This window comes from Cebus imitator, unplaced genomic scaffold (assembly GCF_001604975.1).
Source record: "Cebus imitator isolate Cc_AM_T3 unplaced genomic scaffold, Cebus_imitator-1.0 Scaffold418, whole genome shotgun sequence".
Taxonomy (NCBI): domain Eukaryota; kingdom Metazoa; phylum Chordata; class Mammalia; order Primates; family Cebidae; genus Cebus; species Cebus imitator.
The window spans coordinates 765,989-818,397 of NW_016107733.1; the positions used below are offsets into that span (position 1 = coordinate 765,989).

Below are 52,409 nucleotides of genomic sequence, written 5' to 3' on the forward strand. Positions count from 1 at the left end.
AAAAAAAAAAAAGAAAGAATATTTTCTACAACTAGAATGCAGAGGGTAACTATTAGAGGGGGAAATAATGAAAAAATACTAATTTAACTAGGCTAACTGCATTAAAGAAAAATAATTTTATCTGAGACTAAATCATGGAATGGAAAATTAATCCTCATAGGGTTAATTTTCCATTCCATGTTCCTCATTAAATGTGACCTTGAGAAATCCTTCACTGGCCACTTCTGGGTGGTAAGATTGCCCTGTGTGAAGTTGACTACTCAATGTCTGGACACAACACACTGCTTGCCCCTTTAGTAATCCAACAGAAGTGTACAGAAGATATAATTTTATTCATTCATGCATACATTTATGTCTACATGATCTGAGATCCACATTTTTGGATAGCACAATCTGGCATGCAAATATAATAAATAATTGAGTCTCAAACATTTTTTAAAGTACTTAAATGGTATACTAAGCACACAGCTTACAGAAATAGCTTTTATGTCCCCTATTTGATATTTTTGTGGGGTGGGTGCTTAATGAGATGAAAGAATTACAGAAAACATTTTTTTCAAAATGATTCTGTGAAGTGAGACTGTAGATCAAAGTTCACCACTGTCAAATATACAACTTGAGAACAAACTAAAGTGCTGCTATTAATCATGGTTTCTGGGGATTTGATGACACAGATTAAACTGCTGTAAAGAATACTGCTGTGCATCATGTTCTTGCAACTGTCATCAGCATTTCTGCCAAGTGTCCACAGATCATGAAGAAAAGCTGCTTAGCCTCTACTGGAGGTATCTCTCTCACTGAGCTTAGTCAAGAATATGAATAGCAGGTTTAAGCTCATGACACTACCCCAAAGATACTATATCTGCAAAGCCACTGTTTTCTTAGGGAAGAAAAGAGTTGTTGAGTTTGAGAGGCAAAGTGAAGGTGGAGCATGCAGCAAGTAAACTGAGATTAGATGTCACATGACTTCATTTCCATTTCACTTTCCATCAGATAGCCTTTGCATACATATTCTGTAAAATATTTTAAATAATTTATAATGTGCTATATTTCAAAGGTCTGAGGCAATGTAATTTTTTTTGGAGATGGAGTCTCGCTCTGTCGCCCAGGCTGGAGTTCGGTGGCATGGTTCACTGCAACCTTCGTCTCCAGGGTTCAAGCAATTTTCCTGCCTTAGCCTCCCAAGTAGCTGGGACTACAGGCACATGCCACCATGCCCAGTTAATTTTTTGTATTTTAGTAGAGACAGGGTTTCACCATATTGCCCAAGCTGGTCTTGAAGTCCTGAGCTCAGGCAATTTGCCCTCCTCAGCCCCCCAAAGTGCCAGGATTACAAGCGTGAGCCACTGCACCTGGCCTCAGAGTATGTAATTTTTAAAATAATTTCAAGACTCTTTCAGACAGGAATCCTTTTTAGAGTTGATAACATCTTACAATCACTATAGGGCAGGCAGCATGCTCATTCAATTTTTATCACTTTCACTAAGTTATTTGCACTGTTGGTACAACAAAGATTGAGTTTACCAAATAAAATGTCTTCAACAAGGCTACATTACAAAAGAGCCTACTGTGCACATAAGGCTTAGAAAGAAAAAGGTGAGGCATAAACTTGACACTAATGGAGGTCACAGAAGGAATGGTGTCAATTCCACATTTTCTTACAAAGCAACAACCAAGCACTTTATGGAACCAAACTAGGAGAAATCAACTTAAGTTTGAGACACATGCAAAAGGATAGATTATTACATGCCAAACAATGCAATGGAAAGCAGAATATTTCATTCCTTTTAAGGCTGAATAATATTATAATAATAATGTAATGGAAAGCAGAAGTAATGAGGGACTGGTGTGACTGATTATATATTGCACAGGACTATGGAAAAGGCATTGTATCAAGTTTAATTGGCATCATATTTTCTTCATGGTTCAAAAACTAATGACATAGATTTCAAAAAATTAAATATATAAGCAAATAGGAAAATGGAGAATTGTGAAAAAGCTGGACTTTCAGTTCTTTTTTTGGGGGGAGGCTACAGCGACCCATTTATAAGGGACTTCCTTTTCTTTTGGTAAATAAGTTGTCCCTGCTCTCCTTTCTAACATAGAGAGTGTTTGGATAAAGTTTACATACCTCCTTATATACTTTTTCAAATGATTAAGATATGTACCCCCTGTATAGAAAAAGCTGAAATTACATATATATACTGTATATATATACAGTATGTAATTTCATCTCTTATAGGTGAGCAACATTTAAGTACAGAAATGATGGAATTTTCCTGTGTCCTCTTACCTATACATAAAATCAAATGACTCCCCTTTCTTACTTACTTATGATCTAACAGAAATGACTACAGAGATTTACTAAAGAATGTTGATAGACTGATTGCCAGGAAAATTAAATGCTACTTAGGTGAGGATCAAATACATACCACTTGCATTTGTGTATCAGGCTTCTGTTTTTAACGCCATGCTTTGGCAGTCACACAAGGAACATTCCCCTTGCTTTCTTAGTAAAACAATGTCACAAATATACTTGGCTTGCAGAAATGAGGGACTCAAGAAAACACTGCTACTCATATTATATTAGGGGCAGCAATACAGTGTGTCCAGGACACAAGTGTACATTTTTATGTCTTGTTTAGAATCAAGACCTAGAAAGTGTTTCTTCCGTCAATCACATTCTCCCTAGCATTTGTTCTCATAGCACCATCAATGCCATTTTCATGGTAAACACTTATACTATGGTAATTATATATTTATTTGAGTTATTATTTGATTACTATCTGTTTCTGTCACTAGATGTGTGTAGAGAAGTTCTATGTCTTGTCCACCACAATATTTCTGATGTCTAGAATAATACCTGATTCATAGTTGATGTTCAATAAATATTTGTTACAGATTGAAAACATTAATAGATTATCGTGCAATTTACTTTCTGAAAGCCATGAAGATTATTTTAAGTCTCTTACTAAAATTAACACAGTGCTGATTGTACCAGCATTTTAACCATTTTAAGTGTACAGTGCTATTGAATTAAGTGCTTTCACATTGATGTGCAGCTATCACCACCAACCATCTCCAGAACCTTCTCATCTTCCCAAACTGAAACTTTGCACTCGTTAAACACTTACTCCCAGTTCCCCCCTCCTTCCAATCCCTGGCAACCACCATTCTACTTCGCGTCTTTGTGAATTTGACTACTGTAGGTATATGTAAGTGGAACTATACAATGCATGTCATTTTGTGCCTGACTTATTTCACTTAACATAATGTTTTCAAAGCATATTTATGTAGTAATATGCCAGAATTTCATTCCTCTTAAGGCTGAGTAATATTCTGAGGTACGTACAGCCATCACTTGATATCCCTGGGGGACTAGTTCCAGGACCCTCCTTGAATACCAAAATCCACAGATACTCAAGTCCCTTAGAAAAAATGGTGTGGTATTTGCACAGAACCTATACACATTCTCCCACATACTTTAAATCATCTCTAATTACATATAATACTTAATACAATGTATGTAAATGCTATGTAAATAGTTGTTACACTGTATTGTTTAGGGAATAATGATAAGGGAAAAGGTCTACATGTTTAGTACAGATGCCAAGATCCTTTTTTTTTTTCAAATATTTTTGATCCATGGTTAGTTGAATCCATGGATGAAGAATTTGTAGATATGAACGCTGCATTTTGCTTACTCACACATGCATTGATGGACACTTCAGTCTCTTCAAATTTTGGCTATTAAGAATAATGTTACTATAAACGTGAATGTAGAAATATTGATTCAAGTTCCTGCTTTGAATGCTTCTGGTTGTATATTCAGAAGTAAAATTGCTGAATCATATAGTAATTTTATTTTTCATTTATTAAAATACCATATCATTTTCCATAGTGGCTGCATCATTTAACATTCCCAGCAGCAATGCAAAATAGCTCTAATTTTTCCGCATCCTCACCAAAAGTTATTTTCTAGGTTGTTTGCATTTCTATTAATCATCCCAATGGGTATAAAGTGGTAACTCATTGTGATTTTGATCTGCATTTCCCCAATGATTTGTGACGGTGAGCATCTTTTTATGTGCTTACCAGCCATTTGTATAGCTTCTTTGGAGAAATGTCTATCCAAGTCCTTTTCCTATTTTTAAATAGGGTTGTTCATTTTTTGATGTTGTTGAGTTGCACTTCTTAATATATTCCAGATATTCATTTCATATCATATAATTTGCAAGTATTTTCTCCCATTCTGTGGGTTACCTTTTCACTTTGTTAACAGTGTCCTTTGATGCATTGAAGATTTTAAATTTGAAGTCCAGTTTATCTGATTTTTCTTTTGTTAGCTAGTATCATGTTTTGCAACACAGTGAAAGCAATTCTGGGATCAGATGGACTTGAGTTCAAATCCTGATTTTGCTCCTTTCTAGTTGGGTAGCCCTGGTAGGTCAGTCTCTTATTTTTGTTTTAATCACATATTTATAAAGTCATACTAAACAATACCATCCTTATTTAGGTTTTGGGAATTAAAACATATTAAGGAGGGTCACAATTCATATTATAAGAATATTAGTCAATGATGTCAACAATCATAAGACTAACCTCCTAGAAATACATTTATATTATTATCTTTATCTTTACCATCTCAACATATTTAAAAATATGTTTAAATGCTATCTCTACAAAAACTAGCCAGGCACAGTGCTTTGCAGTGGTACTCCCAGCTATTTGGGAGGCTGAGGTAGGAAGACAGCTTGAGCCCAGGAGGTGGAAGCTGCAGTGAGCCATGACTGTGTCACTATACTCCAGCCTTGGTGAGAAAGCAAGACCCTATCTCAAATAAATAAATAAGTAAGTAAGTAAATAAGTAAGTAAAAAATAAATAAATAAAACAAAACACAATGAAATAAAAATGTTTACAGAGGCCTGGAAAAAAGAATTTTTTTCTGAAGACCTCACCATTAGAAATAATTTCTCATAGCATTTTGAAGTTTTATATACATGTATCTCTTGGGGAACTAACATCATAAGAGCAAAAGCTGACAGTTTCATTTCCTCCAATTCTTAATGGTAAACTCTTAAAAAATCACCAAGACTTTCCCATTGGCTACACTCCAGCTCTGAATTCCTCAACTCCCCATTCATGGTAGGGTGTTGCTCACTGGATGGAAGTAAGGGGCTAGAGAAAGGGAAGTTTTATTAAAGGATATGCTTTGGTGATTGCTTCTGCCAGTCAATGCTTTCCCAGATAGGAACTTCACCCCTAAGATGGCATCCACTAGCTGCTGTGTCAAGAGCCATCCACATGGTTTTTCTCAAAGCAAAGAAGAGTTTCTCCAAGGTGTCTTGGATCTCCATCAAGATAGAAAAAATTAGCAAGAACCTTTATTCTCTCTCCTCTTCCCTTCCCTTCTCTTCTCCCTCCTGCTCTACCAGTCAGAATTATTTCCCTAATAATTATTATTGCCTTAATCTACTTCCTTCCATGTTTACAGATACCATCCAGGCCTCAGAAGACTTATGCTGAGTCCCAATTTGTCCCTTGATGGCCAAGTGATTGTGGGTAAGTCTTTACCTTCTGTGAGTCTCAGTTTTCTTACTTATAAAGTTTGGATAAAAACATCTCACAGGATTGCTGAAAACACAAAATTAAATAATGTATGATAATCTGTGGTGTGTAATATAAAATGCTGTGTAAACTCTAGTGGGTTTTTTTTTAATAACTAATATGAGGGAAATTCTGCATTTTTCCCCATCTTTCTTTGGAGGCATTGTCTTCTTAATGCATTTAATTTATTACAGGAAGGCAAGAGAAAGAATCATATTCACCAGCAAATAATTCACTGGGTTTTGTTCTGGTTTGAGAAGGGAAGAGGCTGAGGCAACAGCAGAGAAGCTTTTCTCCAGTGGTTCAACAGTGGGCATTATATGGAGGGAATGAGCATAGGGCCAGGAGAAGAAGCCAGGGCATCAGCATTTCCTTATCTAGGATGTCAGTACTCTACATGCTCTGTGTCAGTCTCTCCTCTTCAGAATTAATAGCTGCTCTTCCCAAAACAAATCTTGTCAAAGGAGATTACAATGCATAAGTCCTCTGAAGAAACTTTTTGGCCGCTACCTTATAGAAAGGAATGACATGTGTCCTGGGTCATTGCTGGATCTCATTGTATGATGAGACTAACTATAGAGGACAGAACTGCTTAGGCATTCAATACACTTATTTGTCATGAAGGCATTGCCTGGCAGAGTCATTTGGCATCATTAGTCAGTTTTCATATGGTCACAGACCCATGCCTACTCATAGCAATCCTCCAAAAGCATCCATCCATACAGTGGGTGAGCTATGCATTGAGGAAACTGTTCTCCCATTGCCCATCATTCATATTTCTCTTAGGGTGCACATCAATTTCTGTTTTGCAGAGTTTCTAAAGCTTCACTGCCCAACATGGTAGCCACTAGCCACACAAAGCTAAACTTAAATTTCAATTTCAATTAATTAGTGTATAATACAATTTTAAATTCAGACCCTCAGGCAGACTTGTCTCATTTCAATTGCCCAGTAGTCACATGGACTAGTGACTACTGTACTGGCCAGTGTAGACAAAGAATATTTACATCTCTGCAGAAAGTTCTACTGAATAGTACTATTCTAGAAGACTCACCATTTCAATCACCCATCCCTAGCCATTAGCAAATGGTCCCTCATCTTCACAACTCTCCTTGACCCTTGATCCCTCACCTCTCCCCCATATAACCATAGTCACAATCTCCACTTTTACTACCGTTCTTTGTATCTACCTCTTACTATGGTTGAAATTTAAACACCAATGTGGCAATATTGAGATGTGGAGCCTTTAAGTGAGGGCAGACATCAACGATAGATTGGATAAAGAAAATGTGGCACATATACACCATGAAATACTATGCAGCCATAAAAAAGAGTGAGTTCATGTCCTTTGCAGGGACATGGGCAAATCATCATCCTCAGCAAACTAATACTGGAACAGAAAACCAAACACCACATGTTCTTGCTCATAAGTGGGAGTTGAACAATTAGAACATATGGACACAGGAAGGGGAACATCACACATCGGGGCCTGTCAGGGGGTAGGGGGAAAGGGGAGGGAGAGCATTAGGACAAATATCTAATGTATATGGGGCTTAAAACGTACATGATGGGTTGATATGTGCAGCAAGCCACCATGGCACATGTATACCTATGTAACAAGCCTGCATGTTCAGCACATGTACCCGAGAACCTAAAGTAAAATTTTTTTTTAAATTATGGCAAAAAACCCCAAGACTGTCAAATTTGTGAACATAAAATTTCTGCTAAGTTCACAACAAAATACAAATGTGTTATTATTTCAAAAAAAAAAAAACACAAAAAAAACAGAAGTGAGGGTAGAGTCCTCATGAATGGATTAATCCACTTATGGATTAAAAGATTAATCGGTTATCATGGGAAGGAAATGAGTGGCTTTTTAAGAAGAGGAAGAGATAACTGGGCTAGCATGTCAACACACTCAACCTCCTCACCAAGTGGTACCCTACAAAGCGTCAGAAATCTTCAGAGGGCTCTCATCAGCAAGAAGGCTCTTACTAAATGTGGCCCCTTGATCTTGAACTTCTCAGCCTCCATAACTGTAAGAAATAAATTTATTTTCTTTATAAATTACCCAGTTTCAGGTATTCTGTATAAGGAATAGAAAAGAAACTAATACACCTCTCTTGGTACATTTACCACATTGTATTATGATTGTGTTTGCACATGCAACCTGATGAGTGTAAAATTTTCCAAAAGAATAACTTTTCCTTGCTCATCACCACATCTCCAGCAACAGAATATGGAACTTAGCAAGTGCTCAACAAATGCTAAATGCAGGGATGCACAAATGACTGAACTTCGAGTAAACAAGCAAACACATACTAGGAACTCAAGGTGTCATTCATACCTCTCCCACTGAAATTCTGACAGATACATCACACACATGAAGAATACGAAAAAAAATGTAGAAACAATGTACAATTTTATCAATCTGGGTAGATATCTGGTACCCACAAAACAGAGCTATAGTAAAAGCTGGGGTAAGGAACTCTCAAAGGCCTCCTTCCTACTCTATACCTACTCTTCTCGGTCTATGCCTATTTCATCCCCAATCTCTTAGGTGCTCTTACCACAAGAACCTGAGGAAATACTAAGCCAAAGTAGTATCATATGTTCCAGAGAAATGTGAATGAGGCAGAAGCAAGAATGAGCCTGCATGGCCCAATATAGAGTGCCTTGCTCATCTAAAGGACTTACCCTCATATAGTCCCAGTTTCTGGGTCCACAACCACCCATGTGTTTTGTTTTGTTTTTTTTCCTCAGAAGACAGGTTTTCTCCAAAGTGTGTTGGATCTCCAAAGTGTCTTTCCTAAGGGGAAAAAATGTTTTGCCTAACAGAGCACCACTAATCTGTGAGGTATGAGGGCTCTCTAGATACTCTTATATAATTTTATTATTCTATATTAGAAAACAAGCACATTTTTCTAGATCAAATATTTATTGCAATATCAACCCACTTGCAGAGATAACCTAGAAGTAACCATGTTAGTAACCTAACACATCAATCCCTTCAGAGACCCTAGCCCGTAACTACCAGGATATAATATGCCCATCTCTTGTGAAGCTTGGGCTTCTCTATCACATTAACTATCTCACTGCTATCAACAACACATCTGTGACGAGCTGGATGCCCTGGGACATAAGCCTCACTTTCCTGACATTATTCCTAAACTAGACTCTAGGGGGTATCTGCAACAGAAACTGTCAATTCCTGAAACTAAGCTAAAGTTCTCCCTAGTTGGAATGATCTCTAAGATGCATATAGAAAACTACCTTCTTCCCTTAGGAGTAGTTCTCTGTTAGATTCACATGACATCCTAATGGCTTTGGAAGACATTGATGATAAAATATCTAAATTTTCGGAGGAGTATCTTATTTAGATGTCAACCACAACCCTCTGTTAATAAGACTTTTCTCAAGCAGGGGAAAGAAAAGAAAAAAAAGAAGCATTTCCTTTTCTGCTTTTTTGTGAGGAAACTACAGTCCTCTTTGTCTCTTCAGATATGGCAAATGGGCAGCTGACCAAGCAAAACCTCCAGACCTCCCAATTTGATGTTTGTTTCCAAAGCCTACAAAATTCATTGTTTTACTCATTTATTCACATATTTATGTATTCCCTCTTTTATTAGTCATTTTATCTTTGCTAGGTCCTGTCCTGTGGTAAATACATAAATGAGATACAGCTTCTGCCCCAGAGGATTCCCATTATAGCTGGGCTGGTTGATATAAACAAAAAGGAGACATTTAAGAATGTTCTTCAAGAGAGCACAGAGTGCTGTGACAATATTTTAGATGGAGAGCTTATTTCTCTTGGAGAAAAGCAGATGAAATAGAAATTGGGAAAGTCTTCACTGAGGACAGAAGTCCTTCAGTAAGCCCTAGAAAATGAGAAGGTAGGTAAGAAAGGATATCCGGGACTGAGAAAAAAAAAATGTGAAGACAAGGAAGCTTGAAAGTGCTTTATGGGGCCTGCCAAGGGAACTGTCAGTGAAGTTGCAGGAGCTTGTAGATGGGTCACAATGGTTACCTCTGAAGGTCACATGGGTCTCCACACAACTCTCTCCCACTTCGTTTCTAAGTATCTTCCAGTTCTATATTTTTATGTTTTTGTCTGTCTTCTTAGTATCCTCACGGTAAAACTGAGTAGACAGCAAACATTTAAACACATACAATTTCTAGTTCCTTTCTTCCCCATACAACAAGGTCATCAAGCTTAGAAAGACAAAATGAGCAAAAGCTACAAGGGGTCCACCATGATGTTCATTTATTTTTGGTGAAACTTCTCCAAGGCAATGGACAATTAGGGCTTTGTAATATTACTTGATAAAAGTACTTTTTAAGATTCTCTTTATTATTGCTGAGTGAGAGCTTCAATTTTGTTTGAAAAACATATGGTTCAATAAATTTTCCCCTGAAATTCATTTAGGCAAATTAAGAAATAGGAATCTGCAAATCTCTGCAATTCATTTCACCAAATACCTTTAAGAAAAATGTGCAGGAGTTTTCCAAAACCCTAAACAAGCACAGTTTTCCTTTTCTGCTATTAATAGAGGAATATCTTATTACAGTCCTATAGACACAGCCAAATTGAAAAAAATAAATTTTAAATGATGTTAGGGTTTCCAAAGAAAACCACAAAACAAACTCTGAGTTAAGGCGATAATGCATCCCTGTTGTACCTTGGCACAGGAGCAAGCATTTTGCAGTGACCATCTGGGATATGTAACATAGTAATAAGGGTGAGGGCACCAACTCTTAGAAAAGCCAAGAGGCAGTATTTTATTTTTTCTGCCAACTGTGATATACTGTGGTATGAACATATATATAATATATATATATAATTTATTCATTCATATTTTTTGGCCAGCAAACACCAGCATTTCAGCTTTGACAAGATGTTTGGTTATACCAACAGTGTTGTTCACTGTGGTATCCCCAATGACTAAAATGTTGCCAAGGAAATAGTCGATACTTCATAAATATTTGTTAATTTAATAAATATTGAAATTGCCAACCATTTATTATGGTAATTAAAAGGCTGTGATGCTTTGGGATCCTTCTGTCTTCCTTTAAGATACTGAAGGAATCATTTATTTCTCCAAGAATAATCAGGTGTGTTGGGAAAAGAAGTAATTTATCAACTACTATTAAGTTTATACACCTGAAAAACACTTTCAAAATACATTTATATTACTACTACTACTACTACCAATGTCAAAAGGCTGATAGAGCCATCAAAGTGCTTTGGTCCTCACAGCAGAACCATAAACAACAAAAATTTTTTAAAAATAGATAAATTGGACCTCTTCAAAATTAAAACCTTCTGTGCTGCAAAAGATCAAGACAACTAAAAGACAGCCCAAAGAATGGGAGAAAATATTTGCAAATCATATATCTCATAAGAAGCTTGTATCTAGAATATATAAAGAATTATTACACCTCAATAATAAGAAGACAACTCGATTAAAGAATGGTCAAAGGATCTGTATAGACATTTCTCCAAAGAAGATATACAAATGGCCAATAAAGCACAGAAAAATATGTCCGATGTCATTAGTCATCAGGGAAATGCAAATAAAAATGCCAATGAGGGCTGGGTGCAGTGGCTCACACCTGTAATCCCAGCACTTTGGGAGGCCGAGGCGGGTGGATCACGAGGTCAAGAATAGAGACCATCCTGGTCAACATGGTGAAACCCCGTCTCTACTAAAAATACAAAAAAAAAAAATTAGCTGGGCATGGTGGAGCATGCCTGTAATCACAGCTACTCAGGAGGCTGAGGCAGGAGAATTGCCTGAACCCAGGAGGCGGAGGTTGCAGTGAGACGAGATCGCGCCATTGCACTCCAGCCTGCGTAACAAGAGCGAAACTCCTTCTCAAACAAACAAACAAACAAACAAAAAAATGCCAATGAGACATCACACCCACTAGGTGGGCTATAATAAAAAAGACTGATAATAACAACTGTCAGTGCAGATGTGGAAAAATTAGAACCCTCACATATTGCTGGAAAGCATGGGAAATGGTGCAACTGCTTTGGAAAACAGTCTGGCGGTTCCTCAAAAGGCAACCTCAGAACCTTGCAATTCCACACCTAGATATATAACCAAGAGAAATGAAAGCATATGTTATGTCTACACAATATCTTGAACATAAATGTTTATAGCAGCATTATTCGTAACAGCTAAAAAGTGGAAGCAACCCAAGTGTCCATCAATTGACAAAGAGATAAACAAATTGTGGTATGTTCACACAACAAAATATTATTCAGCATTAAAAAGGGATAAAATATCCTTTTGCCACAACATGGATAAACCTTGAAAACATTATGCTAAGTGAAAGAAGTCAGTCCCAAAGACTACATGTTGCATAATTCCCTTGACATAGATGTCCAGAACAGGCAGAACTACAAAGACAGAAAGCAGATCAGTGGTTGTCTAGGACTTGGTGATAAGGAAGGAGTAGAGGGAAAAGGAAGGTGACTGTTAATTTCTTTTTGCAGAGCAATAAAAATGGAGTTTTTTGCAGAGTGATAAAAATGCTCTAAAATTGATTGTGGTGATAGTTATACAACTCTGTGAATATATTTAAAACCATTGAATTGTTCAATTTAAATAGATGAACTATATGGCATGTGAATTGCATCTCGATATAGGTGTTGTTTAGAAAAAATGTCTTGGTCTTTTTACTAATTTTAGTGACCTAATTAATATGATTTAAAAATATGGATATAGGATGTGTGTGTGTTGATTCAGCCTTGTATAAACTCAGTGAATTGCAAAGTAATAAACTGTCTCATATTATTGTATCTGAGTGTCAGTATGAATAAAATCCTTTGAAAAGACAAGTTCAAGAGTTTTCTCAAGGATTTAAATGTATTTTGAATGGATTTAGAATGATTTCCATATATTATAAAAGACTGCTATCCTTATTTCAAAACAAAATAATTTAATGACATGCAACTAAGAGCAACATGAAAAGGAAATTTTATTAATATCTTTTACTATTCATTATAAAGTAGCAAATACATTACTAACTGCAGTTTCCTTCTAATATTAAAATAGTAAAATTTATCTTATATAACTAAAGCACAGTTTCATTTAAAGGACAAATTCCCCATCATTCAACAAATGGAAAATAACACTGGTAGTGTTATGTTCTTTGTAGAGCCATAGATACAGTATATATACATCCAAAAATAAACAGAATATATTCCAAAAAATAATAGTTTTATAAAACTAGTTTCCAAATATTAAGCTAAATATTTATACACTAGGATCATATGAATTGGAAACTAAAAGGAATAGTAACAATTCTCATTCTAGCCATTCCTTTCACACATACCAAAATTGAGACATAAAGCGGCTAATTTTTTACCCAAAATCATGATTGAGAAATCCATAGTTCGAAACTAAGTTCTGTAATTCCCAAGGCAATGATGTTCTTGTCATACCAAAGTTCAATGAGAAGAAAGCACATTATTGAAAATCTATCAGCACGTAGGGGGATACTAAGTTTATGTATCGGTTGAATGTTTCTATACTTGAATATATTTGTTCATTTCTATCACTGATAATTTTTAAGCTTTGAGCTCCTAGAATACTGTAATCATGTCTGAGTACTTCACTCACATATTTAACCTTACTCTCAACTTACCTGAGCACTTCTTTTTAGAAAGGATGAACGATGAGAGTAAAACACAACATAGTAATAATTTAATAAAATTAATTCCTAAGGGAAAGCTTAGAAAAACCTTCATGTAGATAAGCCAATACATTTCTCATGAGGAAATCCAACACCGTGTTACACTTTACAACAAAGGATTCTTTACAAACCTCTCTAGAGACAGCATCAGAGTAGCATCCACCAGCTCTACCAAGGCTCCTGAAGAAAGTTATGAAAATTTTTAATGGCCCTATGCCAGGACTTCATGGGATACTGCAGAATTTAGTTAGGGATGTCTCTTCTTACACCTTTTCTCATGCAAATCTTTCCAGAATTGTCTTGCTACAAAAATTACTCCTTTTTGCCCCTCCAAATCAAACCTCCAGCTATCTCCAAAGCTGCTGTTTATTGATTTCACACTAAGGTGTGAGTTACTGGTAGGATTAAGTCTGGAGGGGTGACAAAGAGCTATTTACATTTTAAAAGTGAGGTTCCTTTTCCTCAAAATTTTGCTAATTGATATAAAGAGTGAGTATTATCCTTCCTTATATAGGTTACACTGTGCCCCAACCACCTCTGGAGGCCACCAAGGTTTCCTGACCTCCTACATTCCAGAAATCAAGGGTCAGCAATTGGGTGCCTCACTTGTGAAAAGCTGTTGACCTCTGGAAGGGAGCTTGTAAGGAAGCAAGTGTTAATTTTCAAAATGTGACTGGTCTTGATAGCGGCAACCTCACCCCATCATGATGTCTCTTGGAATGTTTACTAGTCAAGGGGCATAGAAGTAATCTGTCATCACTAGTCAGTGGTGCAAGTCACTCATTCTTGTAACCTTGCCTTTCTCCCCTCGACCCAAAACAAAACACACCACCCCATCCCTTCCCTCTCACATTCAAATTTTCATGTGTTCAACATTTGTCAGGGCCTTCACCTTCAATGACATGGTCAACACACCAAGAAATTATATTTAACACATGAAAAATGAACAGTAGGCCCATTTCTTTCTGCCACGTAATTGAGAGCTACAGAACTTGTGTTTGGGGTATGCATGTGTATACTTATTCTTGGAACAATATTTTTAGACACTCAAATGATTACCCTCCAAAATTATAAAAGGGTTTAATGACACACTTTAATATAATTTTAAGTAATTTTTAATAAAATACAGATGTATAATTATCAATGTATGTCATTTAATTCAGCAATAAAAGGCTAGGCTCTGAAGTGACATGGTGATTAATATTTACAGTAAAAACTAAAAGAAATAGCATTTGTACAATATTGCTAAAATTTTACCAGAAAAAAAGATTAATAAAAAATTATACTCATATTATGGTATCATCTGAAATTATCAACAAAAAGGAAAATACTCTTATTAATACATATGGGCACAGAGCATTACTTTCCTTGTTTTCTCAAGATGGAAAACTCTCTGTTCTTGAATTATATATCAAGCACTATGGCTGAGATGGACTCATTCTCATGAGGAAAATGCCTTTTCCCAAATCTTTGTCAAGCTATTAATGCCATACACAAAAATCTTATATAGATCTACCTATTTCAAATATTTCCCTATTTCAAATATTTCATGCCCCTTCAAGCTAATTTTAAATTAAAAAATGACTAATAATTTGATGAACTGCTACGGAATCCATAAGGAAATGTGTTAATATGTATAAAAAGAGTCCCATCTTGTGTAAATTCAATAGTATATCACCCTAAATATTTAACAAACCATGCTGTTTCAAAGTGAAACAGCAAATCAGGAGCTGTAACAGATCCAGGGATGAGTTAAAGCAATTCTGTTTAGCAATGAGAGGAAATCATGTTCTTTCGCTTACAATACATGAAATGTAATGGGTCAATGCACAGACATTGTATTTTGCTTTCTCCTCAGAAGGGGAATGTGCCTCATCAAGTATTCTTAGCCTTTTTAATTTATCTTATAATGTGCTATCAAAGTTACTTGTTTTTAACTCTTCAACCGTGCATATATTATTTTAGGAATTAAAAAATGTAATACTGATTTTAATTTCTCCAGTTCTGAGGTTACAAATTCTATTGAGGTTAATGGTTTTATAGTTCCTTTATCATAATTAGTATCTTCCTCCCTAGTCCTCCAAGAGGGCCTTTATAGTAATGGGCCTTGGCCTTTGCACCACAGCTCGAAAAAGACGGATTGCTGGAGATAACCTCCTGAAATTCCTTACCGAGTTATTTAACACCATACAGGCCTAGGAACTATCTGTTTTGGGAAAAACACAGGCAGAGGAACAAAGTTAAGGAGGTGAAAAGGATTCAATGTGTAGGAATTACAAGATATAAATAACTAGCATAAATGCATTTTTCTTTACTTATACACCATGGGTCAGGAAGCTCAAAGCAAAATGGAAAAAAATATTCTCAGTTTAAAAACAAACTATACAAAAACATAAGTTATAGTGAATAATATTATTACTCTTGATTTAAAAGACAGACATTTCTCATTGGAATCAATAAATTTGAGGTGGATTTATTTTCCTTTTGCCATTCCACTCGTATCACATATTCCTCCCCTGGCCTGAAAACTGGAATTTAGAAATGTTTGTAGAACATTCTTTAATGGTCTATTTAATAAGTAAAATAAGCAAAAAATCCAAAATCCTAGAAATTTGTTCTCTGCAGATGAGTAAGAACCTCTTATGTGCCCAATGGAAAGTGCAAAACAATAAAAATCACAAGCCTCTCATTTACTTTACTTAAGAAAATAATAATTGTTATGGGTTATGATTTTTTATAGACCCAAGGTCATACAGTATCTGTGGTAAATAAGAATAAGTAGGAATGAAAAAGCTGATCCTTCATGATTACAAATACCCCAGAACTAAACTAAGATTTTAACTCACACTGTCCAAAAATAACAGAAATCACAAGACTCTACATTCTGGTTATTGCTGGTTATCAACACTGAAGTATGAAACCATTTAGAGCATTTTTCTGAAAAATTAAGTTATAAGTGTTCATCTGGATAGTATTATTACCAAGTTTTAAGTTTACCATCTTGTTTTTAAAAGAGTCTGAGAACTTAAACATACTACATTCATGCCAATACTCTGAGCAACTGGATGAAGCAGGGGGAACAATAGCGGCTGTGATACTTCATATGCTATGTATATACAGCATACATATATTTAATTACAATCTCACCATGAGAAAGTAAAAAAAAAAAAAACCAGTGAGCCTTCATTTTCTATTATACATACATTTCATAAGCTACAGAGAGTTTCTTTCCACATTGCTTTTAAAAACGAAAAAGAAAGAAAATACATTAGACAGATTCGAATGTTGTTTAACTTAAAGGCTTCATCAGACCATATGTGCAGATACTTGAGATGATGACAGAGTTAAGCTTCCTAGGGTCCTAGAGTCAAAGAAACTCTGCTGACCCCCACTGCTAAGCAGGTGCACTCCTTCCACAGGGGGCAACATCTGCCGATCAGTCATGGTCCCACTTGGTGAGGACCCCAAGAAACTTCCTTGGGAAGAAACAATTTTCTCAGGACTGGCAGCCAGTTTGGGGGATGTGGAGAAGTTATATCCATACAATGCACAGGGACTGTGTAATCTGAACGTGTTATAGGAACCCTGATGGGTCTGGTTAGTGGCAAAGGCGTTGCTGGAGGGTGATGGCATGATATACTGGAGCTGGGGGGACATTCCTGAAATCTGCATGGATAAGCTGGTCTGCGGGCAGCTGAAGGTGTCCCCGTCAGTGCCACCCATGGACATGTTCACGGAGGTGCTGCTGCTCACACCCACATAAGAGGGAGTCCTGGGTGGAGTGAAGGTCTCGCCAGCCTGGTTGGTGAGCCTGTTGTAGGTCTCGGCCAAGGATGTACTGTATCGGTTGAGAGTGAGGCCCGAGCGGGCACAGGCAGAATAGTCAGCAGGGGCCAGACTACACAGCTGGCTGGTGTTGGGCCCCAGATGGAAGGCAGGAGAGGAGCAAGAGGAGCCAGACAAAAGGTGAGGATGAGTGGCAGGAACGCCATTCCCAGTGCCTTGGAGCAAGGTGGAGGAACTTGAATTGCCTACAAAAGAAGTTGAAATGTAAAGAATGACTCCATAGTCATCCTTTCCTTTCAATTTTGTAAATGTGAGCTAGACACAGCTTGTTACAAGGCAAAGGTTGGGGGAACGCTACAAAGATGAAAAGAAGATGGTCTCAGCTTTCAAGGAATTATCTGGTTGGAAAATCTCATTTCCAATTAGAAAACAGGTTGTTGAATCACACGCTAACACAACTGCAGAGGTCCAACAAATAAACAGTCCTGTGAAACTTAGAGACGGTAGTTAACCCTCTGTCTGTCCGACCAATGGTGGCGATGGTGCCCTCTGGATCTGCTCGCAGATTGATGTTTGTAAACTTGACAGAATTTAAGGGGAGAGAAGAATTCCAAAGGGCTGGACAGGTTGTAAAACCTACATTGCTCTAGTGATGGTGTTTTATACAGTGCCTCAAAATAATCTAAAAGCCCAGTCCAACCAATGGTAATTGTCTGAATTCCAGCATGGTAAATTCTCACTGGAAGCTGGGCAGGATGGTGGTAAAAAGCCTGAATGTAGAAGTGAGCTCAGAGTGTTATCTATGGAGCAGACCAGAGAGGAAGCAACATCTCTTTCCATGCAGCTCCCTCTGAGAAGAAACCAGCCCTGTGCTGCTGAGAAATATTCCGAGATGAGCCCAGGAGGTCTGTCTGAATGTGCCTGACCTTCTCATCATTAACCCAACAGAAGAACCCTGCCCAGTGGCAATTCTGCTGAAGAAAGAAAATAAACAAGATGTGAAGAAAGGGTGAACTGGGGCCACCATCAACAATTTCTTGTGAAGTACACCTGGCATCAGGGCCCACAAGTCCACCTCTAATATTAATACGAGATTTAAGGATGAAGTAAAGGTCATGAAATATATAAACAGTCTAAGATACCTAAGATTTAATCTGTGACCATGGCAGCCATTTTTTTCCTGATCCATCTCCATACCATGCAGAAGACAGATGGAATCTGTAGAACAATGTTGGTGATGAGGTCGTTATTATAAGTATAAATAATGACTTGTATACTTTTACTGCCTGAGCTTCTAGGCAGGCATAGGCTTTCTATATGACCCAGGAGACTTTGTAAGTTACCTTGCTTGGGAATTCCAGGAATATCTTCAAAGGTGAGAGTCCGTAGTGAAGGTCGCCAGAATGCATATGATTCCACCAAGGCTTCCAAACCCATTCTAAATGGAAGGGTTAGGATAGAGGTGGACAAAAGAAGTCTAGTTAGGAACATTTGGAGCTATCACCAGCAGCAAGCATCTCAAAACAACAGTGGCACTGACAGTACTCCCCACACTGTCAGGTTAGGAGCTTGCCACAAGCAAGAAGAAATGCTTCAGCAATGGGCTAACATTCTGTCACCAGCAGGACAGACTTGAAACCACCCACCCAAGATGACTGTTAACATTCTCAGGAAAACTCAGCTGACCTGAGGGGTGAAAAGCTGTTCCCTTGGGCAAAGGAGGTGACATCCTGGCTGCTGTGAGTCCAAGGCTCTGCTGTGATCTGGAATACACCCTCTATCCCTGTCCAGCTACTTCTCCTTCTAAGTGAGGAAGGCATTGCCACAAAAGCACATTCCTAGAAAACCAGCTCTTTTCCAAGAGGCATTACTGCTCATCATTTGGTGCCTCAGCAGCCAGCTCAGGGGAGCACTCATCCAAAGAAGACTGACTTCTTTCTCAGGAGCAAAATCTCCACCACACACAGTGTAGCCAGGCTGGGCTCCTACCAGCAACAGGAGGGCCATGAAGAGATGGCACTGGCCTCTCCCTGCAGTGTGTGGGAGGAGAACAGGAAGGTGGCCTTACAGGGCTATCTGGTATATGGGGTTACTATTAACATCACAAATTATTTTAAAGTCCTGAAATACACTTAATGAATGGATACTTAAAGAGACAGGATAAGTTTGACACATGACGTACGTATATTTTAAAACAAGGCCAACTACTCTACATATATCAACCAACTCCTACCATTAATGATTCAAACTTCCCCTTTGTATAGCAAGCTAAATCCTCTGGGTTCTGGGAATGAGGCCCTTCACTCAACTACACCAGTCTCAAGACAGCCACACCTGAGACCTCATCACTCTTTCTTCAACCACCTCAGCCCTAGGCAATTTGTTGATCTAGATAACATTACTTTTCACAAAACCTGTGGCTCCACTGTAGAAAATACTTGCATCCTGGGATTTCCAATGATATTCAGCTGTCTCCTGTGTGATTTCAGGTATCTTTAATAGCTTGACTGAAGGTGCTACCTCCTCTTAAGTCCCTGCACCTCAAGTCATAACCTGCAAACTAAGACTAGAGGAAACCACCCCAGAGAGTCATACCATACACACAATATAATGAAACCTCTCTAAACACCAGAGGTAAGTGATTTGTGCAGACAAAACTATCTTACACTACTTGTCCATCTGTTCCAAGGCTTCACACACAGAATTTGCTTCTCCAGAGTGTTCAGAGTATAAGGTCTGTTAATTGACTTCTGTACTCACTCTGGAGGAATATATCTACCCCATCTTAGTGACAGAATGTGTAGCTCTACATGTGTGGAGGGGAGATGTGTATACATACACAGGGTTGCATGCATGAACACACCTCATGAGGCTGCACATAAACCTGACTCATCTCTAAGTCACAGGCTCTGGGGGTGCAGCTCTGGGAGCACTTCAAAGAGACGTCTGTAGCCCCACAGAGGGGATAGTGCAGGGCTGCCAAAGAAAAGAGCAGAGCACAGAGGGGACCTGCACCTGCTCCACCTGGGCTACCCTGAGAGAGAACAAAATCTGGCTTCTGATATAATCAATGTGCACAGAGAGAATTATTTAGGGGTAAGGACACTAGATTGGGGTCAGAAGGACTAGGCTGGCACTGCAACTCACTAAAACTCATTGTCTGACCTTAAGTAAATTTGCTAATCTCCCTGGACTTCAGTTTCTCTCAAAGAGAGGATGAGATTACCCCTATAAGTCCTAACATTGTTTCATTCTAAGTGATTTTTTTCCAAACAAGGCATTGTATCTATGGCCAAACTACAAGCCAAATCCAAGTTCATGCCACTCGATAATATTTTCTGTACCGGTGTATTGATTTCTGGGCAGTTTGGCAGATGTGGTCAGTTCCAAACCTCATGTTGCCTATGGGTGTATTTAACACTGGACTGTTGAACTCTGGGTGATGTTTAGCTGATTACCCTCTATTCAATTTATCCCAATACTAAATTTTGTGACTTTCTAGAAATAAGATGATTTTAAATGCAAAAGATTGTTAAGACACAGCTTAATATAAAACAGCTTTTTATTACCACACAGATGAGTTTGAGTAATTGCTGTTTTAAATATCAAAGGTACTAAGGTGATTATAGAGCGGTCTTGAGGGGAGTTTACTAAGATGATTAACAAGCATCCACTGGACTTAGAAACTGATTGACTATAGAGATGTATCTTACTGCATCATTCGCTTTGGCAGTATAAACTTTATTATGATTCAAATACAAATCCATAAACTAAATTCTTAGAGAGAAGTTATTGATCATTGTAAATATATAACCCTAAGCTTTAAAGAGATGCTCTAAAGGTGACATAGCTACAAATGATCTGATATGGAGCAATCAGTATTTTTTCTGAGGCTGCTGTTTCACACTGCAAGTTCCAGAAAGGATTTCAGATATTTTGCAGGAAACAGTTATAAAGTATTTATTAGCTGAATCTGGACATTTTTAAAAAAGCCTTCATTTTCTCCAGTAATGGAGACCTTTCCCAGCTAGTTAAAGAAAAGATAAAAGGCACCTCCTGCAGGAGTGCAGCCAAGGCGATAATTTATACAAGATGCCTTTGAACAATTTCCACATTTTATCACCACCCTAATTTATGCTATCAAATGGCCAAGTTTATTTAGTTAAATGGTTATGTTTTTCCTGAAGTATTTAAAGAGAAGAAATTTTTGTACCTTCCTGAGTAAAAAATTTTATAGGGTTAAACCTAAGGCCTAACTGAAGAATGAAACTATTCTCAGCACATAAATTCTCTCTCACATAGCAAATGTCTTGCAGGAGAGCTTTTAAGGGCCGAAGCTACTGATTCCTGTAAAATAGGCTGTGGAGCTATAAATAGCCAGAAAAGGATAATTTTTAATTAAGGCAAATTGTTTTATAAAGTTTAAACAATCACAAGTCTATGTTTATTTCTTGTCCAGGTCAATTTGCATATTTCATATACAGGGTAGGGGAAATAAAAATAGAATTTGTTTTAAAAAACATTAATAACAGCACAATAGAACCAGGGGTATGTTAAACTTTTTTTCATAGTCTTACTTCTCTACTAATATATTTTAAAAATCATGCCCCTCCATGCCCATGCTCCCCAAACCACTGTGCCCTCCACAAAGCCTTACATATAACTTGGTCTTTTTAAAGGAAACTAATATATAAGTTAGAAATGTTCACAGGTGGCTGAATTATCTCTTCTCCAAATGTGTCTTTTGCATTTGTCAATGGGAAATGTTACAGTCAGATTTTTAAATAGAGGAATAATAATTTATAGATATTTAGCATTCCAAAGTGAGAAGTACTGGTAAATAGCTTATCTATAATAAGCAAGAGAGTTTCAGCAAGGAAAAAAGTTGAAACTTTGTTTCACTAGCAAGAAAACCACATATAGGCTCAATATGCTTTTCATGTACTATAATATTGTTTAAACACTTGGAAAGAATAGAAATTTTAAATTTTAACAAAATTTTAAAAGCATTAAAACATAATTCACTGTCTTCTGTATGTTCCTCCAAAACTTTTAAAGCTTTAGAGTCAGGAAAGAAACAGTAACAAGCACCATGGATGTCATGCGTACATACTCCTGAAATAGCCAAAGGGATAGTAAAATCCATACCAAAGCTAGCATTTTGACTTCACCATATCAAACAACAGGCCTAGTATTTTATAGTCAACATTACCACTGTCTTTTTCACTGACCAAACTTAAGTAACCAAATGTATTTTCACTATGCTGAATATCTAGAATTCTTCCTGAAAACTTGTCATATGCATCTATCATCTCACTTCTTGTATACAATATGCCTTTGAACGACTTCCACTGCACTATATTGTTGTACTGAACTACATTGGAGTAGAGTCATATCAATAAATTCATTCACTATTATCTGTTTGAAATATACTTTTAAAAGTATTTTAAATTTATCCTTTCAAAAATGAACTGACTGTACACAAGCATGTGACCCCTGAGTCCGTAGCAGTGAAACTATATCCGAACTGACAGGTTGGATATGGTTTGGTTGTATATTCTTCAAGCCTGAGTATTTCTCTCCTGGAATTTCAATGTTTTAATAAATTCCTTTTCTACTTAAGAAAAAAAACTGAAAGTAATACAAGACCCTTAAATGGACAAATACTATTCTGCTGTAACAAAAATCACAAAATAATTACATCAAAGCATTTGTCAAGGTAGAATAGGAGTCATCCCAAAGGTTCTCTTCAGTCACCTCACTACATGGCCATCTCCAGTTATTAAATGATGGTTCGATTTCATCTAATTTTCAGAAACACCTCTGAAAAACAAGGTTAATCAGGGCTAATGTAACAAAACAAAAGCCAAATAATTTTTTTTCTCTACATTGAAACAGACATCTAAAAAACAAAATAATTTCAATACAGCAGACAACTTTTATGTGTTAGGAATATCTATAAAGTTTCCTACAGAGTGAAAAATTTCAGAGGAAATCCCTGATTTAAGTCTCCCTGATTTACCTGCACTAAATTGAAGGCTACTCTACTCTTAGTGCATTTTAGCTGCATTTCAGTTCTCATGTTGCATGGTGTTTCAATGATGCCACCGCATATGAAAATGGCACCACATCTCTGCAAGCCCTTGAGTGTATTCTGAGACAAACTCTGTCCCCCATCTTGTCTAATTAATCAACTGAAAGAACTAAGAATCTGGATTGTTTTCCCTCTAAAATTTCAAATGGAACTGTTTCTAAAATAATTGGGGATTTTCAAGGATTATTAGAATAATTTCAGGAATAAAGTAATAAAGATTGTTAAAACACTCTTTTTAAAAAAATAAGCTACTTTTAAACACGTTTAAGTAGAAGGATTACTCCAAAAAGGCATTTGCAGAAGTGTAGTCTATTATTACTTTCTCTCACTACTTACTAACAGTTATTTTAGAAAATGTTATATTGAACTATACTGGAGTAGAGTCATATCAATAAATTCAAAAACCCTTCAGCACATAGATTAGGTGATCCACTTTTTGATAAAAGTAATAGAGTGGAATTCATCATTGTGGCTCTACCACTTAGTACAAACACCACAAAATGTGAAACAGAAAAAATAAAGTGTGTGGCTGTCAGCAGAGCCAAGACAAATTTGAAAACTAAAAAACATGAGCTCTCTTGGCAACGGAGAGTAATTTCATATTCCAGCTGGATATATGACTTAACGAAAGAACCTATCATACTCCACAGACAATATAGATAGTTGCATCATCACCAAAGAAATTTTAAACCAACAGTAGAGGCAGAGGATATTTAATTGGGATACTGAAGCCTCTGTGCCTGTAAGGGCAGGCTTCTTCAAGGCCCCATTCAGAAACAGCATGCAGTATATACCCTGAGAGCCTCCATTTTCAGCTCAGTATCACACATGAACATTCACCTTAGGGTAGGTTGCACCATTACACTACAAAAATAAGTTACCTTCAAGGCACAATGGTTCTCATCAGAAATGATTTCATTATCAAATTAGTAAATTTAGCCATTTACTTTGTAATAGAAAATTCATAATAAAATATCAAACATGCTTATCACAACCAGAATGGTCTTCACTAAGACCCACCTGTTGCGCCCAGAGTCTCGGAAGCCTTTAGCAAATGGATTCCTATCAATCTTCAGGCGAGTAATCTGCAGAGTAGGAAAAAAAAAAACAAATCTTACATAAATGTCAAGTAAGGTTCTTACTTGATTGCAGAACTACAATAACTCAAAAATTAACTGTTACAGGACTCTATCGTATGCCCCTCTTTCATTCCTCAAGTTTTTAAATATCCTAGCAGTAAAGCAAAAGAAAATTTCGGAAATCATCTAGAACATTCATCTGCTATAAAAAAGATACTTCATTCCTTTTCAATCTGCATTAATAGATATAAATTTGTTTTGTTTTTAATATTCCTGGAAAAGGAGATTCTGAATCATCCGTTGGTAACTTGCCCTATATTTGACAATGCCCTGTGAACTGAAGTTTTTCCCTTTAACTCTGAGACATGGTTTAATCCTGTTTCTCTCTCAATAAAGGTAATGAGGTGTAACTCCTATTCAACTTCTATTCAACAGCCATTTAAATGTTAAGCTCCTACACAGCTTTCTCTTCTTCAAAATTAGGTAATAATATACACACCCCTTTAATTTTCTGCCTCTGTGTTTTTCTTTGTCTCTCCTTTAATATTCTTTGTGGCTCTTATATGAAAGTCTTATTCTTTTATCTGTGGAGTCCTAACCTAGTCAGAGCACTACAGTGAATGTCCAACCAGAGGTAACCGCTACTTGAAGGTTCTAATGACATCAAATCTCAAACTACATGGAATAAAAATAAATTATGCTTTAATTTTATTTTTTAACTTTCTTTCAAAATAAACTGTATTGTATTATATTGAGGTGTACAACATACTATGAGATATGTAGATAGTGAAATGGTTCCTATATGTGATGTTTTAGTTTTAACAGAAGTTCTAATTTGTTGACTGATAATCAGCTTTTCGCCCACTAAGACACCAAGAGTTAGGGGGAAATTTTTTACAAATGATTTAATCATCTCCATTAATACTTTGGTTTTTTTTAGTTGTGCCATCCTGAATTTGACACTAATAAATAACATCCCATCTGTTTATTATCAGATCTATACTTTGCTCACAGGAATTTACAGCCTATTTTCTAAGAGACACATCATGTTTTGCCTTCTAAATTCCTGGGCTTAATGAACTCTACAAAGTTAATGAACAAACTTCTAATTGCACCATCTTGGCTAAGGACAAAAACTGTTGGATAAAAGACATCTGCAGTCCCCCTGCATTGCCTGTGCACACTCTCCAATCGGCCACGCAACACTTAAGACACATGTGTTCCATATGATGTTATCTTAGTATGTGGATAAAACTACATTATAAATGATATAATGAAAGGGTTTGCTAATTAAGTCATCATGTCTGCCACTCTGTCATTGAAGGAATTCTTCTTTATAGGTCAATACAGCTCAATTTCTGTTTATAAAAATAATGTTTAAAAAACATTAAGCAATGTAAATGTTCATTTAAAATATTGTTTTTAAAAAAGTACAGATTTATATAATGATGCCTTGTCAAAACAAAGATATAACACAATTACTATCATTATTTGTATTACTAACATATGTATTGAGTGCATAAAATGTACGCTGTGCTTAGTTTTATGTATACTACTCATTTAATTACTAGAGCAACTCATATATAGGTATTGTCTCAGTTTTGTGTTTTATTTTAAACTGAAGCTTAAGTAACCCAGACCCACAGGCTGCAGAGCTCATGCTATTAACCACTAGTCTGCTTACAATGTTCCATAAGTTCTTAAAAACAGTTGCCAGGAAACTAAAAAGTAAATATGATTGTACTTTACCATTATCAATTTCCCTTCTAATCTGTTCACCATCTTAATCAACTCCTCAATGTTCACTAATTAGTGTTAGTCACAACATATGCCAAAAGCTGAATGCATTGCATTTACTGTACCACAGAGGATGGAAGAAAATACACAAAGAGCATAGTTAATTCTTGTGTGAGAGAGAGACAAAAAGAGGAGATGGAAAAAGAGAGAGACGATGAATTGAGATTATTAAAAGGATACTAAGTGCCTCTGCTATTTTCTCCTCATGCATTGCTTTTTCTCCCCAAAAATCATTCTCTGCCCTAATATGTTTAAACATATTAAATATATAATAATATATTTAATATAATTATATTTAATATATTACATATTATTGTATAGCATATTATACAATTTATATATTTATAATTTTAATATATTTAATATAAAATTATAAATATGTATTAAATATATAATTATAAATATATAATACATTAAGTATGCTATATTAAACATATTGTGCTCACTTTGGCAGCACATATACTAAACTGGAACAACACAGAGAAGATCAGCATGGTCCCTGCACAAGGATGACACATAAATTCATGAAGCATTCCATAAATATATATATAACATTAAATATATTTCAATATATTGTTAAATATATTATAGTAAATATATTTTACATAGCATTAAAATATTGATATATTTGGTAATATATTAATAAATATACATCAAATATATTTTAATATATTAAATATATATTAATATATTTTAATATAGCATTAAATATATTATCTCTGGACCTTCTAAAACTTGCATTTCTTCTTCCTTCCTAAAAGTTTACAAAAGAGTGGCAACATAAGTGTGAGAGGACAGAACAGCTTCAGCTGTGGGACTGATGTATATAATAAGTCCACACCGATAAGAGTTATTGAGCCTCTCGGCCCAAAGAACACATGGGCTAGGATCCAAATTTTCTAAGAAGCTTTATAACAACAGAAACCACAATAGAGAGATTAAAAAGCTTTAAATTTGTAATTAAAATGTATCTAAATGTAAAGAGAAATGGAGACCTAAAACAATTCTGCTGACCACTGAAATAATAATTTAAAAAATATACCACAGACCATATTGGCTTACATTACATGGGTATTTCTTGAAACTGGCTGGAATTCCACCATGGATTACATATTGCCTCTGATTCAATTCTCCACCTAACTGACACATATAGACATAGCCTTAGATAAATATGCATGTTTACCCATATAGAAAAGAAATATTTCACTTCTCAAATTATGTCTAACTTTATGAAATGCTTATTCTACCACTGCTGATCTCTCAAGACTACAAGCATGTTTGTCATCCTCTATCACAATTAAAGCCTGTCTTGAAAGAAACAGCCCTTTTGTATATGTACCAAAACGACTCTAGAGGTTGAATTCTTCTGAAATATTTTTAGACTGTGGTTTTGAAATAAAGTGACTTATCAAGTCTTATGCTCTATTATACAATTCATTTTTAATATTTTGCATATCTATTTTCTAGGCAATACAAATACACTATAGTTTTAATTATGATATCATAATTTCATAGCTCAAAATAGAAAGTAAACCTACACTGTCAGTCACAAGACATGGTTTGTCGTCATCATTAGAGTAGCCTTACTTGGGGAATCATGGATAAGAAACTGTTGTTCATATATATATATATACACACATTGAATGTCATATATGGCAAATGCTTTATTCATAACATTGAGAATGAGAATGACAGCTAACTTCCTCACTTCCCCTGAAATCAAAGTCTGCAAAGATACCAATTCTGAGAACAATACCTGCTGATTCTGATAGGCAGTGACAGTTGTGAAGACAGTTTCTGGAAAGGAGAATGCCTTTACTCCCTCCCCGGATGGAACAGGCTTGATGGGAGAAAGATCATCTCCACAGTCTTTACGGATGACGTGCACTCGCGGTTGGTATTTGTGCATAGAATGAAGAATAATCTATATCAAATAAGGAAAAGGCAAATTTATCAGGAGCCTCTGCCCAATCTCAACACCATGACTAAATATTTAATGTGTACAATCAATTCTGATTGGTAATTATTTTCAAGGATGCAGAGGTATCAATTTAATAAGGTACATCAGAACTGGAGAGGAAAGGCTAAGAAGTTATTTGTAAAATGTACATAAGAATACAAAATAAAGGCCAGGTGCGGTGGCTCATGCCTGTAATCCCAGCACTTTGGGAGGCCGAGGCGGGTGGATCACAAGGTCAAGAGATCAAGACCATCCTGGTCAACATGGTGAAGCCCCGTCTCTACTAAAAATACAAAAATTAGCTGGGCATGGTGGCGCGCGCCTGTAGTCCCAGCTACTCGGGAGGCTGAGGCAGGGGACAGGAGAATTGCTTGAACCCAGGAGGTGGAGGTTGCGGTGAGCGAAGATGGCACCATTGCACTCCAGCCTGGGTAACAAGAGCGAAACTCCGTCTCAAAAAAAAAAAAAAAAAAAAAAAACAAAAAAAAAAAAAAAAAAAAAAAAAAAAAAAAGAATACAAAATAAAAAGCACTATTTTAGTGAAACTGTGTGTGCAACCATGTGAACTTAACAACAAATTTTCTATTGCTAAAGCCACAGGAATAAATTAATACACATTTTATTTATAATGAGCCCAACAGAACACAGAGTCCAAACCAATAAAACTACAAATGAGACTGAAATCATTATTTAAATTGCACCACACCCATACCCTAAAAAATAAGCATTTGCAGACAAGATTTTTTTCAGAGGAAATTTTTTCCCAATTCGTGACTACATATGTCTATTCAAGGGCAAAGGGAATTTTAAGGACACTCTAGCATCTGTTTTTTTGCATGGCTCACAAAGTCTCTGGTTGGGAGTGCCCAATGTCTGTGCCTCCATCACAATGAGGCTTTCATCACTCCGACTTCAGAGAACAGACAAGCTGGCCCTCTCAGATGCTGTTGGGGAAACCTGATAATATGGTTCAACTACCTTCTACCCAAGGAGTCCACATCTGAGAATTTATCCTAAGAAAATATTACAAATTCAGAAAAGCTTTTTATGTACAAAGATGGGCATCGCATTATTTTTAACAGAAGCCTATAAACCACTTACATATCCAACATAAGTAACTCAGGTGAATGAAACCCACACAAAGAAATACAGCATTTTTTTTACCATATAATTAAATGATACTTTTAAAATCTTAAATTTTAAAAATGACCTACATTGTTTATAAACTTGTCACAACTACATAAAGTAAAAAGGACCCATACAAAGATACCAACAGTGATTGCCTCTAGATGGTGGAATTGTGAGTGAACTTTTTCTTCTTTATATGTTCTATGCTTTAAAGGCTGATGGGGTAGGGTGAAGAAATAGCTTCAACCAGTGGGATTTTCTACTGGCTGCTGGGATTCCATATTCAGGTATTCATTTAGGAGTTTCCATAAGAAACCTGCATTTTTCCTGGGCTGTAAGATTTGAATTCAGTTTCTGGGACATCATGAATTTGGAAAACAAATGCTTAGAGAAAAGTCTTAGAAAAATGCAGTGGATGGCCTGTCTTGTGTTTAGGATGTGGGCAGTTTAAAAAGACACATTCAGAATATTTGCTCAGTCCAAACACAGACTGTCCTATATCTGGAAAGTGTGTTTGCTGCCACAAGATTCTTTACCTTTCAGCAGCAAACAGCACTGTGGCCAAGATTCTTTTTCACCCTACAGTTTTCCTTCTATCAGTGGAAGAAATGCCTGGATAGCACATCTAATGATCATGCCAACCAGATACACTAGGAGAGAAAGCATGAGTATGAAGAAAGGACAAGAGGGGAAACCAGCCCTCATCATCACCTGGGGACGCATGCAAATCTTCAACCTCAGGAAAATTCTCTTTCCAGAAATTCTGGAAATTTCTCTTTGTTCTATGTAAAGGGTAGAATTGTAATGACCCATTAGTGGCTCACCAAATCAACATAAAGGGTTGCAACCAGAAATTTTTTTAATAAGTAGAAAATAAAATGCATATCTTGCTGTTAGGTAGAAGGTTTGAAAAACACAGAAGCAACATTTAATTCTAATGATACTAAGTATCTGCACCCTCTAAACAGATTTTTAGTGAATATAGAATATTTTTATTCCCATTACTTTTGTCTATTACGTGAGTAATATGTTCACTAATCCTCATTTAAAAAGGTATAATCTAAATCTAAGTTTATATTCTTGGAAGCACAGTATCTTCGCAGGGTTGAAATGTATCTTGCGGACATTTGGACCCAGTAGTTACTCTATTTCAGAACTATATTAGGAAAAAGGAGTAGGCGAGATGGATTCTAAGGTCTATTTGCTGCCCTCCAATTAGAGGTGCTTCCCTTCCCTGCTTGATAAGCAGAGTTCTGTGTGACATTACGTTAGACATAGTTAAGTCTGAAAAAACTGACATTAACACTCCAACTTATAGATGGGAAGCTAACGTCTACATAAGCAAGAGAATTCTGAATCCTCAAGGCTGAACCTGGAAGCTGGGTCCCATGGCCCATGGCTCATGGCTCATCCTCCCACCACCACATTCATGTGGATTCAGTATGAATTCATATTTTGTGGGCAGACATCATCACAGGGCAAGGCCCAACAAAAGAAACATAAAAAAAGGGTCTCAACCTATAGAAGCAGTTAACTAAGCCCCATCTGGCATCTCATCAGTTAACATACTCTTTGACATGCTCTTTTTATATAAAAATACAAAACAGCATATGACCAATCATATCATAGCAACTGTTAACATTAACTCTGCTTTTCCCCCTCCCTATTTCTTAATTAATTTCTCTCATTAGAAAGTAATATTCACTTGATATCTTGGGGAGTAGAGGAGTTTAAAGGAGAGTTCTTCCTCTTCTCCAAGTTAAGAAACAAAATGCCACTGGTAAGCAAACAACAAGGAACGAAACAATGAAATTTAAACTCCCAGGGAGACTAGTATATCTTTTAGAAACAAATTTCTCGCAGAAGAAAAACTGGATAATGCCTACGTTACATTAAACAAACAAAAATAAATGCATAGCCAATTTCAGAAGATTGGATTGAGTTGTTACGAAAGAAACAAAATTTCATTTGTGTTTCTTTTTACTAGTCAATGAAAAGCGGGTTCTTGTTTTATGAAGATTGTTTTCTCAAGCAGATTTCTCCATATAGTCACATATTATTTTAAAGTTACTTTTTTAATATCCTTACCCTTCAAAAAAGACTTCAAATGGGGTATATTGGAGAGGATACAGAAATGGCTGATGTATGTCTTTGTTTGCATGTTAAGGAGTAATTATCGATAGTAATCTGAAGATTGCTCAAGGAAAATAATATATATTCAGTATTATCTACAAGAATTTCATGTATCCCTGGATTTTGGGGGGGACTGAGAAGCTTCAGTTCTTCTTTGTAAGACAGCATTATGTGCTTTTTAACGTCTCGTATGGTCCTAGGTTCAGTCAAATCACTGCAAGGATTTGATTACTGCAATCATTTTGTGTTAAATGAATAAAAGTCCCAGGTCTCCACGGAGTTCTCAAGTCACTATGCTGCACACTTGCAGAGATTTGGCAGAGTAAAACTAGGAACCGAGAAGAAAAAAAAAGCAATTTAGAAAGCAAGCTAGAAAATCATCTCTCATTTGAGTCTATAGCTTTACTAATTACAGGTCAGTGTTAACTTCCTTTGGAATTGGGGGCTCTGATGTGGGCAGGGGCAGAAGGGGTGAACAATTTGATTATTAACTGTCAAACTTATAATCATGAATCCTCAAAAAAATTTTGCTTATTTAATAGAGCAAATAGAACCAGGAGAACCACTGGCCTTATAAACAAGAAGACACAATATGATGTCCATCTCCAAAACACAAATAATTCTATGTGATGTACAATGTTCAATGTTCTCTGATTTGTTTACAAGGATTATTTTTTGACGTTTAGCTAGCAGCATAGTCACACCAAGTCCATAAATACAGACTGTTTTGCAGGTACAGGCTAATACATTGTGAGTCAAAAACAAAAAGCACAGCATTGTTTATTTCTGATCTGATGAGTGGAAAGAGCTTAAGATCTGACAGGCAGGCAAACTGCCTCTAGTCTTACAGGATAGCTCAATAAGAAAGCATTCCCTGCTGACTGGAAATTTTCCAGATGACCTAAATTCTCGTGATGAAATTAGTCAATCAAGGGTCCAACGAGAAACAGATAACAAAAACCTGGCTCCCTGCATTTTTTGGTAACACCACATACTGACTCACTTTAAATGGTGGGAGTCTAGGCTATAACAATTAACCACAAACTCGACAGCAAGGTAGCCTTCTTTTTGTTTAATATATGATGTTGTACATGATGGACTATTTATAAATATGTACTTTTGAGTTCATCAGCTCATTTGGTTCACTCTAAGTTCTCTGATTCCAATATAATCCATGAGAAAATCATGCTCAGAGTGAAAGTGGCTTGCCCACAAACACAAATGTGTCATACTTCTAAGCAACTGTAAGGTCCTTCCACCAGGGAAACCTCTGCAACCTCCACTATAACATATTGCTTCCACACCTGCTTCTTATGGAGAAACAAGAAAGGGTCAAGGCATCAGTATCACAGAGTCCTCAGCAGCTGGAAGTAGCACAGGCCCCACTGTGGCTGCCTGACCATGCTTCCTTCCAAAGCACCACAGCACCGTGGTATAAATCCTTCTGAGGCTTAAGGTACACACTACCTATTAAATGTCTTCTAATTTTTAATGAAAATGATTATCTAAATGTTTTCCTTCAGTTGGAAAATTCCAGAGGAATTGGGAAACATGTACATGATGAGAGGAATTACACTACACAAGCGTGTTAACCCCTCTGCCCATGGGTGGCTCAAGGACCAGTCTTGGTTTGTATAAAAGCCAGCATAAAGTTCCCTATGGATTCACCAAGGATCAAGAAGAGATTAAGTTCTTCAAAACATTCAAAGATTAACTGTGGAGTGGTGGAACACTTCCACTCTGGAATTTCACCACTCTTCCTCTCCAAATAATTCCTTATATTTGAACAAATGAAAAGTCACTTTGTGGAAAACCTCAATGTCACATCATCTCATGTCTCAAGTGTACCTACGTCCAGTCAAAGCACTCTGAGGATTTGATTCCTGCAGTTATTCTGTGTTAAATTAATAAAAGTCCCAGGTCTCCATGGAGTTCTTAAGACACTATGCTGCACACTTGCACAGTTTTTGGCAAAGTAAAACTAGAAACTGAGAAGAGGAAAAAAAGCAAGTTAGAAAGCAAGCTAGAAAATCACCTCTCATTTGAGACTAAAGCTTTACTAATTAGATTAGAGATCAATGCTACTTCTTTTGGAATTAAGGCCTGGGGGTTAGCAGGGGCAGAAGGGATAAACCTCAACTATCTAAGGGTAGAGGGTAAGTTCCCAAGAGGTCTCTGCATCTGCAAAAGGCCTATTGAATTAGATAGTCCTACCATAACAATACCATTGTCTTCTTATACCCTGAATCACAATCAATAACAGAATTAGAAACAAATTCCTAATGTCTAATCTAGCCTCATTTAGGGTTACTAAGCTGAGTAAATAAACAGATTCTTTTTTAAAAAGCCTTTCCAATCTTTCCTGACTGGAAGACAGTTGACACTGGCATTTGTACTTCTCTAAGCTGGCAGGATGATAATCTGTGTGCATGGCTTCTTCTCTCCCCACCTAGGCTAGAAACTCTCAGAAAGCAGAGATCATGACTTTGGTATCTTATTTTTTTATTTTTTGAGACAGAGTCTCACTCTGACACCCAGGCTGGAGTGCAATGGCACCATCTCAGCTCACTACAACCTCTGCCTCCTGGGTTCAAGTGATTCTCCTACCTCAGCCTCCCGAGCAGCTGGAACTACAGGCAAGCACCATCGTGCCTGGCTAGTTTTTGTATTTTTGGTAAAGACGAGGCTTCATCATGTTGGCCAAGATGGTCTCAAACTCCTGACCTCAGGTGGTCCACCTGACTCGGTCTCCCAAAGTGCTGAGATTACAGGCGTAAGCCACCATGCTTAGCACAAGCAACCGTGCCCAGCCCAAGCCGCCACGCCCAACCAGTTTTGTATCTTTTACCACATTGGGTAACGTCTTCAGAATTATGTTTTCTAAGTGAATAATGGAAAGAGCACTTTCCCTCCTACATTTCCCTCTCATATCAATTAATATGTAAGTACATTTTTATCATTCCCAAAGGCAATTTACTTGCTTCCAAACTGCACAGATGTATCTCTCTCCCTGCTTCCCACATGTCAAAGTACCTCTATTTATTCAACTAGAACATTCTGCCACAATCTTAAAGCAAAAATTTCAGCAGTTAGACAACATACTTCTTTATATTTTGATTATTTTCTGCTATGTTATTTATTTCCTTAATAGTAAAGTATTATTTAGGTTTAAGTAACTGAATTTCAATTTGCAATGTATTACAGTATTTTGTGTTTTAAACAAATGCTGTGTGACACTTAATCTTATGTGGCAAATTGGCTATGCCACAGTACCCAGATATTTTGTCAAACACCAGTCTAGATGTTGCTGCCAATGTATTTTTTAGATGAGGTCAACATTTAAATCAGCAAACTTTGGGAAAAGTGGACTACTCTTCACAATGTGGGTAGGCTTCATCCAATCAGTTGAAGATAGTAAGAGAAAACAGACTGAGACGCCTGAAGGAAGGGGGAATTCTGTCAGAAAATTACCTTCAGACTCAAGCTGCAACATCACTTCTTCCCTAGGTCTCTAGCCGGCTGTGCAAATTTTGGACTTGTCAGGTCCCGGAATTTCCTGGGTAAGTTTCTTAAAATAAGTTATCCCCGTCTCTATCTGTCTTTCTCTTTTACTCTCTCTCTCCACACACACACACACACACACACACACACACACACACACACACATCCTATTTTCAGAAGAATGTTGTTTTATATAAAGTCTATTGAAATCACAAAGTTAATATCATACAGGTTGAAAATTTACTAGATCTATATTTAATATCTGTTAGATATTAGATAGAAAGCCAGTAATCTGCATGGAAAAAATTAGAACTGTAAAATGATTACATTGATTTAAATTATTAAGAAGTTTATAACTTGTACATGAGGGTATACAGTTTTTAACCCCACTTATCTCTTTAGAGCATATATTCTTTAAACTGTAGAACTCACAAAAAAATGTATTGTACTTAAGGTTTTGATAATAAGTAACACTAAGAACATTAAGTCTAAAATTTTATATTCCAAAAACAAAGTGTTTTAATGAATGTGCTGAGCATATTTCACAGTCAGCTGCTTAATGACACAGAAGAAATCAGTGTTCTTTTCCTGAATTCCTGTGAAAAATAATTGTTACAACTTGACTGTGTTAAATTGTAAAAATAAGGAATAAAAATAAGAAAAGTAAGGAAGTAATGCACTAAAATACAGGACATGGGCCGGGTGTGGTGGTGGCTCATGCCTGTAAACTCTGGGAGGCCTAGGTGGGAGGATCACGAGGTCAGGAGATCGAGATCATCCTGGCCAACATGACAAAACCCAGTCTCTACTAAAAATACAAAAAAATTAGCCATGTGTGGTGGTGTGCACCTATAGTCCCAGCTACTCAGGAGGCTGAGGCAGGGGAATCACTTGAACCTGGAAGACGGAGACTGCAGTGAGCCGAGATCACGCCACTGCATTCCAGCCTGGTGACAGAGGGAGACTCCATCTCAATACATAAATAAACAAATAAATAAATAATATAGGACATGAAGCTGGATGCAGAAAATAAATCTACTATGCTATTTTTTATTTCTGTTTTAAGTCATAAAAGGCAATAATCAAGAAACAAAAACACTGGCAGTGTGAGATTTTACTAGTTGTATCTTAAAAATCCACCTACTGCATTTGTATCACAGTGAAATTTGTACTGGAATGTTTTCACTCAGGTCAATTTCTTAAGATATTGTTTAGCAACTTCCAAACCGTGTCTTGTTATCACAATATTACTAGTTTATGGCATTTTGTTTTAAAAGATATTCTCATAAATATGCTATCTTTATATCACGCCTTCAAGAAATAAACAAGTTGGTATTTCTTTTATGCATGATACATTCTTCAAAAGGCATTTTAATCCTTTCTCAATCAAAACTCTCTTCAACAACAGAAACCTAATTTTAAAAATGCAAGCTTTAAACAGAAATCAGCATGTATCCAGTTACTTATTTATTAAAATAATGTAGAAATCTTGCCTGGGAACAAAACTGCATAAAAATTAATAAGGTGTTAAAAATGACTGCATTATTGAAATGGCCGAACTCTGATTTATGTATCATGTTTCAGCAGTTTTAAGAATAAAAGGAATGACTGTTGTAACATTTTGACACATTAGATGTCATTACAAAACAACTGGGGCCTTGCAGATGGAACACACAAACAGCATAAGCCTGGGGAATTACTGAGAAGCAATGAGCCTCAGCTGAAAAAGAGCTGGATGCTGGCAGGACACAATAAATAATTAACCTTACTAACCCAACTCCAAAGTGTTTATATTAACAGTACAATAATTAGCACCTCATGGGATTTCACCCAAATGTTTTACCTAAGAACATCTCTGCTTCCAGTACTTTCATTCCAATACAAATGCAGTATTTAGTTTTAACCTATTAAATGCCTCATAGGGTAACTCTGGCAACAGGCACATTCTGTGCAAACATAAACACGATTTTGAGAAGATTATGTACAATACCGATCAATCAGGCAATGAACATTATGATCTTAGAAGCGTCCATTTCCTTCAGTCAGGCACAGTGTAGATTTGGCTGTGCCATCTACAGATGCATTAGAGAGGCCATCTACTCACATGGCCTTGGTCATCCAGTTCATTGTTGGTGAGCTTCAGCTTGTCGAAGCTGATCACTTGTCTCATCCAAGTCTCCCCCGAGGCAGGCGAGTCTGGATGAATGTACACCCGGGGTGGCACAGGGGAGTCAGCATTACCTGCCACCATCCATTTAGAGCTGTGGTAAACATACCTAGAAGGCAATGACCAGGTGTTCAGTATACTGTCTATTTGTATCTTGGAACTTCCATCTCAGTAGAAACAGACAAAATGTGTTCCTATTTTGTTTCAGGTGTAAACAGATCGATTTCCTTTCTACACTCAAAATAAGATTTCAAACACTTGTTTTCAAAACCTTTTTAAGGCAGCAGTGGCCTACTGACAATTCAGACTAAGTGGCGTGTTAAGAGCTTAGTGAAAAATATGCACACCACCACCCCCATAAATGCAAGTATTTTCATTCTTATGAATGACATTTATTCAGCCATCTCTATTCTGATATTTTCCATTTTTCTTCTAAATATTCCGTCAGCATGAAAAAACAAATAGCTTTTCAAGCTCATCTTTAAGTAACTCTCAAAAACACTTGAGAACTATATCTTAAAGTGCTCCGCTTCCTTCAAGATTACGTCCCACGTTAGACTATGTACAGGCTTATGGAACAGACAGTAGAAAGGCAAGAGGAAATTGTCAGAATTTCTAGGAACTTTTATTTTAATAGGAAAAAATGTTTCATCTGTTATCATTTGGAACTATTTTTTTAATACTATGACACTGTATTTTGAGGATATTCAGTTTAATTGCAAAATTTTGCATTATCATAAAATGTAGGCCTTTATTCATCTCCTATATTTCTTTCTTGATCCTTATAAAAACTCCTTTCAAATCATTTTCAAATGTTACTAATCAAAAAATAAGTCAAACTTTGAAAATAATGGTATGTGTAATATTACTTTTTAAATTAGGAAACAAAACATCCTATTCTATTTCCTTTAAAAGTCAAATATATTGACTCAGTAAGAATACACTTAAATAATGCTTCAAAACAAAAATATTAATATTTAACTATATTAAGATTACGATTTATTAATAATTTAAAATAAGCTAATTAAAAACTAGAAACTAGTATAACAATGAAGAAAATATTATAAAATTATATACTTAGATATTTTCCTACCATTTGTGTGTTAAAATATAGCATACAATTTAAAGCCATAATTTGCAAATAGCCTTAGAAAATTCTACCTGTGTTATATACATATTTCTTTTTATAAGAGCATAAAATATTTTCAGAACACCTCTAATGAGGCCCTTTGTTTCAACTCTTTGTCAAATATTTCATTTTGGGCTCAATATGCCTTCTAGTCTTTCATTCCTTTTCTTAGGAAAAAATATACAATCATAAAATTTGGAATACTCTTTTAGAAACCTTCCTTTAATTGATATGATTTAATTTCAATAAGTTCCTAATTGTGGGCTTTTGTGAATATTAATTTTACATTCTAATAAGTGACAATAACTTGTCCAAATACCACTCTAACATCAGAGAATTAGCTGAAAATTTTTTTTCCTAATATTGCTGAAAACATTGGAAAATGAAATGAAAATCTTAGAAATTCAAGAAAAATTGTACTGTGGAAATGATTTACTACCAACTCAAATAGAATAATACGCTCTATCAAAACCTTGAAAAAGTATGCATTTTGAATAGTCAAAACACACCAACTGACAGAATAAATGCTACAAGTTACACATTCTTTGTAAAGCATTCTAAATACAAATAAATTTCTTCTTGGGAATCAAGAAAAGTGAAAACAAATTTATGTTTTACTATTTGATGTTTTAAAAGCTGCCATCTTAATACTAATTTCTGAAAATTCCTTAATTTCTATGAGAGTAAATTTGAATCAATTAAGTAAAACCAACCGAAATGAAGGGAAGACACTGGGAAAATAAATAGGAGACAAATTTAGAAGAGAAAGAAATAATTATTAAGCTTATTAAGAATTATGTTATCTCCCTCAGCACAAAACCCCATTTAGAATACGAGTTTTAAATCAAGTACATTTAAAGGATGAATTTTAATATCTTCTAGCTTCTGTTGTGTGGTAGATCATTTTATCAAAACTCCCTAATGACTTATTTAATTAAAATAATATAATTTACACACAAAACAAATAATAAGACCGTGTTTTTATTAGCTCTTTTTGTAGTATTCCATATGTGCAGGTACTAATTAAAATCTGTGTACTTTTTATACCAGAAGCCTGTTTCAAAAAAGCTACTCCCTAAATTGCTAAGTGACACAAACCAAATCTGATTTCATTTAAAAACCTACTGAAAGCTGTGCTCCAAACAACAGCAACAGAAAAAAAAACAGAGAAAGAAATGAAGACAAGCGAAATTTAAAACAGTATCTTCTTTTCTTCCAAACACACAAAACATTCTTATTTAAATGTTAATGTTTTTAACTCTTCAGAAAAATATAAAACGTTGTCACTGAAAATTGCTGATTTGTTTTCTTGCAGAATAAAAGAGTAAAGATTAGCTTGAAACTGAAGAATGTGTATATTTTCAAAATTTACTTGATCTTTACAGAAATATGTTCTCTTTCAAAATCCAAATATTATAAAGGTTTTTAAAAATTATTACACTAACCAAAAAAAAAGGTAAAAATTTGTTACCAGTTTAATGATGTCTTAGTATCACATAAATTATAAGATTTTTATTTTTCTCACTTGTAGCAAACCTTAAATAATTTTCTGAAATTAAAAAAAAAAGCCTATGAATATTGATGGTTTTGTATGTAACAAGATAAAGGGAATTTATATGACAAAAAGATCAGAAAGAAATTATAACATTTTATTTAATATAATTTATATCTATAAACATTATATAACATTTCCTCTTGAAATTTGAATTGAAATATGTCAATATAAAAGACACATTTACTTTAGCAACACCAAACTATCCCCTTTTAAAAGTTCTCAATGTCTGAAAACATTTCTGCATCTACTCAAAACAAAACAAAACAAAAATTAAGTTTCCACATTTGCTGCAAGAGAAGGCACACCATCTGGGCCGCTGGAACTCATGGGCGTTGGAGTATGGATCTGGAAATTCTATAGGCTTCTGGAAACAAAGATCACAGTCCTCACAGATCAAACAGGCACTAGCCTGCAAAATCCTAGTGTTTTCTTATCGTTCAGTATCTAATCACTGTACCTGTATCTTTTGTTGTCCACTGGCACAATATCCATGGCAATGTAATATTGCTGGTGAGGATCTAATCCAGAGATTTTCACTCTCATTGCTGGAAACATACGCCTATTTAAAAAGGAGAAGAGAAAGAGGGTTTGGGGGTTTTGTTTGTGATTAAGGATGGAAAATGAATAAGCAAAGAAACCTCTTGAATCTCCATTTTTAATATGAACAAATATATAGATTTAACTTTGCAAATGTAATTCAAAGAGTCAGGACACAGGACAATTCCAAACTGAAATTTTTAAATGTAATTTGTTATGCCCTGTGTACATGTGTTCTGTGTTTACTGAAATGTCAGTACAGCTAAAAGTAAAATAATTTTACACTGAGGGAGTAATGGCACAAAAGAAAGCACCTTATTCTTTAAACAAAATAGATAAGCATATTTACTCTAGTAATATAAATAATAAGATGTAACAAATGGTAGAAATACAAAATTTGGATCTCTTAAAGTGATAAAACACATTATAATGTGAAATTTTTAAAGGGTTATAAAAAACCACAAGGAGCCAATGTGCCATGCTATAACCAAACAATATGTTCTTTATTGAGACAGGACTTCCTGTCTGCAGCATGGTAAAGGTGAAGTGCAAAAGTTGCTCTAAATTTGAAAGGTATAGTAAAACTTCTTTATTGAAAGCAGAAACTAAACACGATGTATATTTACCAAATCATTTCTTCCCCCGCCATACTATGAAAATGTTTTCTTACTTAACCACACTTACTCAAAACTTTGCTAATTAAAACAGATGAAAATTTGCATTCATCCTGGCTTCCCAAAGATGTATATCCAAGGAGATGCTAGCAGATGCACCCATCCTTTTAAAAAGGCACAGCAGCAAAGAATACAATAGTAAATTATTGTATATAAAAAACAAATATAGCAGTTTGAATTTTAAAAAACCATCTAATGACTTACATCTAAGTCCCTTCCAGGAAATCTAATTTTTGTTAATTTAACCTTATAATAAAAATTTTAGTACTGTTATTTACCAAAATTTTTTCTCTAACAATAATACCAAGAAAGACTACTTCCAGAAAAAAATAGTCTAATACTCTTAACTAGGTATGAGAACGGATTATGCTGGCTGTTTTAGCATTATTTCAGTGCACCTGTAAGATAAAGAGTAAAGGTCTTTAACTACATTCTTTATAAGACAACTAATGCTTTGTGTTGGTGAAGACTGAATTTGGATCATTAATAAAAGCTCTGTGAAAATGTAGAAGGTAGCATATGGATTCAATAAATATGTTTTTTTTGTAATTTCTAATAAGTTTGGATACTTTTTATGCTATCCAGGTTTTTGCCATGTGTACTCCCTGAAAGAGTTGTGTGTGTTTTAAAAGTTACTGTTAAGAAAGCATATTCATAGATTTCACTGCACTAAATGAACTGAAAACTTTAAAATGCAAATATTCCTGTGCCTACCTCAAATTAATATGATCTACCCAACAAATCCATTTATTTCACTAACCAATGGGTGCGCAAATTTCACACAGTTTTAAAAACAATGAAGCTTCTTATAAAAAAATTTCAAGTATTCCTCAGCAAATTCAGGCTGTGTTGGATTCCACTTTGAAATAAAAATAACTAGGTACTCTAAATCTACAAACAGGATGGTTTTTAAAAATCAGGGTAATTATTCTTGCACCTATAAATGATTAACATGTATTGTGGGTGAGTCCAGTGACTTTTCCTCTCAGTTTAATATGAAATGGCAGGACAGATCATGTTCTCATATTGCCAGGAAATCTTCTGATAAAGAATCAACCTGCTTAGGAATATCAAATCTGAAAAAAACAAATCACAGTTTACTAAACTGTTGCTTAAAAAATAAAAAAGGAAAAAAAAAGAATTTGTTTCCTAGTTCCAGAACTGACAACTAGAGTCTAAATAAATCCCTGAACAAGAGTAAACATGACCTCAAATTTATAACCACCCTGCGCGCAGAACATCAACTGCGACAGCTGTGGCATTAGGGGTGACAGTAATTTCCTCCCTGGCATTCAACCAGAGGGCAGTTGGGCTGTGCACCGACTGCACTCGTGGTAGTGAGCGGCCAGTCATCCTCTGAAGTGAACCACAGTCTGGGGCCTTCTCCCGTGTGTCCGAAAATGCTAACCAGAACTCACGCTACACTGCAGGCCCTTCTACCTAACTGAGCGAGAGGTGGGTGAAGACAGGGCCTGGGATGGGGAGGGGCGTCCACGCCAGCGTGCCCTTTACCTGCCCGCCTTGGTGATGATCATCTCAGTGCCTATCTCATGAAAGCGTTTCCAGAGCTCGGCTCCCTGCAGATCCACCCGCGGGGTCTGCGGGGAGGGCAGAGGGCTCCCGGGCCGGGCCAGGGCGGGTGCCGGGGATCCCTTAGGGGAGCCTCCCGGTGACGCCAGCGGCGAAGCTCCCTGCTGGAAGCTGTCCTCACAGCCGCCTGGACAGCAAAAGACAGAGAGAGAGAACCTATTAGGGAAACAGAGGGGAAGCCAGCCGAGGAGACAGGCCTGCCGGGTAGCTGAGAAAAGGAAAAGGACCGGGAGAAAAGGGGAAACTTTGGTGCCATCAAGTTCTCCTAAAGAACAGGCCAAATCGATAGACACCCACTCTCTGCCTGTTGAAGGTGCGCATTCGGAGCTGCAGTATGACCTACTTGGTCCCCAAATCCCGAGCCCAAGAAAGGCGCACAGACCTCCTCCACCCCACCAGCTGGGCCTCCGCAGGGCCAAGGCCCCAAAAGAGAAGGTTTCACGCCGCCGCCGGGGTCTGGGACGCGTGCCCGACGGGGTCTGAGAGGAGCTCCCGAGTCCAGAGTCCCCAGTGCAAACCCCGACGCCACTGGCGCCTCGAAGCACACGCAGCAAAAGCGTGCGGACTCTGGTACCAAGAGCCTGGGCCTCCTAAAGCCAGAGGCGTCTACGGCGCCGTATTTTGGGCCAGGCCGGAGGCATCTTCTAGAAGGCTCTTCAGACCCCGCTTCCGCCAAACTCCCGGCCGCCCTGCGCTTCCAGCCCAGCAGAGATGAGTGTGAAAAGCAAGCCCGCGGTCGCCGTCACCGGTGGCAGAGAAATAGAGGAGAAGGGAAGGGAACCGCTCAACTACCCTTCGGGAAACCACGTTTGCAAATACGCCGCCGTCTTCCTGGTTTGCACAAACGGTTTAGGGCATTCGTTCCGGTTTCGGGGTGGGGTATGCCGTCGCTCCCCTCCTCCCCGCCTTGTGCTTTTAAAAGTTAGGAAAGAAAAAAAGAGCACCCATTGGCTGGAACCCCAAGGGAGGCAGATGCTGAAGCACAGAGCTGCACCGCCAGGCGCCGCAAACAGCCGTGGCCAAAGGCGCGGGTCGCCGAGTGGGCGGCGGCCGTCCGCGAGGCGAGGCTGGAAACGGCATCTTAACCGTCTGGAGGGTAACCAGCTTGCCCGGCGAGCTTTCCTCCTGACACGGCCAACGCGCTCGTGGCTGAGTGGCCTTGGCCACGTAGGGACGCGGCGAGCCGACACAGCCGCAGACTCTCAGAAGGTCAGGTTCGCGCCGGGGAGAAGTTAGGCAGGAAAGGGCCAACTCACCCGCGGCTCCGCGCTCCAGGTCTGCGCCACTCCGGGCGGGCCCGGACGCCGCCCCAGTCGGCGGAGGGAGCGCAGCGCCTTCGTCTCCCTTAGAAGAGCCCTTTTCGCCCGCGCCGCCGCCGCGGCTGCAGTCTCCGTCTTCCACGGCCCCCGCCGCCTCTTCGGCGCCCAGTTTTCGCCGTTTCTTCTGAAGCTGTTGCTGCTTCTCGGCGCCTATTAGCGCCTCCACGGAGAAGGCGTGCGCCTTGAGGCTTAGCATGCTGCACGGCGAGCCCCTTCGCTTCTCGGCCATCCCCCCCGCCCCGCGCCCGCCTGCCCCTGTCTCATATACACTCACTCGGGCACACGCGCGCTCTCGCTCTTCCCCCACCAAAAACTAAAAGGCTCTCGGGGCCTCCCGAGATCTGCCCCCTTCCCCACTGCGTGCAAAAACAGATTTGGCGTTTCCTCTTTCTCGCTTGTGTTGGGATCCGAGGAACCGGCGACGAGCCGGCCAAGTCTCCTTCCCTGGGTCTCCCGCACGCTCTCTCTCACTGATGCACTCCTTTGCTCCCACCCCTTCCACCTCCAGCTGCTCCGAGGTCTGCCTCAACTGATGCGCCAGAGAGGACTAACAGGGGTAAGAAGCACTCTGTGGACACAAATTAGGGATTGTAATTGAAATTTGTTGCCTTGATCTGTCAGCACTTCCAGGCAGGAGAGCGGTGGGAAGAACTTGCTCATTAGTGTCAATAAAGCGGCAGGGGTGGAGCCTGGGACTCTGTCCATCACCCGGACGGACGGCCAATCGGGAGGGGCCGACTCCGCGCAGCCCGCGCCCACTTCCTTACAAGGTCGCGAAAAACCAGGAGTGAAAAGCGCCGCCGTCTGGCTTGGATGTGTCAGCCCCACGCGGGCTGAACTCCATCTCCCTTTCTAACGTCCGTAGCTCAGTCCTGCCCCGTAGCCCCCAGCTTTCCTCATCAGGACCTGGAAAGGCAGAAGCTCCTGGCTTTAAACTAGACGTTCAGCAAGTTAGAATATTAAGAATCTTTCAAGGTTCGGAAAATTGCCGTCCCACTTCCGTATCACTTAATGTTGCTACAACTCAGAATATTGGAAAGGTGAGAAGAATTCGCAGGCCCCTCATTTTTCATTTAAACGTTCCTGCGTTTGGTAGCACCCACTCTGCGCCAGATATGGCTTACGCTTATTTTTTACTCCGTGATTTTTTTTCTTGAGGGATACCAGGTTAAGGAACATGTAAATTCTTTAGGAGTGCGAAATGTTAACGTTAACGCTCAGTCCCTCATATAAATGCCAGAAAAAAAGCACGCCCTTTCCGGAGCCCCCCCCCCCCACTTTTCTTACAAAGAGTGGTAGTTATTTGAAAACGTAGGTCATGGAATTTTCATTCTGTATGTCTTTAACGATATGGACAACTTTAAAACCCCTTAAAAGTTTGCAAAATGAAATAAATACAAAGACGCAATAAAATTCCTCATTTGAAAAACTGTGATTTAACATAGCTTTATATTTGTCCTGCTTTTGACAATTTGCCATCGTTATTTTAGGCTTTTAAAGAGTCCACTGATTTCTTTAAAACAAATTTAATAAAATCAGCGCTTTTTAATTAAATGACACCAAACATATATGTACAATTTGTTTTGTAGGTTCAACTCTACTTCTTGCTAGGATTAACAACAACAAAAAAAGTTTAGTATAAATAAAGCAAATCTCTGGTGGAATGAAATTAATCAATCATGCATATTACTCAATCTTTAGTATAAAACACACGGCAGGCCGGGAGAGTTGGCTCACGCCTGTAATCTCAACATTTTGGGAGGCCGAGGCGGGTGGATCACGAGGTCAAGAGATTGAGACCATCCTGGCCAACAAGGTGAAACCCCGGCTCTACTTAAAATAACAATAATAATAATAATACAAAATTTAGCTGGGCGTGGTGGCGCGCGCCAGTAGTCCCAGCTGCTGGGTAGGCTGAAGCCAGAGAATCGCTGGAACCCGGGAGGAGGAGATTGCAGTGAGCCGAGATCGCGCCACTGCACTCCAGCCTGGCGACACAGCGAGACTCTATCTCAAAAATAAAATAAAAATAAAATACACGACAACCTTTGGCTGCCCTTTTATCTCTGATTTCTCTGTAAGCATTCAGTAGAGTAGCATTTGGAAGCAGATTCACCACTGAGGTTGTTCCTTTTACTGTAGAAGGGCACGTGAGTTCCCTGGAAGCCGGACACCACAGCAGGAGCAGGAACCTGGCAGGCCATGAGGAGAGGCACGAGCAAGCCGCCCAGCCAAACCTGGCAGCCTTGAGGTCAAAAATGATTTTGTAATATCCTTGCGGAGGAAGCCTCTTCTAGACGCCTGAGAAACTCAACTGGTTGGAGGTGTTCTGCATTTACAAAATGAAGACTTTGGAACCGGTTTAGAGCTGTCTGATCCCTGATGGATCTCCAAGCTCCGGGGTACCCTCGGCCGGTATTATACCGTATAAAGGAAGCGCAAATCCGGTTTCTGACGCTTAGCCCAAGGCAGGCGCCCATGGGGAGACCTGAGAGACCGTCTGGAGGGCTTGGGCCGGGAGGGGGAGTGAGAAAGGACGGGGGCCAACGTAGCAGGTGTAGACGCCCGAAGATCTGTTCAGCTACGGTGCCTGAAGCTGGTACCAGCCACCTGTGAGGACAGAGCGCCACGCCCCAAGCCCAGGCTCTCGGGTACCCAAGGAAGGCAGCGGCCCACTGCTTCTCCGAGCCATCCTTACAGCTTTGGAGACTCATAAACGCTGTGGCCCAGGGGTGGAGTCGTCGTGGGAGCCTTCGGGCCTGCTGGGGCTCAGCGGCCCGGGTAGGGGGAGCCGGAGAAACCACCTGGAACCAAACACTGTTTGCTGACTCAAAGCCTATTCCGTAAAGGAGTTCTCCCTGTATATGTCCTGCGGCGCAAGCTGATTTAGAAAGGGCTACACAGGCCTGCAAGGCTCTCTCAGGATCATACAGCCCCACGCCCTCCTCTTTTCCTCTGCTATTTCTTTATCTCTTGCACCTTCACCCTTGGCAGCAGACTCCAGAAGGCACGAACACCGGAGGACTGGTGTCTGCTTAGGCAAAAGTCTGGAAAGCTGGGCCTCATCTACATTCGCGATGTCAGCTAGTACTTTGGCCTGACAAACAATTCAAGTGTGAGTAGGGCGCCGGGACAGGACAAGGCGTTTGCCCTCTAGTCTTGGTACTGGCTACGGAGAACTACAGCGGTAGAGCCGCACCACTGCTCCCAGCCTCCGACTTGCGACTTGCGTTAAGTTCGGTTCAGGCTACTGGATTGAGCAAGACCAGCTAACCCAGGTCCCGAGGGGCAGTGTGTCACAGACTGTAGCCCACTTCGACTTTGGCTTCTAGAGAAGGGGCGTCGAACCTCTCCTGGGCAATGGAGGGGTATTCCTAGTTGTTTGATGGGCCAAGTGGGATCCTTGAGTGATGAGTGAAGGCAAAGTGTCGCCCTAGCAAGGCTTTTTACCAACCGCGCGGTATGCCCTTTCCAGGTTAGCTCCAGGCCTTTGAGTCTTACAAGTCAAGAGAGCAAAGAAAGTGGGGACAGGGCACGTAATCCCGGGAAAACTCGGCAATGTGCAGTTGCGCGTGTGCACGTGTCTGTGTGTGCATGTGTTCGTGAGCATGTGCACCTGCTCAAGTGTAAATGGGTCTGTTGGCAGTTGGGGTCCATATACCTGAGAGTGTGTGTCTTCTGATCCTTTAGGAGATAAAATGTCTTTCCCAGTATGAGCTACATGGAGGAAACAAAACTAAAACGGTCAGGCCTCTCTCCAGATCAGCCGGATTCTATGTTAAATAGAATTCAGCCAGAGGAGAATATTATCAGAACGAACAGTCTCAGGAACTTGAGGAGAGAGGAAAGGGCAAAAGATCCTTGAGATCCCAGATCTAGGACAATGGTATACAGTGGAATCTATGTCCTGCCAGACAGTAACGCTAACTGGTGGGAGGGGGCCTGCAGGGGCGGGAGATGAACTTTTAAAAAGCACATCCGGTATCTTCTTTATTTTTCTTGGTACAGTTTAAAATTGGACAGTTCCGAATAGTCTTAAAAACAAAAACAAACAACCCTCATTCTCTGTCGGCTTCCACTGTGCTTTTTTAGCCTGGAGCAGTTGTATATACTTTGCTATTTCATCTTAGCTGATTTATAAAATACATTTTATTTATAAACAATTATTTCTTTTTAAGTTGTAAATGTTAACACTCTATGCGTCCGGTCTTCATTCTCTGGAAAGACTCTTTTTTTTTTTCTTTTTTCTTTTAGACTCGCCATATTTAACCCCTATATTTGATTTCTCAGGCTCGAAAAGGTAAGCCCGAATTCTGTTCAGACAAGAGTCTGTTCTTGGCCCCTGATCTCGGGGCACATTAAATAGGCCCCGAGTCTCCAAATAATCTGGATCCAGACTTCCTTGCCACGGCATAAAAAGAAGTTTATTATTAGTAAAAGATTAAGTGAGATAGAAACAGAAATGGGAGGGAGAGTAGGGGTGGACAAGGGCTAAATCCAAACACCAAGAGGGATACTTATTTGGCTGTGTTCCTCTATAGTTTAATCTGGGAAGGAGCCATAGCCTAATTGGGGACCCTGAACATCAGCCTCCGCTCGGAGTCACCAAGCAGCGCCGCACGTCGGGGCTAGGGCTTCCCCTCTCCATTCCTGCTACTACTCATTCCCACTCTTTCTTCTCCTTGCTTCTCGCCTCTCCCTCTGATCTGGGTTAATGAAAATATTTTAACCTGTACAAGTTTACAAAGGCTACAGGAGTAAATTCAGGCGTCCCAGGGCTCAACAACTGCACTCTTGTGGATTTCTCTGCCGGATCTGGAGCTGCAGCTGGAAATTCAGGCCCCAAGTAGAAAGCGAGCCAGAGCTGCAGTTCCCCCGCGCCCCGCCCCCTCCCCGAAACTGCTGTCGCCGACTTGCACACACAGACCTGGCCTCCCCACTTGTTGGCGACTGTTTTCCATCCTTGCCTCTGAACAATTCGTCCTTCTCAATTCCGATTAGCTAAGGCTCAGGTCCTCTACAAAGGACCTGTGCAGCTCACGAAACAATTCTGCAGTTCTCAGGTCGAAGAATCAGAATCAGGTCTGAGCCCTCGGAGTTTCTCTTTAAGCGTTAATTTTTTTTTTTCAATCAATGATCATTTCTCATTGGGGCTCAAAGGAGGTGCACGGTTTCTGGCGTGTCAAATGAGAGTATACTCCCAGGGTAAGCTTGCCTTCATTCCTCTCTTTCCGCCACCCCCAGTTTTCCAGCTTGAAGAAAGAAAATGGAGAAGGGGGCATCTGGTCCACCAAGTCAAGGGACTTTGAGGAAGTAATGAATCTGTGATAGCGTCCAGAAGAAAATTCACCCTCTGAGAGAATGAGCTTCCTGATGCATGCATGGTGTTTCTCCAGTAGTATCTGCTCTACCTCCATACAATACTGCAATTATTTTTTTCACCTCGTGGGTGAAAAACCACTGTCCTATCTCCCTCATTTATTGACTCACACTTCTCCCACAGCACTACAGTGTTGAGGGATCAATAATAGAAATGTTCAAGAAGGCCACACTTGTCTCTGTCACTAATATGTGATATACAGGATGGCTTGAAGGAGGTACTGAAATTAAGACCCAGATGTAAATGAATACCCGAAGATGCCTAACTAGACATTGCTGATACCAACGCTGCAACAGATCGATTTGGAGATAAAGCACACTACTGAACGGGAATATTCTCTAATTAGTTATAATAAGCATTTTAATATTCTATGCTATATAAAATCATATTTAAATTGGTATTTAAAATACACAGCTTCCTATTCTTAGAATTAAATATTTAATGTTATTTTTTTTTCTTATAGACAGAAAGTTACCTTGAGTCTGCTGGTTTTACAAAATGAATTGAAAATGGAACTAAATGTTCCTATTTAGGCCCTATTTAAGGGTCACTAGATTTAGTGTTTAGCTTTTAATAAAAATTACTATACCCTCTAATTGGCTGTAAATTAAGTCTTGTTCTCATATTTTACATCTGTAGATAACGACAGTCTTAAACAGTGGAAATTTTGTGCACATTCATATAATCTGCTGAAAGTATAAACAACGAAAAATGTGGCTGGAATTTATTCATATTTTTGTATTGACGGATGAGGCATTTCAGTTTCAGCTGAATGAAAGGACTTTTAAGAGATTAATTTAAAGCCAGCACTAGAATTGTGCAAAAAGAAATAAGCTATTGAAAAATAGTATTAGCATTGGGAATGAACCCTGCATTTAAACAAATGAGCAAAAGTTTGACAAGAAGTTATGACTTTTCAGCATGACTTTTGGTTTGGTTTTGTCGGCACTTTTAGTTGTGTAAAGTCTTCTGTCCTTTAAAAAGTGTAGCATAAACAATTAAGAAAAAATGAAAATAAATGAAAGAACTTAGGGTTTTTTTCCCCCCACTTCAATATAGAATTCTTAAGATTTATTTTAAATAAAATTATCATACTGGAATATATTTCCAAGCTGAATTTTCAGAAATAGTCAAATAAGAATCTTCAAGTAAAAGGCTAAAGAATAGTAGTAATAAAACTCCGCCAAAACACTTACATGTTTTGGAATTTCCAACTTCAGTCACAGGAAGAGAAGGGAATGAAAAAAACAAACAAACAGAAAAAAACTATCTCAGGCTATGCATAACAGGTGATGTAAATTTAGAATAACTAGCATTTCTAGAAAGTTTTGTGCTTTTTAATGTTCACCTCTAGTTTTCAGTGTGGGTTCCTTCTCAAATTACATAAAATGTACTTTAAGAAGCACTCACTACCTGCTACAGATGTCCAGGAAAACTGAATTATGGAAGTCGGAAACATATGGCAGTTGCCTATTGCACAAGGAAGGTACATATGAAAGTTATAAATTTCTTTCTTTAAGTCAGCATTGTAAACGCATTTTATAGGGTTCACAGTATGTATTACATCTGTAGATTTAATTTTTGAAATATATGTTTTGGAGATATTTGTGGTTTGAGATTCTAAGCTATAGAACTCATCTTGTTGTATTAAAAAAAAATCAAGAAAAAAACCCTAACAAATAAAAATAAATATGTGGAAAGGCAAACATTTTTCTTTTATTTCCGAGCTGGTTATACTGAAAAGGACATCATGCCATCTATTGGCAAGTAATTACTCACAACACAGGAGGTACACGTCAGCAGGACATGCTGTATTTATTGAGTACCCTAGCCAAAGAAGCAGAGATATCAATTGAGAAAAGCCAGCTTGGGACTGATATAAAAACCATCAGATTAAGAATTGGACCATGCAAATGTCAAAAACACACCAATTAAACTCGCTTTCGAGAAAAAATATTCCAAGTACTTGCTGATTTTTTTCCATCAAAATACTCCATTATTTCATTTAACACATTTGAAACCACATTTTGATTGTAATAATAAAGTAATATTACATATTCAGTATTATCAATGGATATCAAGTACTATCAACTACCAAGATATCTTCCCTTCACCTTAAAAGTGATTTTAAAATAATCACTCCAATTTTCTACCTGAACTGCCCTGTGTTATCTTTAAATTTACATTTAATTTTGCAGATTTTAAGAGTCAGAGCTCTCTTGTTTTAGTTTATTGGGAGAAATGTTTGAATTAAGTTATCTGAATGATCTAGGTAAAAAATGGGTTCAACCAAATATATACCTGCTTAAATATCTTGAAAGTAGACAGGTGCCTACAGGTAAGTCCGCTGTGAGTTCACTTCAAGAAAACCATCTTTAGATTTCCCGTGGAGCCAAAGGGAAACACGTAAGATTGGTCTACGCTTTGTTATAGAAGAATGAAATGGATTTGCGGGAAGAATAATGCAAAATTACAGCAGATGCTCCCTACCCATGCAGAAGTTTTATTTGGTTGTGTTTTGAATTTCCCCTTTGCCACCAATTGTTAAGCGGTCGACTGTATTGGTTTTCTCTTCTTTCTCAGTTCCTGCCTTGCCCAGGGCTCCCAGCTCCCGTGAGTCAGTGAGGAATAGAGCATTTAATACTGTGGGCTTCCAGAAAGACGAGGCAGACGAATGAGGTGTAGAAAAACCTATCCGTTTCTTTTCCATTTGTCTACGGAAAGGTGGAAACAAGGAGAGCGCTGCAGAAATTTCGAATTTCCTTATTTTCCAAGTTTTCGTTGCTTTTTGAGCTCCCATTCAGCCCTGTCCGTGCCATGCCGCTTCCCCTTGTTTCCATTTATAATTAGAACTTTGTAAAGGGGACCCCAACCTGACTCCATCCAAGAGTAAGCTTAGTTCGGGATTATTAAAAAAATTTATGTAGCATTTATTACTTGATATTATTTAATAACAAAACTCGCAATACAGTAAAAAAGAAAGAAGTAGGTCCAGTTTCCGGGGACACCCTAAAATCACTAGGGCAGTTCCCACTGGTAAAATACTAAGGATTCATATTTCTGACGAAGTTCCACATCTGAAATTAAAATCCAGTCTGGGTTTCTGAAGTTCATATTGCTTTGGGCAATATCTGCGTTTTCTTTCATTTAGGTTTCATTCTTTCTGGTTTTGGTGTCTTTTTTTTTTTTTTTTTTTTTTTTTTTTTTTTTTTTTTTTTTTTTTTTTTTTTTTTTCCGATGACTATTCGTCTTTCTGGGCTAGAAGAGA

The 52,409-nt window shown here is 38.0% G+C and overlaps 1 protein-coding gene and 1 non-coding gene across 2 annotated transcripts; one reads left to right on the top strand and one right to left on the bottom strand.

The window, feature by feature from the left end:
• Positions 1-14,385: 14,385 nt before the first annotated feature.
• Positions 14,386-44,407, bottom strand: TBX18 (T-box transcription factor 18). The gene is made up of 8 exons (XM_017509667.2): positions 43,699-44,407; positions 42,365-42,569; positions 40,099-40,200; positions 36,895-37,066; positions 27,825-27,992; positions 24,213-24,277; positions 18,442-18,536; positions 14,386-17,343 (listed from the first exon to the last, which is right to left on the bottom strand). Exons 1-8 carry the CDS (start codon positions 43,988-43,990, stop codon positions 16,619-16,621), a joined length of 1,824 nt encoding a protein of 607 aa, XP_017365156.1. The 5' UTR covers positions 43,991-44,407; the 3' UTR covers positions 14,386-16,618.
• LOC119468376 lies at positions 26,507-26,612 on the top strand. The gene has a single exon (XR_005197046.1). It is a non-coding gene; the product is annotated as a U6 spliceosomal RNA (small nuclear RNA).
• Positions 44,408-52,409: the final 8,002 nt, after the last annotated feature.

Bases quoted from the DNA above. Each gene is read 5' to 3' on its own strand.
- TBX18 (XM_017509667.2), bottom strand. From the start codon at position 43,990: ATGGCCGAGAAGCGAAGGGGCTCGCCGTGCAGCATGCTAAGCCTCAAG. The intron at 37,067-40,098 runs GTACAGTGATTA...ATTGCCTTCTAG, and splicing joins GTGGACAACAAAAGATACAG to GTATGTTTACCACAGCTCTA. The intron at 24,278-27,824 runs GTATTGTTCTCA...CCTACTCTGCAG, and splicing joins CTGCCTATCAGAATCAGCAG to ATTACTCGCCTGAAGATTGA.